A 58,707-nucleotide genomic window follows, 5' to 3' on the forward strand; every position below is an offset into this window, starting at 1 on the left:
AAAAAATTTGGCTGGGCCCTTATCAAAACGACGCGTTTTGATGGAGTGGTCTGAAGGGCCGCTTCCAAAACGCGTCGTTTTGACGCTTAGAAAATAAAAAAAAAAAATTCGCTGGCAGAGGCGCGTCAGAATTGCTGGCGAATCAGAGCGCGCCACGTGTCTTGCGCAGGGGATTGACCAATGAGAAAATACTAGCCGTTTACAACGGTAATATTATTTGTAACTGATTTTCCGAAAAATATATTTGTTAAAAAAAAAAAAAAAAATTACCAACGGTCATAAAATTAAATTCTCTATAAATAGACATGCATAGTTTGATAATATCATGCAAAATTTTCAACAATCAACATAAAATTAAATTCTCTATAAATAGACATGCATAGTGTTATACTTATACTACTGTATGCTTCTCTTTAGACCACATCACCTAGTTTGATAATATCATGCAAAATTTTCAACAATCATATAATTTTTTATATGTTGTAATTTGGGCTGTGCCGGTTAATAAATTAAGTTAATCTTTTTACTTGTGATTCAGCAGTTTTATAAATGAACACTTTTTTTTTTTTGTCAATATAAATCTCTTATCTTCAACGTTTTTGATCTTGTAGTAGACTGATCATGAGCCCACTTTTTATTTTAATTTTTAGTCTTTTTGACCCAACAACTCATTTCACGTTTTCTTTTTTGTGTTTCTTTTTATGTTGAATATAAATTTGGTTAAATTAGAAGAATGGGTTAGTCCAGAGTTAAAAGTAATAAGTACGGCAAAAAATTATTTAAATATTATTAAGGAAAATGCTATACATAGCCCTTAGGGCTACATATAAGCATTAAAAATACTCTTGAAAACTATTATTAATTGTACGTGTCAACATTTAATTAATCAGTGTCATTGTACACAAAACATGATAATTTAACATCCTATTATTACTTAACGAACACTTTGGATAACATAGTCTTAGACCTCATTCTCTTTATCATATTTTTGTTGAACTAAAATAATTTTAATTGAAATTTTTAATTATTTAAATAAAATTTAAATTAATTTTACTAGTTAATAAAATTAATTTTTATTGATTTCTATTATATTATTCTTTGAATTTACTAAATTTTTACTAATTAAAATTAATTGTTTGAAGCAATAAAATTATCACTACAATGAAATTATTTTATATATAGAATATTATTTGAATAAAGTAAATTTTTGTTGAGGTATTTTATATTTTAGGACCTTTGAAAGTTTGAATGGTTTAACTACTTGATTCCTCAAGGTATCATAATCTTGACATAACTCAATGTATAATTAAAAATACATAAAATAAAAATTCAACGATCTTTTTCTATATATTAATTTTTTAAACTGTTTATTTACTTTTAAATGTGTGATGTGGCCTTATTCCGAACTATAGTTTCCTTTGTCTTTTTTCATGATATACACAAAAGTGGGTTGTTAAACCCAATTTTGAATTTTCCTCCTAATCTATTCCTATATAAAACCAACGTACAATATTTATCTTTATATTCAACCCCACTATTCTATAAACTAAATTCTCTCCCTCATATTATTCTCTTCTAAGTACTATAGCAGCCATGTCTTTCTCAAATAATTACTCCGTTGATTTACAATTTGACCTTGATGAGGCACTTGCATGCTCTTCCACTACTATGACCACCAAACCACCACCTTCGTCGTCGTTGTCGTCGCCGTCGAGTAGTAGTAATAGTAATGATGTCTACAAGGCTGTGTATATGGAGTTACCAATGGTTAGTGTGGATGTTGATTCGGTGTGTTGCGTTTGTATGGAAGGTTTCCAATCCCCTCGTAATAATAATCAAGGTGTTGCTAAACAACTCCCGTGTCGACACGTGTATCATCCTGATTGTATTCTCTCTTGGTTATCTTCTTGTCATCACTCTTGCCCTCTTTGCCGCCATGTCATTCAACTCCATGATCATGATAAACCTACACAAGTTGATGATAATTAATTAATGGTTTTATTTCCTATTAAGATCGAGTTATATAGTTGATATCTCTTTATTTCCCGTTTCACTTTTTATTCTCCCCTCTTTTTTTTTTTCTTGTGTGCAGAGAGACATTAAAAAAAAGCACAAATTATATAGATGAGATTCAATCTCGACAAAGTTAGTTGTCATTTACGTTATGCTACAGCTTTGGTAAACTTGTTTATGAGTTATCTATTATGATGACTTTGTTCTTTTTTATAATTAGATCAAGACATGGTCAATCATATTATTTTTATTCTATTTAATGCATTTTTTAATTATATGACGAGAATTTTTTTTAAAATTTTTTTTTAACAAATTCTAAATAGTCTTTGAAAAGCGAATCAAAATCTTAAATGTAAAGTCGGCTACATAAACCTCTAAGATGTATTCGCCAAGTATGATCCTCTCTTGTGTGCCAATGCATGCTACATGCAATGAGTCTAGTACATGCATGAATTCATAAAGACATTGGTTCAAATAAAGATATATGGTATATGTAGTTTCTTGGAGAGTTCGTTGGAGGAGACCAATTAGGAATTGGGGCCACCAACACCAACTAGTTTAGCTAGGATAGGCCACTATTAGTCTTTGGTAACCTTTTAAGTGCGTGAGTTGTTAGTGAAAATTCAGGGTGATGGCCTACTCTTGATTATTTCAGTACGATCACAAGCCCAATATTATAATAATAGTAGTCCATTCCACCAAATAATAAAACAAATTATAATGATGTAGATTAGTAGTCCACTAGTCCATCACGTATTTAGGAGCCAATTAAGATTACGGCAACATTGTTTATAATATGGAGAAGTCCTTGCAAATAGGATGACAATGTTGTAAGTTGTTTTTTTTTTTTTTTTTTTTTTTTTTTTGACACAATATTGTAAATATTGATATAATAGCACCATTGAGACAACAAATAATCTATTGTAGAGGTGATTATTGGGCGGGGCGAGCCGGGTTTGGGCCGGGCCAAAGCTAAAAAATTATGTCCACTTCTCGGGCCGGAAAAATCTGTCCAAAACCTGCCCAAAATCGGGCAGGGTCAGGTCGGGCCAACGGAGCGGGCTAACCTTGATCACCTCTAATCTATTATAATGGTGATTGACTTTATTATTTTCTAGCTCTCTCCTTGGCTTCCCCTTGGGGTGATTTTAATCTTTGACACAACAATAAGTATCGGTGAAATGGTAGGATTTTATATACATCGTTGAAAATGTTCATTCTTTCCAAGATACCTGTCTAACACTTCGTAGTCACTAGAAGAGTGTATGAGAGCAAGTACGCTAGAGTACAAGACCACATATATAGGCTATATATACAAAGTATGTGTTTACCACATCATACTACTATACTAGCTAGCTTGAAAGATGTTGTAACAATCAATCGATAAAGATCTCTTCTATTCGTCCAATTTTAACTTATCTAAATATATATTACGGAGTGCATTTTTTTGACACAAATTATTATCTTATATGAACTTATTTTAGTTGTATTTTTTGAAATTGGTTAACCATTAATAATTCCTAACAAAAAAAATTCTTTTGAACTAAATTAAACTTATTTGTCTTGTATTAGTGAAAATAAGATGCATACCCTAATTGATCATATAAGTTGTTAATGTATTTTATACAAAAAGAACTAAGAACTCTGTTCCTTTTAAGCAGGTGTCATCCAAGCAGAACATGACCGAGCAGATAAAAAGAACAGAGCCTAAATAAATTTATCTCTAAATATTGTAGTTATAGTCCTTATAGATCAATGTAGATAAGGGTATGGCTTTTTCCCCACCCTTTTTTATTCTTAAAAAAATTGAGGGAAGTTGAGGGGGTCATATTCGGTGATTCCTTGATGGCTTGATTTCGTTCCATGAAAGCAACTTGATGGAGCTAGAAATGCAAGTTGGAGCGGCGGCTTAATTAGGAAAAGCAAAAAATGTTCACAAACAATATATTATTAATATTATGCAAAACCGTACCAAAACTACACTATATGTGGATCAAAAGTTTTATTTAAGGAAAGGTTGTTTATAAAATGGACCTTGTCATTATAATTTATTTATTTTTAAAACAGTAAGGAGATTTACTCGGCTGGAACCTCTCACAGGTCTAACCTTGATCCGATTAACGGACTAGACAATTTGAGAGTTGGGGGAAGGGTAGGGGAGGGAATCTCTGTTAAGAAAATAATGCAAATTTTCTATTTAATCAAATTTGAGGGAGAAATAAATTACATAAACAAAATGTCTATTTATACCAAAGTGCAAAAACACAACCCCTCTTTTCTCTGAGTTATTTTTCTTCTCTCAGATTTTCTCTTGAAATTATTACATACAAATGAAGGAAATGCTCAATTTATAGTTTTCCTAAAACAACCTAAGCCATTTAAAATTTAGCCTGCAATATTTATTACCATTAGTTATTTTTCCCTATATTTGGAAACACCTTTAATTTTCAATGATAATGCATGTTATTTAATAACCATTTACTTTTTTTCTTTATGTTTCTTAATTATCTGCCAACAATCTCCCACTTGAAGACTGAGTTCAATCTGTCTTCACACCAAGGAGTAGAACCTCAACTAGTCTTCTGTCATTTTAAGACCAATTGATGTTGAGCACAATTTCAACTTGTCAATCGTCACTGTTTTCGTTAACATGTCTGCTGGATTCTTACTGCCAAGAATCTTTTTAAGAGTTAACACTTCATCTTCTAGAAGAGACCTGATAAAGTGATAACGAATACCGATGTGTTTTGTTCTTGAGTGAAACGCCGAATTCTTTGCTAAATGTATAGCACTCTGACTATCGCTATACAAAATATTATTCACTTGTTTGAACCCCATCTCATCTAACAAACCTTGAAGCCATATCATCTCTTTACTAGCTTCGGTCACTGCCACATACTCAGCTTCTGTAGTGGATAAAGCAACAATCTTTTGTAGTTGGGACATCCAACTTACGGCTGTATTTCCAACTGTAAATACATAACCCGTTGTGCTCTTTCTATTATCGACTTCACCGCCAAAGTCTGCATCAACGTAACCTTGTATTTTCAATTCACCTTTACCAAAGTACAAACACTTATTAATTGTACCTCGTAAATACCTCAAAATCCATTTAACAGCTTCCCAATGGACTTTTCCTGGATTGGACATAAACCTGCTTACAACTCCCACTGCATGTCCAATATCTGGTCTTGTACAAACCATTGCATACATCAAACTTCCAATAGCCGAGGCATAAGGAACCTTGGCCATATATTCTTTATCTTCATCTGTCTGAGGGGACTGATCCTTTGATAGACGAAAATGACTCGCCAACGGTGTACTAACAGGCTTAGCATCACCCATATTAAATCTCTGAAGAACACGTTTGATGTACTCTGATTGTGATAACTGCAAAGTGCCTCTCTGCTTATCTCTTGTGATTTGCATTCCTAAAATCTTCTTTGCTGGACCCAAGTCCTTCATGTCAAATTCCTTTGACAATTGATGCTTCAACTTTATAATATCATTCATATCAGAACCTGCTATTAACATATCATCAACATAAAGTAATAGGATGATATAACTGGATTGATATCTCTTGAAGTAGCAACAGTGGTCAGCGTTGCACTTCTGGAAATCTTCCTTGTGCATGAAGTTATCAAACTTTTTGTACCATTGTCTTGGGGCTTGTTTTAGCCCGTATAAACTTTTCTTATGTTTTCATACCATCTGCTCTTTCCCACTTTTTATAAAACCTTCTGGCTGGTGCATGTATATTTCTTCATCAAGATCTCCATGAAGAAATACAGTCTTCACATCTAACTGCTCGAGATAAAGATCTTCAATTGCAACAATACTCAACACTGTTCTAATGGTATTGAGTTTCACAACAGGAGCGAATATCTCATTATAATCAACTCCTTCTTTCTGTTGAAAACCTTTGACAACTAGTCGAGCCTTATACCTCTTGGAATCATCGTGCTCCTTTTTTGCTCGATATATCCATTTGTTATGAAGGGCCTTCTTACCTATGGGTAACTCAGATAGTTCCCATGTCTGGTTTGAAATCAGGGATTGCATTTCATCTTTCATTGCAAGCCCCCACTTGCTAGCATCTCTGGTCTGGATGCTTCATAATAATCTTCTGGTTCCCCATCATCAGTTAATAACAAATAATTCATATATTTTCTATTAGGCACATGTGGTCGAGTACTCCTTTTTAGTGTAGGAGTTGGACAAGAAGGTTGTTGTATGTCATTTGATTGCGATGTACTGCTCTGTACAGTCTGTTCTTCTTGTTGCGGAGTACTTATGATAGTGTACTCTTGCATCGTACTGTCTGGGACATAATCTTCATCAATGAATGTAGATTCTTTTTGATTTGTTTCATAACTCTCAATTTTATGCCTATCTTTGTACATGACTCTCTCATTGAAAATTACATCTCTTGAACGAATAATCTTTTTGCTTTCATCATCCCAAATGCGGTATCCGAACTCATCTTTGCCATAACCGATAAAATTGCAAACTTTTGATTTAGGATCAAGCTTATTTCTGCCTTGATCACTAATGTGCACATAAGCTACACAACCAAATACCTTTAAGTGCGAAAATTTGATCTCTTTGCCGCTCCATACCTCCTCTGGTAATTTGTACTCCAATGGGGTTGATGGTCCTCGATTGATCAAGTAAGCTGCTGTATTGACTGCTTCTGCCCAGAATTGTTTTGGTAGACCTGACTGTATACGAATGCTTCTGGCTCTTTCTGTCAATGTTCGGTTCATCCGCTCAGCTATGCCATTATGCTGAGGCGTACCTGGCACAGTTCTTTCCATCTTAATACCATGCTCGTAGCAAAACTTCTTGAATTTGGTGTCCTCATATTCTCCGCCATTGTCGGACCTGAATCTTTTGATCTTCAGACCTGTTTCATTTTCAACCCTAGCTTTCCATATCCTGAAAACTTCAAACACTTCGGACTTGTATTTTAGAAAGTAAACCCATACTTTCCTAGAGTGATCATCAATAAAAGTCACAAAGTACTGTTTTCCACCTATAGACTGGGTGGTTGTTGGTCCCCACACATCAGAATGAACAAGCTCCAATTTTTCTTTCATTGGAGTTCTTCCATATGTCTGAAAGCTTACCCTCTTCTGCTTTCCAAGTATGCATTCTTCACACATGTCTAAATTCACAGATTTTAGACTAGGGAGTTTTCCAATTGAATGCATGATCTTCATTCCTTTCTCACTCATGTGACCAAGTCTTTGGTGCCATAACTTGGAATTTTCATTCTCTGTTGCAACTGCAATCGAATAACACGCTCCAGCTGTCAAATAGAGAGTACCATTCTTTTTACCATGAGCAACTATCATTGATCCCTTTGACATCTTCCAATTATCACCTTGAAAGATTATAGTGTAACCTTCACGAGCCAACTGCCCAACTGAGATCAAGTTCTTTCTTAGGTCGGGAACATGTTTGACATCCTTCAGCTCCCAAGCTGACCCATTTAACTTAATTTTGACATTACCTTGACCAACAATATCACAAGGTTGGTCATCACCAAGGTATACCTGCCCAAGGTTTCTATGGACATACTTCTCAAAAAAGTTTTTATTAGAAGTAGCATGGAACGATGCTCCAGAGTCTAATACCCAAGACTCTTCTTTGCTCTCCAATGAGCATATCAACGCATCATCACCTTCTCCGGTAGAAGTGACATTTGCCTCTGCCTTCACTTCTTTGCCTTTTGGTGTTCCCTTGCACTGATTTTTATAGTGCCCAATCTTTCCACAATTCCAACACTCCACAGTCTTTGAGTTTTGGAAATTATTTGGATTCCTGGATTTTGACCTCCTATCTCTGGATTGTCCTCGATAGTTTGATCTTCCGCGTTCATTCCTTCTGATTAAATTTCTCCTCTTGACTCTGTATGCAATACTGAAGAGGATGAAGATTCACCTGATTCTCTTCGTCGAATCTCCTCACTAAGAACCAGATCACGAACGTCATCAAACTTCAACTTGTTATTTCCCGATGAGCTACTCGCAGCTGTGACTGTAGCATTCCAACTATCTGGCAGGGAAGATAAAAGTATTAACGCTAATACTTCATCATCAAATTTGTTTTCAACAGAACTCAATTGGGTTGTGACAGAATTGAGTTCATTAAGGTGTTGAGCTACCGATCCACCTTCCGACATCCTCAAACTAAACAACCGCCTCATCAAATGAACTTTATTGGAGGCTGATGGCTTCTCATACATATTAGAGAGAGCTTTCATGAGACCTGCCGTTGTGGTTTCCTTTGCAATGTTAAACGCCACATTGCGTGATAACGTCAATCGAATAACTCCGAGTGCTTGTCTATCTAAAAGCTTCCATTCTGCTTCTTGCATGTCATCTGGCTTTTTCTCTTCCAGAGGTTGATAGAGTTTTTTCTGGTATAAATAATTTTCAATCTGCATTTTCCAAAATCCGAAATCTTTACCATCGAATTTTTCAAGTTTAACTTCTCCTTTGTCTGCAGCCATTTCTCCCACTCAAATTTGACTTTTTCTTTTAGGATCGTTTTTATTTTTATCGTAATGTGGACTAATTGTCAACCAAGCTCTGATACCAATTGTTAAGAAAATAATGCAAATTTTCTATTTAATCAAATTTGAGGGAGAAATAAATTATATAAACAAAATGTCTATTTATACCAAAGTGCAAAAACACAACCCCTCTTTTCTCTGAGTTATTTTTCTTCTCTCAGATTTTCTCTTGAAATTATTACATACAAATGAAGGAAATGCTCAATTTATAGTTTTCCTAAAACAACCTAAGCCATTTAAAATTTAGCCTGCAATATTTATGACCATTAGTTATTTTTCCCTATATTTGCAAACACCTTTAATTTTCAATGATAATGCATGGTTATTTAATAACCATTTATTTTTTTTCTTTATGTTTCTTAATTATCTGCCAACAATTTCCACCCCAAACTATCTCTATCAGATTTTAATCCCGCAATCTTTTAATTGTAAGATGACAAACATTACCACTAGATCAAACTTTACTTCATCCGTCATCATAAATATTGTTTGAGAACTATGGTACATCTTGTGTTTGTAGTGTTGAGTAGTGCGCATATTGTTTGAAAGAATTGAATAAATAATGGTACGGTTAAGTGCATGCAATGGTCAATATTTGCGGCGTTTGCGAATCTATTATGCTTGTGGTTTGGTTTGGTTATCTACCAACTTTGCAATGTCTGGTCATCATTATTAAAATATAATACGACCAACTTGGTTTGTAATGTTTTGAAGGTTAGAGTCAAGCCGAGTGTCGGGTGAAATATGTACTTATTTTTACTAATTGTCTATTTCTTAAAAAGAGTACTAATGATGTTAGTGATGACCCATCTTCAAGTTTGAGTCAACTTCTTTTTCTTATTTTGTTGACAAGTTTGGATTTTGCGAGATTTAACGATGGCGATCAGAGGAGAATCTTCCACTTGGGCCATTTGGGGCCCAAATCCTGATAAATTATTGTAATTAATTAGTTAATGAATTTAAATAACCTTATTTTACTTACTTTCTCCATTACGTATTATGTGCAACAATTGCCATTTTGGGATGTTACAAGTTATGTGCAACAAAAAAAAACTTTCTTTATATAGTAAATTTTTTTGAGTAAATTTACTAAAAGACCCTTACTTCAATCCAATTAACACACTAACTACATGTTATTAAGTTATTAACCCAACTTAATTAACCCTCAATAATAACACTAACACACATTCTCTCTCTTCCCTCACAACCAGATCCACCACCCACACCACCATATTTTTTCTCTTCTCTCTCTTAAGCCACCCTCACCTCCACTCTCTTTTCTCTAACAACCACCACTCAACCACCACCCTATTTTCTCTCTCCTCTCTAACAAGCCACCCACACCACCATATCTTCTCTCTCAACAACCACACCACCACCACCATAAGATCAGGTCGCCACCATTTCCTCCTCCATTAAAGTCGTCGCCGCCACTTCCTCTTCCATTAAAGCTTAAAGTTGAGGTTTTTATGGTCAAATTTAACCATGAAAACTCTAAATCTAGAGTTTTCATGGTCAAATTTGACCAAATAAACCCCAAATTAACGATGATGAGGTAATACTTTTCAAATTAAAGTTTTTTTTTCATTTTTTAGGGTGGTTAGTGGTGATTTCGGGGAGAGGGGAGAGAGGTCGGTGGTTGTGGGTTTCCAAGGTTGCGGGTTTTGGGTTTGGTGGTTGTGGGTCTGGTCGGTTGTGGGTGGTTGTACGTGAATCTGGTCGGTTTTGGGTGATTGTGGGTCCGGTCAGTTTGGGTGGTTGTGTGGTCAATTTTGGGCGATTGTAGGTCTGATCGATTTGGGTTCCTTTCACATGGTGACTTTCAATTTGCTGCTAAGAGGGTGAATACAAGGTGGGGTTTCGAGATTCCGCTGGTGGTGGAGGTTCGGGATTTCGCTGGTGGTGGGGTTTCAGGTGGTGGTCGTTGGGGTTTCAGTGTTATTGTTGCGGTGGGGTTCTGGGATATCGCAAATAGGTGGCGGGTTTCCGCGATTTGGCTGGTGGGGATGTGGGGTTTCGGATCATGGTGGTGGTGGTGGTGGTTACGAGATAGGGTGGTGGTGGTTACGGGTAGCGGCGAGTGGTTGAATGTGGGTGGTGGTGGATGTTGTTGCTGGTAGGTGACTAGGTGGTGTCAGGGAGGCCATGGCAATTGGTAGTGGTGGCCATTAATTAATTATCCTCCCTTAATCACACACCCTTTACTTTGTTAATCAACCCAAATTTTGTCTCGGGAAACGTGTAGCAAGGTTTGTTGCACATAATGTGTAACGGAGGAAGTATAAAATATTATAACATAGTGAATAGTTTTGAGCAAGAGGTAAAAGATTTAAATCCCAGCGCCTCTAATATTTTTTGCCAAGATCCGTCACTGATGGCGATGGCGATTAATGCAATTTAGCATGCTCATATAGATGTTTTATTTTACAAATTATTTGAAATAGTTATAATATATTGTATGGTGAAATGAAGCTAGATTGATCATACGTAAAGCAATAAGATAATTCAGAATTTTAGGGTTTAGAGTGTAGAGTATAGAGGCTCTGATACCATGTCAAGAATACAGAGAATAGTGTTGTATATTTTATATTAGGGTATGCACAAGTATATATACAACCTAAAGATATACAGGCTCATAACTATGACCCATGAGCTATACACAAAATATACCTAACAATTCGCACATAGACTTAATTTGGTATCCTCATTTGATAGAACTTTGACCTAATTTACTTTATAATTTGTAACTATCAAAAAATGAGATGTCATTATATACATATTAATATGTACTTTTTAAGATTTTAAAAACTTTTTAAATTATGAAAATAAAGATATTCCATTTTATGATAAATAAACATAAATAAAAAGATAAGATTTGATCGGATTAATTTTCAAAATTCAAATAAGTTAATACTATATCAAGTTTAACAACATCAACTAAACATATTTTTGAGAACACAACTTCTAAAACATTAATAACACCAATTTACGCGTAACTCGAGAACATAAAAAAATTCGAAGCGTACTACGCCACCTTTGGGAACACAACTCGTAGTATCGCGACATTTGGCGCTTAACAAATTCCCCATTCTGGGCATTGCTCTATCTCCCCGCCCACTCCTTTCACTCTCAATCTAATCTTCTTCTTCGTCACTTGGACAATTTCCTACATTTTTTTTTTTATTATTTTTTTTTACCATATTAAATTTCATAAATTTATTATTGAATCCAAAATTATTATTATTACTCGTTATGGAAATTCCTAATTGTAGTAATAATAATACTAATAATTTTTCTGCTGAAAAACCTGCTTCTGTCACAACAAAGGTCAATAATCTCAATTGCATCGATCTTTCAGACCCTGATATCAATCGTTGTGTATCTAACCTCAAACAGGTTTTTTTCTTGATCATCATTCTGAATTAATTTAATTATTTCCCTGTTTTTTTTAATGTGTTATTATGCTGATTTTGTTATATTGATCACAAATTATACCTTTAAGTCTTTTAGATTAAATCACTTTGAATATATTTAATACCCTTTACTTTTATTTGTTAATATGTTCTTTTTTATTCATTGGTTTTCTATAACAGAGGTTTTTGTTGTTTGATTTAGGAAATTGATGGGAATTTATTTATTTTTAATTTAATTTAATTTAATCTGGGTGTTTTTACTAAGAGTTTTTTGTTATTGGGTTTTATTGATTAATTTGATTTAATTTGTTGGTAGGCATGTTTGGATTGTGGATTTTTCTATGTAATAAATCATGGGATAAGCCAGGAATTTATGGATGAAGTTTTTGCACAAAGCAAGAAGTTTTTTGAATTGCCAATGAATGAGAAAATGAAGCTTTTAAGAAATGAAAAACATAGAGGATATACACCAATTCTTGATGAGCTTTTAGATCCTGAACACCAAGTTCAAGGTGAGAATTCGATCACCCTTTGTTGTATATAGTATGTCATTCTATAATTGTTATGTTATATTGATTAATTGTTTAAAACTGTACTTTGTTATGCATTTGTAGCTAAATGTAAAGTTCAATAGTAAGGGGTATGTGCTAGAAATATATTTGTGGGTTATGATGACCGGACTCATCATTTCAGCTTAAGTATCCGTGTTTGATTCTCGACACTTATGAATGGTTATGCTTGGATCCTTCAATTTTGGGCATGAGTGGGGAAATCTATACTTTCGTACTTATATGCTTGTTAGATGAAAGGAAAGTATCCTTGTCTATGTGTCTGGATCATAACATTGGGTATTCACACTCTTGGGGCCATATCCTAACCTCATACTCATATCAAAGTCCGAGCATCACGGTGATTGAGGTACCAGAAAATGATTGCTTGATTTTTAGTGGAGTGCCTTTATATAGCTTATGTAACGTTTCTAGTATTTAGTCATTGGAGATTTCAAATAGGTATGTTATATGGGGTCATAGCCTCATAGGGTGTTGAATTTTGAAAGCTGATGAACTTTCTATGTGGTGTCTGATTATGTGTTATACTAGTGCTTATTAAAGGCTGAAGACTAGATTATGTTAGCTAAATGTCACGGATTCTTGAATAGGCAAGTAATTGCCTAATGTGTTAACTAGGAATCAATTGCTCAATTAATATCGCAGTCACTTTTGTACTTATTTCGATTTGTACTTATTTTTAATGGTCTAGCTGACTAGCTGTAGGAGATTACAAGGAGGGGTATTATATTGGTGTTGAAGTGCCTGAGGATGATCCTGAAGCAGAGAAGCCGTTTTATGGGCCAAATGTTTGGCCAGCTTCAGGTAATCTATTTGAGTTTATTAGTATCTATGTTAACCAATATGTTGCTCTGATTAATTTTATGCCTCTATTAAACTTGTGTAGAGCTTATTTCTTTGAAATGAAAAATGTTAAATTTGGCAGCGTAGAGAGTTGAATTATGCGTTTTAATATCGTGACTTCTCTCTGTATACCAGATCTCTTGCCGGGTTGGAGGCAAACGATGGAGAAATACCATAGCCAAGCATTGTAAGTATAACTGTATAAGATAATATATCGCTATTCTTTTGCTGTGAGTCATCCTTTCTTTTCTCTTCTGTGGAATATATTGGCCTTATTTACAAGCAAGTTGCAATGTGTGCCGAATCTGTCACAACCTTAGCCAAGCAATCAATGGCTGGACCTATATAAATTACGTGTCATTAGTTTTATTAAGCGTTATGTATCCTTAATGCCAAGATTGCCAACTTTTAACACTGAATGACTAGAAGACACATCGTTATCTTCTAATACTCAATTAAGTTTATCTGTGATATCCGTTTTATACAGGGAGGTAGCTAGGAGTGTTGCAAGGATTATAGCTCTAGCACTTGGTCTGGACGCGGATTTCTTTGATAAGCCAGAGATGCTAGGGAAACCTATCGCAATCTTACGCCTGTTGCACTATGAAGGTGGAAATTAAATTGTTTATTTAATTTCAGTAACTGATAACTTATTTATCATAATTAATCTTGCCAATAATCATGTTAAATTTTTGTTAGATAAAGTTACTGATACGTCAAAAGGAATTTATGGAGCTGGTGCACATTCTGATTATGGTCTGATTACACTCTTGGCCACAGATGATGTAAATGGCCTGCAAGTATGAATGGTGCTGAAATCCTGTTAGATATCACCATCATGTCTTGCTTATTATGATTTTTGTGTTGACTTCTACCCTTTTTTCTTGTTGCAGATATGCAAGGATAAGGATGCCAAACCACAGATATGGGAAGATGTACCGCCTGTAAAAGGGTAAGCTATGTCCAACACTGTAACTTGCAGAAATGAAATGGATGAGTGACTAAAAGGCAGGGGTGTCACGAGCTCGCTTTTCACATGTCCTACTTTCACATGTTTTTATTCCAAATTCTGAACCTTTGTCTAGCAGCACATTATTATATATCTAGTGTTTGGTGCTATGAATATGATATCAACCAAAAAAATATGATATCAACCATTTTGCTTCTTATCTCTCAGAGCATTTATCGTGAATCTTGGTGACATGCTGGAGCGCTGGAGCAACTGTGTTTTCAAGTAAAGTGCAATCTTTCTTTCCTTTTACACGAATTTTCTGCAATATGCTTGATGTGTATCATGTGGTTCAATTAATTTCAGAAAATGTTGCAAAGTACTTAACGCATTTTAAGGATGAAAATGATGCCTCTCAAGTCTCAAGATTAAATTAAGTCTTAAATATGGAGATAATAGAAGTTTGTAGTATCTATAAGTAAATTAATCAAACTGAGTGACGTAGGATTCTTTATTTATTTGAAGAGTAAGAACCATGTATCCTTAAACTTCAGGAGTTCATGTTCACATTTCCGTGCTGGAAAAGGGAACTTGTAGTATGAATTATATCCAGAAACTCCAAAGAATATGTGGGAAATCTCTTGTCAGCCTTCAGTCCTTCACTCTTTTGACTTGTCTTAGGTTGTAATGATTTTTTATCATTAGAATTATCAGGGAACATTTTAACCATTGCTGTGCTGGCTTCAGAAGTATGATATTCACCCCTCCCATCTTCATTTGCTATATTTCTATCTTGAGAGCGAGCACCCTGGGCTCTTCTTGCTGCTTGTTACTCCATATAAGGTGCCTCCCAAACTGTTCAGTGTCTGAAATACCACAATATACCATACACTCCTTGAAGAATAATACCTCAATGTGCATACTCATTTTACTTGCAATTTTCCTTATCCTATACTTAGGGTCTAGCATCATACTAAATTTACTGTGGACTAATCATGCGATAGATTATATCTTCAATTCGTTGCAAGTCTTCCCATAATGCATCTTTATGACTTGTTTCATTAACTGCATAAACTCAGGTGCACCTAAGTTCCTTACCCTTCACTATAGGCGTAACCTTTCATTGTATAAGCTGGCGTGTGGCATGTGCACAATTTAAAGAAAAAAACATTTGGATCCCAAATCAAAACTATCCCTCCACCACCTTGAAAACATAGGTTAGATGTTATACACCAACCTGGACAAAGATTTAGGTACAAAGCCCCAAGAGAATGATCCTTGACCTTTGCTTCGAAGAGACCTAACAACCTAATGTTTTGAGCATGAATCTAATACTTTCTCATCAAATACCAACTAAGGCTGTCCATGATGGCTAGTGGGGAACCGGCCCCTCACCATTTTCAAGTTTACCGCCCATTCAATTCATTCCCATATTATTATTATCTTCTATATCATTACCTTGCCCATCAAGGTCTATCTATCATCTACTTTCAGAGCATCAAAAGTGTTCCTAATCACTACAGGAGTAATCAGTTATTCTTGGCTACTTGACTTATCCATGACAGTAATCAGTTATGGAGTATTTGATTTTTTACACCTGTCATGAATGTTTTTGCTGTGTCTGATTTGGACGTTTTTAGCATTTTGTTCTCTTGAATATATTTTTCCACATGCTATAAAACTTTCCTTTTACCCGAGCAGGATGCTCTTCTACTTGTCATCGCTCCCTTAAAATTTTCCATCTAATTAACTTCAGTATGTTTGTAACCTGCAGATCCACCGTGCACAGGGTTATTGGATATGGGCAACATAGATACTCTGTAAGGCCCTTCACAGCCCTGCTTTCCCAATCTCCCATTCCCTTTTCTTGGACTTATTTCTTTTGTTAAATATATCTATCACTAGTTCACTACATCCTTATATGTTATATCATAACCCATTACTTGTGAACCTTATTTCGTCTTACAGTTCTATGCTACTTTTCTTGCTTGCAGATAGCCTACTTTGTGGAGCCTAGTCATCAATGTCTTGTTGAATGTTTGCCAACCTGCAAATCAGAAACTAACCCTCCCAAGTAATTTTTTTATGGCCTGGTGTTTGCACTTCAGTCTTTTCACTAATTCACAGAAAATATACCAAAATTTGAAGATGTGTTGTTAAATACTTGCTCTCACTCTGTCCATTACTCGCTATTTCCCACCCAACAGGTTTCCTCCAGTTCGATGTAGTACATACCTGAGCCAGCGCTACATGGATACTCATACTGATGTGAGCACTTACAAGAAATCGTAATATCTTGGCCAATTGAGCTGATATGAGAAGAACCTGATTTGGGGCATTTGGTCTATACTATGAAAGTCCTGCACAATCTGGCAAGAATAGAAGATGCTTGGCTCATCCTTAGAGTAATACAATTATGTTATTGTTACTAAACTGTTGATAACTACATAAGCTTACATAGAAGTTATTCTAACTAGTTTATTTACTAAATTATCATTTATTGTACCGCGTCTTATCATTTCTTTGGTCCATTTACGTGTATTGCGTCCAAACATCTCAGTTTATACTTGATAATAGCTTAAGCTAACTACTTTACCAGCTGAGGATGTAGTGTTGGCTGAAAATTACCTCATCTCCCTTTGGCTGAACTTGACACATCTTAATAAAATTTCTCATAGGTGTTTAAAGAACAATATTAATGTGACTGTACTTATTGCTCATCAGAAAATAATATATTATTTGCGGTATTATTTGTAAGATATAAATTTTTTAAAAGTTGTACATAATAATTAACGGAAATAGTAGAATAAATTTTCTATGGGAGTTTAAGTGTGTAACTAATCTAACTAATAATAATAAAAATTTAATTGAAAGTGAGAAAATTTGATTCCAAATATGAAGAGTTTTATGTGCACAACAGCACAAGCCACAACATCAAGTTATAGACTTTCTATTTCAAATTTATTGTCACATTTGATTATTTATAGCATAAAAAGATCAATAAGCATTGAAAAAAAAAACTCGTGACTAATTTTTTTTTCTTTTCTTATAGTTAACGACAATTTACATTCAAAATGTGTAAAGTCTAGCCTTGGGTTTTGTGCATACTAAAATGGAAAGAACTTCTTATCACATAGTAGAATCGCTACATACAGTACTCAAAAAGTTAAAGTTTTGAGCAATATTATAACAAAGACATTACACTAATCCCATCTATATAACCTAGCGAAAGGAGCACTTTATCTAGTCTTTTAAGATGACACATTTCTTTTTCTAAATCATTACTTCGAAAATAATCATCTACATACCCAAATCTGACAATACCACATTATCATGTTTGTAAATCATAAAAACAGTCAAAGAAAACAAACTTTAAAAGTCCAAACATGTCCACTAAAAAGAAATTAAAAAAATAATTAGTGCTCGTATTATATAACAAAATCCAAAGTAGGTACAATTATATCAAAAACCGACCTTAGCTCAGTTGGCAGAGCGGAAGACTGTAGTTGTACGCAGATAATCTTTAGGTCGCTGGTTCGATTCCGGCAGGTCGGATTTTTTTTCTTTTTTAACCCACTTTTATAATTTTAACATAATAAATAAATTTTTACAATCAAATGATTAAACATCCGACCTTAGCTCAGTTGGCAGAGCGGAAGACTGTAGTTGTATGCAGATAATCTTGAGGTCGCTGGTTTGATTCCGGCAGGTCGGATTTTTTTTTTTAATTTTTTTTAAAAATCAAATCAGATTTCTCTCTCTTTCTTAGGCGGTTTGGGGGATTCGGTTTCTTGCAATTAGGGTTTTCTGATTCCAAATCTGCTTATAATCTTCCCCAATTATCCGAGCTTTACGGTAATATTTATTATTTAATTGCTTTAATATTTTAATTTCTGCTTAATTATTTGCAGCATGATTATCGTAATTATTTTCCTGATTAATCGCCGATAATTTTGGTGGAATTTTTTAATGTTATTTTATGAACATATGTAGCTTTGATTGTTAATTGTACCTATAGTTTTGCTGACACAGTGTAATTTGTAAATTATAGTAGGTTGCAGATTTATTGTTTTATTTTTTGGGATTTTTTGGACAAGAACCCTAATTTGACCTTATTTTTGTGAAAATATGAATCAAAAAGGGTAGCAAGGAATCAATCGTAGTTCTGTTGGTAGAGTTAAGGACTGTAGTTGATCAGAATATTATTAATTGTTAGGTTGTTGGTTTGTATTCGATTGGTCGGGTTTTTATGATGATTATCACTTATTAGATTGGTTTTCTACTTGTTTGAACTGATGCTTGTTTATTGTCTTGTAAACTATAGTACTCCGTATTAGTCATTCAATCATTCGTTTTGTGGTGGACACGCAGTGATCTCTTGCTTAAGTCGATAGTGAATATGTAGGTTGACACTAATTATGTTCCATTAAAATTGTTATTGGTTTTTGTAGATGTTGTGAGTGATTGTTAGAACTTAGAAGGTTGCATTTACATCTTAGCATTTTAAAAGGATAAGAGGTTTTTTTTCCTCGTTGGCTCAGTTTCGAGGTTTATGAATGTAGCTTAAAAGATAATTTGAATGTCCTGGCCTCAAATAACCTTGACCATTTGATTATCTTTGAATCTTACCAATATATTGCTAGATCTTCGTATCTCTTGTTTTGATGATGATTTGAGTTTTCGACTCATTGTTACTATAAATTAGATGAACTGAAATAAAAGTGAAATTAAGACAATGTCAGTTTTATGTTGGTTGATTCTTACATCTGATAGGATATAAATCTTTTAGCCTAGAATTATCCATAAATTCTCCTGTATTGGTTTCGTTCTTGATATATGGGAGTAGGATCATATTGTGCTGATTCTGCTTCCAATTAATGTCAAAACTTATCTGACAATCGTTGAATCATGGATCATTCGTAGGATCATATTGTGCTGATTCTGCTTCCTATTTTTATACTGTAATTGGTTTAAAGATTACCCTCAGGTTCCTAGCTCTAATACAGTAGGTTGGATGTCTTTGCTTCTTAGGTTTGTATTTTCACCTCTTCATTGCTCTTCTAAAATTGTAATGATGTATAGAAAAAAGATTTAGACATTAGAATAGATTTCCCCTCTTAATGGAAGATGTGATGTCTATGGATTTATGGAATTGCAACCTTCATTTTAAATGAACTGGCCTTAGCTCAGTTGGTAGACCAGAGGACTGTAGTTGGTCATTAACCCATTGATAAACCTTAGGTAGCAATTTCAAATCTGATTAGTCGGGTTCCAGTCGTTTATGTTATTTGTCTAGCTTTTAGGGAATGGTTGCTAACTTGCTTTCTATTTTGCTTTCACTGGTATGTCTTAACCAATTTTGTTGAATGTTATTTCTGAGTCAGATGAACAAAGATCAGTATATAATGGAAACCACTATTAGAGGATACCTGAGCCCATTTGGTGCAGTGGAAGATTGGACCTTTGGCCTCTTGCAATTTATATAATTTTTTTTTCTTCCTATGGGTGAGACTTCTTTTTGGGACAAAAGGACTTCGGCATGTCACATTGCTTCCATGCCTGAAACAGCGGTAAATAACTATGTTCCAGCCATTAGGAAGAGTATTTCAAACTGTGAATTTGAAGCAAGAGTTACAAGACCGGCCTTAGCTGTTAAAGCAGAGTACTATAGTTGTTCATCTATCCTCAAATCAAGACTTATGGCTATTTAACCAATTGATTTGTGTTTTGTTGTCAATATTTTTTCATGCTTTAATGGTGATATTGATTCCGTGATTATGCTGTCAAACTTGGTTTTCTTTTACCTGGTTTAGAAACTTTCTGCAGTATCTTATTTTCTTATTATTCAGAAGCGGCTTGAAGATGCAATATGGTGTTTCATTAATGAAATTTTTTACATCCCCCTCTTTAACAAAAGGGGTCTGAGTATAGTTGAATTTCAACATTCACAGTTCATTAGTGTAATAGCCGACCTTAGCTCAGTTGGTAGAGCGGAGGACTGTAGTTTGTCAACCAGATAATCCTTAGGTCGCTGGTTCGAATCCGGCAGGTCGGATATTTTTGCTTCCTATGCTGTTTTGCTTTCTGGTCATGCTTGAAGCTTGATTGTAAAAATCGAATGCTCTCGTTGAGAGTCGAACTCAAGACCTCCCGCTTACTAAACGGGTGCTCTAACCAACTGAGCTACGAGAGCAGTTGTATTACTTTTTTCTTTTGAATGTCGTTGACCTTGCAATGTTGTCTTGTTGTGATTGCCTGTCTAAGCATGTGCTTCTGTAATCTGCTAGAGTAGTCCATTAAAGGTGAGACTTCTTTGTGTGATATCTGAAAGGTGTCATTTACGTGGAGCTCTACAGGAAAGCAGAGTCCAGTTTTAAAAAGTTTAGTATATTGGAGCTAGAGGATAGCAAAGAGGCAAGCCTTGCTTGGTTTTCCGTAGAGTGCAAGACTGTACTAGGCCAGCATAGATCATTACTTTTATCTCAATTCTAGGCATGATTGACTTGATTGTTTTTATGTCTGACAACTTGGATGTCTGAACCAAGTCAACCAACGTTAATATAGAATATTAGAATGTGACTTTCTTTTGCAGCCTTGACCTTAGTTCAGTTGTTAGAACGAAAGACTGCAATTGCTTATGCCCACAATGATGGTGGGTCGTTCAATCTGATCTTGCAGACCAAAGAATTTTTTTTTGTCTTCTATGTAGGGGTGTCATTTCGGTTAAACAGTTCGGGTTTGGGTTGGGTTTATCAGTTTCGGGTTATAACGGGTCGGTTTATAACGGACTGAAATAATAAGCGGGTCGGTTTGGGTCGGTTTTGAAAATTATCGGGTCAGTTCGGTTTGGTTTTTTTAATTGCAGTTTCTATTCGGATTGGGTCCTTATCGGGTCGGGTTCTAGTCGGTTCGGGTCATAATCAATTTGGGTTGAACTGGGTCGGTTTGAAAACGGGTTTAGCCCATTTAATGTGGGTTTCGGTTAAAAACAGTTCGGGTCTTAATCAGGACGGGTCGTAATTGGTTCGGGTTATAATCAGTTTGGGTTTAACTGGGTCGGTTCGAAAATGGGTTTCGGTTCAAAATAGATCGGGTGAAATCGGGTCCAACCATTATTGTTTCGGTTATAATCGGTTTAGATTGAACTTGGTTGGTTTGAAAACGAGTTTACCCAATTTGAAACGGGTTTCTAATCAAAATCATATCGGGTTAAAATTGAGTCGGATGATTATCGAGTCGAATTAGTCAGATAATGGGTAGGAACGAGTCATGTTATAATCAAGTCAAGTCATAAATAAGTTGGGTTTATCGAGTAGTGGGTTGAAACAGATTAGATCATAAACATATTGGGTAACAGGTTGTAAATGACTCAGTCATAACGGGTTACGGGTTTTAAACGGTTTGGTCATAACGGGCTACGGGTTGTAAACGGTTCGGTCACAACGGGTTACGGATTATAACCGGTTCGGTCACAACGGGTTACGGGTTGGAACGATTTAGGTTTATCGGATTTTTATCGGGTTTTAACGGTTTTCGGTTTAAAACGGGTCGGGTTACTATCGGGTTTAAACGTAATCGGTTTGGGTTGCTTTCAGTTTCGGGTTGTAACGGTTTGGCTTGATAACGGGTCGGGTTAGTAACGGTTTGCACAAATTCGGTTTAGTTCAGTTTCGGTTTGGAAAAAATTGGGTCGGGTCAGTTTTCGGTTTCCAAAAAACGGGTTTTAAACAGTTCAGTTCCTTTTCGGATCGGTTCGAAACAGTCGGGTTTAACGGTTCGGGTTAGAAACTGACAGCTCTACTTCTATGAGATCTCCTTCTTTTCGTTATAATGTTTTGAGTTCTGAATACACTTTGACCTTGAGAAATCTGGTGACAGAGATTACATAGGCTGATGGTGTTTCTTTCTTTTATCTTTTATCTGTTTTTCTTTTTCCTTCTCAGAACTCTCTGCAATTTCTGCATTATAGGCATTGCTTCTTTTTCATGTTTTCTAATCTTTATATACAGTCTGCAGTAGGTATAGAAAACAAGTTTGATTAGGAGTTAATTATTTACAGGATGTTGAATTACTGCAATTGAACTACAACTTATGCCAAAAAATCTGCCATGAATGAGCTGTTGACAGTCTTGACACCATTTTGCTGTGGATTAATGTCAGTTGGCCTGGTCGAGCTAAGGACAATATTTGTACAATCATCGTCATATGCGCTCAATTTAGGCAGCTGGTTTGAATCCAGCAGATCATAACGCTGGTAAAAATGAATTTTCTTTCTTCCTTTTTTCAACTGTTTTTTTTCCTGATAAATTTGCACAATTCAGCAATTTGTTTTTTTTTTTTTTTCAACAATGATAATATCAGTTTGCGGCCTTATGCCTTTTATACCTTCATTTTACTTTCATTCTCTGCCTTAAACTCTTTGCTGGACTGCTGGTAGTTCAATTCTAGAAATGGTGTTTGTATACCTCTTGGCTGATGGCTTGGTACACATTTCATGATTGGGAAATAGGTTTATAAAAAATGATTAATTCTGAGATGAAATTTGCAACGAAATAGCAGTTTTAACACTCTGGCTATCTAACTCAGGCGGTGACAAACTGACAATATAACATATTATTCTATTCTTGCAATGGTGTCGTGGTGTAGTTGGTTATCACGTCAGTCTAACACACTGAAGGTCTCCGGTTCGAGTCCGGGCGACGCCAATTTTTGTTACTTGTTCTTTCTGAATAAATAGTATTTGACTGAAAGTATGTGATGCATGCTTGGCTGAGTTTGTTGAGCTTCTTTCTGTAACCTGTACAAGTCAATGAATTTACTCATTTAGAGATTGCTGCTTGTGAAGTATTAAATTTATATGATCTGTTTAGGTGGATATGCAATTCTGCATCTAATTATTATTGTTGTTTAATAAAATTCTATGGTGATGTCACATAATTTTTGTGTGTTTCTCATCAAATGGTGTCGTGGTGTAGTTGGTTATCACACACTGAAGGTCTCCGGTTCGAGTCCGGGCGACGCCATTCTCCTTTTTGCTTCCGCATGTATGTTTATTAACATTTTTTTTTATCTGCAAGTTCTGTGTACAGTTGGTTGTCAGTCTTGTCACATTAGACTGTGTGATTACTTATTGACTTATGCTTGGCCTTGTTGGCAACTTTAATTTAGGTTTTGAATGTCCAAATTCCTGTTCTTACACTGTCTTTTAAATCCCTTGTGAATTCCTTTGGGATTATTCCATGTTTCATTTTTTTAACCCACATTTTTGCACAAGCTAGCACTGTTAAATGTTCCGCGTCCTGCATGCATCAGTTTCAGTGACAATGTGTTGTGTGTCCAACCAGCTGGTCACAGACTCACAGTAAGTGAATCGTGGACTTTCAAGTAAACTAGACATGTTTTCTACTTATCAACTAGTGTCGACTGAGCATTTGAGAATCGGCTCTCTGCTTGTGCAGTGTCAACATAGTGGTGAAGTGTGTCTAATGCTGATTGATACTGAGGACTTGAATGAGAAGTATATGCCTGTTTAGTGTTTATGGTTGACGAAATCACAAAACTGATTAGTTATGTTAGCAGGAACTTGAATATACAGACACAGGTTACCGATTGATTAAGATTCTCTTTATTTGTCAAAATTTTGAAAAATAGATAAACCTAACATATTTAGAGGCAGCAAACGAGTCATTTAGAGGCAGCAAACTGAGTCATTTAGAGGCATTTCGGCAGCAAACGAGTCATCAAATGATATTGTGGTGGGTAACATTTCGGCTGGGTTCATAAAGTTCATATTCTGGTTTGGAGACATTCGATTCGAGCATGTGTCAAACGATTAAAGGATAGGTTAATGGCTTGAGGCCATGACTATCTAAGTTTTCTCAAATACAATGTTTAGCCAAACATTTTCTTTCCCCTCCAACTCTAGTTATAATTTATACTAAGGACTTATAAATCTAGTAAAATAATATTACTAGAATACCCATATTGCTCCTCCTTAGGACTTAGGTTAGTCGATTACAATAGTTAATAATCGGAAAACAATTTAATTCAACTCTATTTGATTTCAGTTGTGCCCTGCCGAGTCTAGGTTCATTTTTGTTTACAATTATGGATATATGGTTTAGATCAGTTTCAATCATTTAAATTCTAAATATAATTCAAGTTCAAATATCAAGGCAATTCGAACTTGAATTATATTTAGAATGAATAATTCGAAATACTCTCTTCGTCTCTAAAAGTTTATCCTTAGATAATTTTTTTTTAAAAAAAAAACCACTAAAATACTGTCCCATTACTCATGATCCAACCGCTTTTAATTCTTTATTTATCAACTCCGCTTAATCCAAAGTTTACAAATTTTTCATTTAAAAAAAAATATACTATAACAAAATCAATGGTTAGCTAAGCTCTTATAATAAACCGTTAAACACAAGTACACAACCCTACACGGCTCCCTAAAACCAACCTCAAATCACAGTTCCGGTTAAAATTAACGCAACAGAAAAGAAGAAATCGAAAACCTGCCCAAAAGATTAGAATAAACCCTAATTATCCAGATTCGATTCCATTCTAAATTCAATGGTAAGCTTTTCTTTTTGTTATTGGATTTTTTTCTCAATTATATATAGCAATTCGTTGATTTTCCATTCCAAAACTCTTGAATTATCTCTCCTTACGGCTTCTGATTTTTCTTATTTTTATTTATGTTAGATTAATATCGTATTGATGTTTAATTTGTTACTATACTGATGAAGATTCTTGTATAATTGTGGAGAAAACATGCGAATTATTCAAAGGAATTTGAGGAATTCAATTGTATATCACTCGAATTTAGCTTGCAATTGTAGGTTAAATATATCTTGGATAAAATAATTCATTAATTTGGGATATACTTTTGAATTGATTATGTTCAAATTCACTTCAAACATAAGAATTTGTGCAGTTTATATAGAATTAATTATGAATAAGGGTAGCAAGAACCGACCTTAGCTCAGTTGGTAGAGCGGAGGACTGTAGTTGATCAGCAGATTAATCCTTAGGTCGCTGGTTCGAATCCGGCAGGTCGGATTTTTTTGTTGATGGATCATCTACATGACATAACAATTTGTTTTGTTTCTAATTTTTGATCCTGGGTCAATTAATTTGCTTGATTCCACATAATTATTTGTGCTACTCTGAATTGTATACTGCTGATATTCATTAGTTGTTTGTGGCTGTTTTCTTCTTTTTTGGAGGTCATGTCCCTATTTAGGTTAATGAAAGATCACATCTTTTTAGAGAAGGGCATGTAAGTAATAAATATATTTGAATAAAGTAGATCTCTCATTAAACATTACTGTCTTAATTAGAGAAGAGGTAAATAACATACCTAAGCTTTTGGAGATTAATTATGTAATGTTGGATTATATGCTGCAATCGATAATTAATCTAAGGTAATCAATTTAAAATACAGTATGTGTTACAGTTTCTATCCTGGTTGACACAACAATGGGGATTTTAGACTTGTAATTAATTATGTTTAGCTATAGTGACAAGATCCGAGTCATCCGACCTTAGATATGATGGAGAGTAGAGGACTGTAGTTGATCGAACAGACTATCTATATGCACTTCTTCATTTTGCTTGGTTGATTGGCGTGACTAAATTAGTAAATCATAATTCATCATATTTTCTGATTATCCATTTTTGTGAAGTATATGTGATAAAATTTCTCCACTCTCCATCCATGAAAATTTTCTTAAATCGAGTCTTTGGCTGTAAGCTGTGCAGCCAGAGAAGAAACCATGATAGTAGGGTGGCATTGCTGAGGTACTTTAGACTTAGAAGAGAATTCAAGGTTTTTTAGATAAAGAAAATATTTATAAGGTTGACAGAAAAAAAGAAATTGTTATATATATTATTCCATGCTGATTATCATGGATATGTTAATTTTCTGTATTTAAAAAGTAAGCCTGAGCAAGGAGAAAATGCATTAAATTAGCATCCTTTAACTCAACCTATTATGACAAAGTTTAAAGATTTAGACCATGTGTGGTCCTGTTATGATTCTTTTGCAATTAATTCTACCGCTTTAGCTGTTTTATAACGCTAAATTGACTTTCAAGATTGAAGGGAATTACTTACAGTGATTCTTTTTGTATACTATAGGAAATTAGCTAATATCCCGTCAAACCTCTTTCATTTTGGTGGCTTTGAGTCTTTGGTTTCATACTGAAAGGTTACTTAGAGTAAGATGCCTAAGCTCCTGAAGGATTTGGAATTGGAATGGAATTTATAATTTTGGTTATGATCAAATTATTTATTGATAGCCTATCAGAGTTTTTTTAGCCGTGTGAGCTTCTTTTCTTACATTTAAGAAATCCTGGCCTTGACAGTTGACACTGAAAATTCCTAAAATTATATGGTCAAGAGAAGAAATTATGGCTATCATGACTCTTGGTCTTTTCATTTTATTTGAATATGAACCAATCTCTGACACAAAATATGTTGGATCCAGCTGCTTGAATAATTCTTTGTTATTGCGTTATTTAATCTGCTTTCTTCCACATACCTCCAAAACTTTCCTTTGCTCCAAGTCTTAGATATTGCTTATTATGATAACATGCTATTGTGATGCGTGGGATCTTGAAAACATTTGTTCAAGATTTGAAGCACTACTTTCTATGCTAGTGCAGCTGTTTAGCTGTCTTATTTTTTTAGTTATGGTCTCTATGTTCATAGTGAGAATTAGGATCTTGTATACAGATTATTAATGTCTTGGTGTGGTATTCAATTTAAGAGAAGTATCCAGGAATATATTCTAATAGTGAAATGACTAATCTAAAATTCTAATTGCAAAGGTCTACATAATAGTAGAAAAAAAAATGTTTATACTGGCTATTACGTTGTCGTGGTTTTATGATGCTTCTCATGGTCTTGTTCTCCACTGCACCATGGAACTTAAATTCGTTTCATGATTGGGTAAAAGACTAAACGATTACATGGTATAATGTTGGTCACATGGTGAACTTTAGTTATAGAACTTGTGCAATTGTATCAATAACCGACTTAGTCAGTTAGTAGAGCAGAGAACTATAGTTGTTAAAGCAAGCAGGTAAACCTGCTACTTGTGGCGCATATCCATACCCTTCTTTGGTGTGAAGCCCTATTCCGTATTTTTGGGTAATTGAGTTAGGATATGGTGGATTTTCTATTCCGTAGGTGTGTTGTTCTTGGGTCAATATATTAGGAACTAGTGAATTTCCTATTCTGTATGACTTTTGTTCTTGGGATAATTGAGTTAGGAACCGGTGGATTTCCTATTCCGTAAGAGTGTTGTTCTTGGGTAATTGAATCAGGAACTGAATAATTGAGTCAGGAACTGGTGGCCTGTTGGATTTCCTGTTCCATAGGTCTCTTGTTCGGGATTAACATCCATTGCATGAATGTAATTCTTGGTAAAGCTATAATATCAAATCGCTTTATTTGATACGTAAAAATTGATGATGTCCTTTCCTTGACTAAATTTACTGATAAGGCACAACATGGTTACATCATTTCAAAAGTGTAAAAGATTGACTCTTTTTGGCGTTGATTGATTAAAACTTAGTTGTGTACTTGTGTTGGTAGAGTGAAGGTTTGTAGTTCGTTATACAATGAATCCTTATGTTGCTGGTTCAAATCCAGCTGTTCGGAGTTTTGTTTGCTTTCAGTGTTTATCTGGTTCTTAGCATGCCCTTTTCTTATTATAGGTCTGATAACATAGAAGCCTCACTGTGGGATCCAACTCATCCGAGATAAGATATCTGTTGGGGAAAATCTGTCTTCCACTTATACTGTAAAATTACAAGCCAGTGAATACGCCGAGATTTTGAAGCCCCAGAATGGAGAGAGAGGTGGTGGAGGCAGAGTTAGTGCTGCCAACCCACTTGAAGTTCAAGAAGATTCAGATGTATGAGAAGTACCCTAAGGGTCAATCTAGGGGCAGGCATTGGAAGCATCTCAAACAGATTCTCCAAGCTGAAAATTACAGCAATTACCCTCCTGATGAACCCAATTGTGAGTTTCTCATTATTAATGCATTATTTCCCCACATTTTATTTGCTTCTAAACAGATGATGTATTAAGTGTTTTTTGAATGATGTATAACTTCTGAATTGGGTTTTGCACTTTTGCTTCAATGCTTTGTCTTATGTGTTTATTTGAGGATTCGATGTGTGACTATTTTTAAGATCATTTTTTTGGAGGGGTATTGAATTATGTCTTTCAAAATTTATGTGTGAATTATCACGGTTAGGATATGGATTTATGTAAAGGATTTGTAGGTATTTTTCGTTTATATCTCAAAGCCATTCAATTGCTCTTTGATGTATCATTGATGAATTTTATCTTGCGTTTTCCCCATTGTAAACGTTTTTTCACAGATGTTAATATCGAGTCACCACCTTCAATGCATCCACCAAAGAGAATTTGTGATTTTACAGGATATGAGGTAAGTCCCTTTTTAAATAATGCAACATTTATTACTGTGAATGATTCATACTTACCAAAACATTAATTAATGGTGACCATCATCCTTTATCTGTGCTACCATGGTTGAATTTTTAGATGTTAGTTATTGAGATCAACTCAGTGCAGTGTATTTCAAGGTAAGGAATAGGGTGCAAATTTTGATGCCAATATTTGAGAAACTTTCATATTTTAATGGTGTTACTGTGTTAATGTGTTTGGCTGAAGGTCAATTCTTTTCCATCTCTTAAACTCAAATGCTGTGGTTCCTTTTGTTTTGGTCTTACGAGTTACGACGAATTAAGGAAATTCTATGCTAACTGAATGCTAAGGTTGTAGTAGGTTCAAAATTATTGAATTTCAAGACCACTCTTCCGAATGCATCCTTTTTTGTTGATTGTTACTCAGAATTTTGAATAGTGTAACTCCATATGCAGACACACCCACTATGCCTTGAGTTTGATATAATGTGGAACTCAGTTGGAGACTAGAATAGGTAGTAAAAATTCTTTAGTCCAAATGGAGGTGGTGGGAAACTATTCATTGAAGATTTTAGACTGATGCATATAGTACTCCTCTGATGTTTCATTGATGGTCTTTCAGTGCTAGGTGCTACTTACTACTAAGCAATTTTTTAGCTAATCCTTGTGATATACTTTGTATTACTCCGTAGATTAATAGATGAGTATCCTTCACCTGCTTGCATGAAGATGAGCATCCTTTTTATATGAGTAGATAATTTATCTTAAGTCTTCCACCTGATAAGTAAATAACAAAAAAGGTGGTTGCTCATATATAGTTAGATTTTTTTTTTCCCCTAGTGTGTGAAATTTGTTAATTTCATGCAGGCACCTTATTCTGATCCAAGGACCAATATGCGTTATGCCAATGCTGAAGTTTTTAAGCAAATCAGGTCACTTCCCAATGATTACGTGCAGCGATATCTGGCTCTTAGAAATGCTGCTGTTGTCCTCAAGTAGTTTATTGCTTCCCTTCAACGACCTTCTGTTTAGATACTTGCCATGTCCTTAGTCCCATCGTTCAAATATGATGAAGCCACTTTTGTCAGCAAAACTCTGCATTACTTGAAGATTATCCACTATTCCCTGCAGAACTATGCGTCACAAAGTAATACAACTGTAATCTGTAATCTGATTCAAATCAGGCAGCTGAGGTTGTGCATCTAACTCTCAAATACATGTGACTGCATTACTAATTTACTAGTAGTCAGTTGGATAATTGGTCTAGACATGTACATTTTTGCTGAATTGCTATAATATTGTAGTTTCAAAGGTTGGTATTATAACAGGCTGCGTCCCCAGATATTCCAGAAATCATTCAGCAGATGTGAATATATTAGCTTTTTATGCATTTGGTTCATTATTCGTGGTTAAGAGATTATGAGTATCAGCTAGATCAATTGTGTAGGATTGATTAACAACCTATTTCACAAGTCAAACAACTTTTACTGAATTATCTTTTACCAGCTACCCAAAAAATACAAAAGTAATAAAAATGGAATGCTCTCGTTGAGAGTCGAACTCAAGACCTCCCGCTTACTAAACGGGTGCTCTAACCAACTGAGCTACGAGAGCACTTTGAATTACTTTTAATTTTCATTATTGTTCTAAGATTAATTGGGCACTTTGCCACACATGATTATTGTGCTCTCATTGCATTTGGCATTTTGCTAATTTGCTTAACATTATCACTGGAGACAATTATCCTCCTAAGTTTTTGTTTTAGTTGTCACTTTTTAGCTTGAGCAGGTCCGTGCGCTATTACGCTCTATTGCCTGTGATTTCATTGTTACCAAGAACATTAGTGATGAAAATGAAGATGTTTTTGTGTAATCCAAGATGTAATAGCAGAAGATTTATACTTTGCTTTATATTACAAGTTTGAATCATTCAACTCGCAGGGCTTGTTCTAATTTACTAAACCTAAATGAACCGAACTGATTGAAGCTGAACTGAAATTAAGTTGAAGAAAACAGACTCTCAATATGTCTATCATCTGATTTTAGATTATTGGATGATCTTAAAACTCTTAACTCTATAAGCTGCAAATGTCTTTGATACATTTAATAAAATATTCCGGTATTCCCTCCCCCCCTTTTTTTTTACACCATGAGTTCACTTTCTATAAAAGTTTTATGAGTCATATGGTGTAAAAATTAAGGGACAAAGGGAGTAGTAGATTGCCAATGATTGGCACTGTTCATTCATTTCTTAAAGTAATGCGAGCAGGCTTATTGTTGCATTGGCTTGTTAAGTAATAGAAGTACATGTTTTATCGGACTATCTTTGATTGCAATATGAATGATTTTATGTTAATCTCTCAAGTTGAAAGCATACCCCGCTGGTGGCTGACGTTGTTGAGGTGTCGTGCCGGTGGCTCAAAGCACACTCCTCTTCTCTAAGTAAGCCAACTGCCATGCTGGTGGCTCCGGGCGACGCCAATTTGTCTGATTTTTGTATAAAAATAAAAGCTGAAGAGTTTTTTTGAAAAAAACCCACAAATATAATAAACGGTGATCTAACCCACAAATATAATAATATGCTCTTGTTGAGAGTCGAACTCAAGACCTCCCGCTTACTAAACGGGTGATCTAACCAACTGAGCTACGAGAGCGCTTTTGATGATAAAGGTGTGACTTTTGGTTTGGAATTAGTTGTTCTTGAAGAATAAAAGTTTTAAACTATCACTTTATCAAAAAAAAAAAGATGGAGAATTGGAGCTCTCAGAGTAAAATAAGGGACAGACATATGATTATTACTTTATTACAGTAAATTTTTAGTAATAAATTTACTCCCATTGCGATGTACGATTTTAGTAATAAAAAATTTACTTGTAAGTGTGTAACATAAATTTTTTAAGCAAAACATACTAAATTGTTATCCTTCTCGTCAACACGGAGTACTTTTTTTGGTGTTTAGAGAGCCACATGAGCGGGGGTGAGAATCGATCCCATAATCTTCTAGAATCGGGAGGGAATTTTTAACCACTTGAGTTATCCGTCACTCTCTGCCAATACGGAGTATTAAATTTAGTAGTATAAATTAACAACCTACCAAGTCAAAAAAAAAAAAAAAAAGATAGCCTTTATTATTGTTCATTTATTTGTTTTTGTGAATAGCTCTTATTATTATTATTATTATTATTATTATTATTATTATTATTATTAACAAAAACCTACAAAGTCAGTAGATTTACAAGAAATTAGTGGGGAACCGAGATACAATATGGGTCCCACTCCTTTAGCTATAGCGAACCCGATCTTGCTGAAAATGTGAGCAGCTGCATGAGCACCTATATCCTGCGTCCTTGCGAACACCTGAACCCGTTTCAGCAACGAAACATCACTTTCTAATTCCCCAAAGAAGAAAAGGAGAAAGGAAGAAAACCATAACCAATAGCCTTGTAACGCTCCCCATACTTATCCAGTTTCCGCTGTGCAGTAACCGACACAACACGATGAGGAACATAGTCAGAAAACCCTGATTGTGTCAAAGGAGAAGATCCCTTCAAGTCAACACACACATCAAGACCCCTATCCCAAGAATAAAGCAACACATCTGCAGGTCGAAAATCCTCATCGTTCCCTCTAGTCAACCCAACGTTAACCTCATTTCTAGCAGAAATCTCAGACCGAAAACAAATATCAACAAGAGTGTCGCGAACAACATTATGCCGATATTTAATACCCACCATCCCAACACAGGATAATGCATGATCTCTTAATATATCCCCATCGAAAACCCTTAAGCAAGCAGAACACGACGTCGAAACCGAGAACAATGGAATCTATAGCAAAGAATAGAACGATAAGACTTACCATTCATAGTAGGACTCAACCCTGATATTGGGACCGCCCGCAACCAGGCGAAAGAGTGATCCCCCTGCTAGGATTTTCATAAGGCAACCTGACGCGGAGATAAGGAGAAAGTGGATGTTGAAAAAGCAGTAACATTCGTGAAATATATATCTGTCAATTTTTTCACGAGTTTGGGGCAGTGATCTTCATATTAAGGGTAACTTTTGCTCATTTTAAGATAACTTTATAACAAATATTCAATATTTATTGTACATCCGATTTATTTAAAAATTTGTCTACCAGAAATAACTATTATTATCTTCTTCAATAGTACGATTTTTTTTTTTTTGTGTGTCGTTATCAACTAGGATTTATTCAAAGGAGTTGGTTGGACCACATACGAATATACTTCGATTTATCCCTATAAATCAAGTGAATAACATGCATTATATATGTGTACGAATATAAGTAATAGACGCAATTATATTAATATACAAAGTGTCCAAATTTGTACAACATCCGACCTTAGCTCAGTTGGCAGAGCGGAAGACTGTAGTTGTATGCAGATAATCTTTAGGTCGCTGGTTCGATTCCGGCAGGTCGGATATTTTTTCTATTTTTTTACCCAACTTTATATAATTTTAAATTATAATAAATTTTATTTAACATTCAACTAATTCAAAACCCGACCTTAGCTCAGTTGGCAGAGCGGAAGACTGTAGTTGTACGTAGATTATCTTTAGGTCGCTGGTTCGATTCCGGCAGGTCGGATTTTTTTTTTTTTTTTTCTTGGGACAACATATATAGTAAAGTTTGTTTATTCTATCTGATTATTATACGTCTTGTAGATTTTATTCCATGTTATAGTCTTAATGGATAAACAGTTGAACTCGAACCAAATGAAAATTTTGAGTCGAACTCAAGTAGCTCACGAGTTAGCTAGGCTCATTATCATCTATGACGTGTTCCACCTACTGTCCATATTGCATCTGGAAGTTTGAATATTTCTTTGGAATATAAATGACATGCTATTGCATTCAGAAGCATAGCCAGATTAACCACAGTTTTGTAGGACTTGTGCAGGACCGAATTACTGTCTTTTTTCGCGTTCATGTTACTGTAAACGTCAAAGAACGTTAAGTAATGCAGGTACTGATGTATGTTAGCCAGTTTATTCATTGGATTACAAACAAGCATTTTTTTTACTTCAAATTTTAGATACATTCAAAGGATTGAAGAGACGCGCACTTCATGTACTAGCAATTGTTTACGAAGTCTTTTGTTCAAACACAAACTTACATTTCCATCAACATTTTACAAGCTTACATTTCATCAACATTTTACAAGCTTTCATTTCCATAGATTACATTTTCATCGACGTTATTCACAAACTTACACTTGCACAACATATGAACAAACAACAAACAGTCCTATGGATGCTTACAGACTCTTAGCCTCTTAGGCGACTTAGCCAGATAAATATGAAACATACAATACATATGGTTGCTGCCATTACTAAAAGTAATTATTCCCTTAAATACACACCTACTCACAAAATCACACAATGAAAAAAAAAAAAAAAAAAAAAAAAAAAAGCCTTTGACAAGAAACATAGAGGCAACACACTTGCTGTATCTGTCGTCATTTACTCAATTAACGGTAGCTGCGGTAAACTGGGCTATACATACAACTCTCTGCACACTTGACAAGGTTTTCAGGACGAGGGAGGCGACTTGCCAAACCTGCACAAAAATATGTAAATCATTGTAACAATGCAATATGAGAAGAAGAAAAAAATTTACATACAGCATTTTGCCAAAGACGAAGTTTGTGGTAAATATGCCAAAGTATATATATAGTGCACAAGAAGGTAGGGGAGAGTGCTCACCTAGATCATAGGCCTTTGCAGCAACATTAGCAGCAATTTGTGCTGATATCTTCCTAATATTGGAGAACGGTGGATAGATCATCCCATTGTCATAATTCTCTTGAGTCACTTGTCCAGCCAAGGCTTCCGCTACAATAAAAATGAAGTTTAGAATTATGCCTATACTAAAACTTTTGTCCCATCTACAAATCCTACTGGTGTTTTTTATAAGGAAATACTGAAAAAATGAGCTCTCATGGCAGTGAATATTAATGTTTCAACATTTAAGCTTGTTGATGCAGGGTTAGTCTGAACTCATTTCGTAATCAAGGGTAACTTTGAGACATGGTATATATACTGGTATCGTTAAAAAAGGTCAGCATTTTCAGATATTTATAAAGAATACAACAGAGCAAATTATGTAAGGATGTACAGATTAATACTAGTACGTAACACAACATTAAATGATATCCTCTTAAGGACAATCACTTTAGAATTTCCTAAAATAACTTAATTTTAAACTTTTATCCTTTAGTTCTTTGTATACTTAAAACATAATGTTCTAACCCTTAATAAAAATCGGAAATATACTGAAACTAGTACAAGAGAAATAACTCTGAAGATTATAGCAATACTCACAAGCTGCCAGAAGCATGTCATCATGGACTCGGATTGCACCAGACATCACTAAACCCAGCCCGAATCCAGGAAAGATGTAGGCATTGTTGGCCTGTAGATGAAAATGAAACAATCCATCACATTCGTTCTATAATAGTATTAATTGAGATAGTACAAGGATAAAGTTCTTTACCTGGCCAGGAACAAAAGTTTTTCCCTCATACTCAACAGGGTCAAAGGGACTGCCACTAGCGAAAATTGCACGACCCTTTTATTCAGAGATAAGAAAGAAGCTATTCAGAATCAATAAAGCCAACACATTACTGACAGTGTATAGAATTCTAATCAGACCCTCTAGTAATATAGGGTCTCTATACAATTTGTTACCTTAGTCCAAGTATAAGCTTCTTCTGCAGTGCATTCTGATTGCGTTGTAGGGTTAGAAAGAGCCATAATCAGAGGTTTCTGCACCACACGTTGACATATAATTAGTAAAGGTTCTATATTCTATTTCGTATGTCTTCCATACAGAAAAGATTGTATGCAATCTTCTGAATGAGTATATTGCTGAAACTATATTATTGCAGATTTCCAGTGAATGTCTTGGCTCACCTCATTAAAAGAGGCCATGGACTCGATGACTTCTTTTGTAAATGTTTTCCCCACACCAGATGATCCAATCAATACGGTTGGCTTAATTGCCTAAAGACAATTGCACGTGTCAACTGACATCACAACATACAAACATAAACCAATGAAATGACCTTCATCTAGTTAAAAATTTCACCTTGACAGAACTTGTGAGATCAACAAGAGGCTCATGTTCATGAGCCCATGGCTTCTTAAACTCTTGAAGTGAATTATTTCTTGAGCTGACAATCAAGCCCTATAAGAAAACTTCGATATAAGTGAATATAGAGATTTGAAATAGAGGATACAACACAAAGACGATTTTATTTTATTTTTCTTCTTTTCATAGTGTTCAAGTCTCCACTACCTTAGAGTCAACCAGCCAAATCTTCTTGCGAGTTTCTTCCAAAGGTGCTTTTGTCTGCAGTAAAAAAAGGTCACAGTTATGTTAATGTCCTCCTTCCAAATGTCACGAAGAAGGGGAAGCATAGTTCCACATATTTATTTTACATACCTGTTTGGACATCTCAAGAGCAATAAGTTCAGCAATTCCTGTACCAGCCTACAATATCAAACCACAGAATTCAATCAGCTTCACATTTATTGAGAAACTGTATCAATCAGAACCACACTTTTTTGTTATCGTTACACTCAAACTTCAAGGTCAAAGAAAACAGGCATAATTCTTACTTCTCCAGCTCCGAGGAATAAAAATGTTTGTTCTGCCAAGGTGCCACCAACTAATTTTAGTGCCGCAACAACTCCTGCTAGAACAACAGATGCAGTTCCCTACGCAGAGAAGGATAGACAAAGAAGGTTTGAGTTGACAAAGGATTTGACAATTGCATAAACATCTATCTATCTCATTACATACCTGAATATCATCATTGAACACAAGATGACTTGTTGAGTATTTTGAGAGCAGCTTGAAGGCATTGTGGTTGGCAAAGTCTTCAAACTATAGTTAATAATCCAGTAAGTACAGAAGTTTAAAATATGAAAGGATATGGATTACTTTAAACAATGGCGGTTATAATCAAACTATAGACGGTAACAAACCTGTATAAGAACTTTTTCTCCATAGTTCTGCTTCACTGCACTCATGAACTCCTCAAGAAGTTCATCATATTCCTACAAATATTTTCCTGTTGCCTCAGTATACAATGTAACAGTATTTTCATCACATACATTGGAGTATAAAGAAATCTTTATTACCTTCCCAGTTGCTCTTTTTTGTCTTAGACCAATGTAGAACTCATCGTTAAGCATTTTCTCACTGTTAGTCCCGACATCAATGGTTATTGGCAAACACTGAAACAAGAAAGCTAGGATGAAGCTTCTCATATTAGTAATTAAACAAAAAAATAATAATTAGGATCTATAATGCTTACAGCTGATGGACGAACTCCTCCAAGCGCAGTATAAAGAACTAATTTTCCAACAGGTATTCCCATTCCCTGAAACAAGTTCATTACTCACAGCTATGAAATCACACAAGTTTTACAATAACAATGGCTACTGAGAGCTAGGGTAGGGTATGTTTACCCACCTGACAACCAAGGTCACCGAGCCCCAAAATCCGTTCACCATCTGTCACCACTATAACTTGTATGGTTCTCTCAGGCCAATTTCTCAGAACTTCAAGAATTCTTCCCCTGTTAAACTCCAATCACTTCAAGTTCAGTAAAGCACTATAGTCAAGTAGTTATTTACAATGCAAGAAACATTCATACTTCTCTTTTAAACTGATGTATAGACCCTGAGGATGCTTGAAGATGCTTCCATATTTCTGACAGGCCTCACCAACAGTGGGTGTATAGACAATTGGGAGTAATTCTTCAACATTGTCAATGAGAATCTTGTAGAACAGCCTTTCATTTCTTTCCTGCAGGTAATGCAAGGGGGTTAAGAAAAAAAACCGATACAGATTTCATTAGATATTGTAGAGATATACTTAGCTAAATGTATTTTGTTGTGTGAATGTACATATTGCATCATGTCTAGAATAAGAATGCAAACCCATTTGTCCATAACAAAATGTGAGTTCCGCTTACTATTAGTTTGATTGTTTTCAAAATTCACATGCCAAAACTTAAATTATCAACATAGATTACCCAAAGATTGAAGTGAACAAAATGATACCTGCAGGTCCATCATGGCCATGTACTTTTGCAAAGGAACTTGATATTGCCGAATGTTGTGCATTGTTTTCTTCTCCTGCAAATTTACTAGGCATAAGTGCATGCAATATTACATAACAAAGCCAGAAAGTAGGTCATATCTATTATAAAGAATTTAACAGAACACAACCTGAAGCTGCTGAGAGATTTCTGTAGGAGGTAGAAGACCACGCAAGTAGTGGGCATCTCTTTCTCTTTCGGAGAAAGCCAGTCCTTTGTTGAAGTGTGGATCCCTCAACAATGAATATCCACTGCACCATGAGAGAAAGAAAACGCTTCATATCTTGCAAATAAAACCCGTACTAACATCTAGCACATGTTCAAATCTAGTACATGTTTGCATGGCAATACAGGTAGCCTATTACATTGGCAGTAACTTATGTGAAAACTAGAATCGCACATTTGCACCCCATCCCTTTAAAAGATAGTACAAAACTACAAATTATATCATTAAATTGCAACTAAGCTTTTAGCAAATTAACTTATTAAACACATTTGAAAAACTATTACAGACATAAGTCCAGAGATATAAAAGGAAAAAAAGATTACTTTGATTTACAGTATGCTAAAAGCTTATCTGATCTGAACTTTTAAAGAAAGCAGCTTATGATCAGGGTAAAGAATATCAAAATTGTAAGAACAAAAGAAAAAAGTACAAAGTATATTAGCTCAAAAAATTAAGATTCAAACAGCAATGAAAACCTAAAAAGAAAAAATCTCTGACCATTTTAAATGTTCTCTTGTAAACAACAGATAAGATAAAAATCATAGATCTATCACACTTTAGCATCTTTAAGCAAGAAAGGGAGCTGCCAGCTTAACGGCAAGAATATGCTAACACCCACATCAAAGTGTTGCATCTAAAACTAAAATTTCTGAACTAAAAATCACACAATCAGCTCAACCATTTTTAAACCTTTCATTTTACCAACAACAAATTAAATAGAGTCCCTTCTTATGCTCGAAGTGTACACTTAATCGAAAATTGTACAAAAACACCCTTAAGTTGTTTCTCCAACTTAAAACAATAATTCTTGAACACACTGATAAGTGATTGTTAAGCTCTGAGCTTGCAACACCCATTAACACATTCGGTCCAAAAACTTGTCATTAAAAGTAAAGTTATGCTTATTTAGTTAAACATAGTACAAATAATGGAATGATCACAACAAAAAATTCAAGTAATCAAAGATAAATAACATCTAGTACTAGAATCAAGGGTTTATACTAAAAATGCCAAAGGTAGATTCTTGCTTAAAGCAAAACGCCAAGAATCCATCAAATACATGCAACCTCTTAAAAAAAACAAAATTCTAATAACATTATAGCTTTAATTAATAATTCCAAGCCATAAAATCAATATCATATATAGTAGCAATAATTTATTAAAATCAAATTTGAGTTACACTTGAACATGCAAAATTGACAATCAACATGATCATAAAACTACTTAAAAATGAAAGTTTAACTTTAATCAATCATTCAAGAATAACAATTTCATAAACAAGAACACAAATACATAATCATTACACTTGATTACTTGAACATGAAAAATTAATAATCAACAAAAAATTATGAAATTAATCAAAATGAAGAAAATTTAATATACCTAGCAACAGAAACGGTCCAAGGTGTAACGAGCTGATCCTCGGTGGCGAAATCTTCACCGTAAACGTCAAGAACACCACCACCAACGGCGGATTTCTCATCAACAATATCCTTAGCAGAAGTATGCTCCATACTTTTAACTTGTCTTTTGAAAAAAAAAACCACCTTTTCAAGTTCAAAGAACAATTGCTGAATTTCAAGCTATGATTTTTTCTGGGTTTTCTTGTTAAACCACCATTAATAGGTGAAGAAGATGAAGAACTGCTACTAGTATTAACAGTAATGTCAGTAGAGTTATTGATATCTTTGGACCTCTGTTTCACATAATATATATATAGTTAGTATTGGCAATGGCAATAAACAAATGATTAATTAGTAAGAAATTATTAGATATAATAATTATGGATTAAATTTATGATAAGGGTTTTGAAAATTCAACATTAAAATCAGACATCATGCATGACTGATGTGAAATTCATTTGGGTGCGCCTAGCACCAACAAACAATTATGCAATTAAAAAGTGTGACATACTTTATAATACTATTACTAATTACTCTCGAAACAATTGTCACAATCGTATACTTTATACTATCGACCAATGTAACATATAAATCCGAACGTCCTTTGTGGAATAATTCGTTACATGTATAGAGTAGTATATGTTATACAAAAGACGTGACAATTAATTTTGAACCGAGGCTTCTTGTAAGATAATTAGTGTACTAACCAGGAAGGTGTTTCTAGGGAGTGAGGTCATGGTGAAGAGTATAACTGCTGAAATTTGGTAAAAAAAAAAAAAAAAAAAAAAAAAAACAAAAGTGAATGGTGTGATGTATGAAAATCACAGGCTAAATTCGTGGGTTTCCAGAAATTAAGAGGAGGGCTGCTCTTAATATTGATCATAGAATTAAAGTAAGAAAAAAAAAGAAAGAAAGATGACTTTAGAGTTGTCTTTATTCATGCCAATTATCTTTGTTTTCTTTACAAAACTGTACTATGCCTTTTTTATTTTATTTTTATTTTATTTTTGTGTCATTTGTTCTTTTCTGATTATTCCTAATGACGTCTCAATTTTTGTATTAGTATTATTTATTTAAAATGGTATCAATGTTAGTTAAAGGCTTGGGATGGTTCACACACTAGCACTTTCCAACCTATTGCCCTTGTAACTAATGCTAAGGGTTGCTTTGAAATGTTTGGTTCGCGACGTTTAACGGGAAAAATAAATATTAAGTTATTTATACAAGGAAAGAGGTCGAATTGGACAGATTAAAGACATGTCGAACAAAACTAGTTGCCCAATCATAGGTGCTTTAGCTGAAAATTTGCTAAAACCATCCGATATGCCTTTAAACAGTTAATTTACCCGTTTGTAACTTGCACCGATTTCGTGAATTCAAGCCTACCACAGACATTTATGACAAGATATAATGATCATATATGGTTCCAAACGGCATTATATGACCCAGAGATGTATCCCCTAGGGTCTCAAGACTTTTCGCCATCGGGCCCCGTAACCTCAAAAATTTCTCAAAAAGCGTGGATAATAGCCTTCAATTTTGAAATTTTTAGACCTTTTTTCGCCCGAATATAAAAATTGGCGAAATGTTTATCATGGTCCCTAATTACCCTCCAGGAATCCAATGGGATGGGTGAAACCAACTAATTTTCCTTAAAACGATCATGTTACCCATTTATAACTTGCACCGATTTCGTAAAGTCAGGCCCACCACAGACATTTATTACAAGATATAATGGTCATATATGAATCCAAACGGCATTATATGACCTTGAGATGTATCCCCTAGGGTCTCAAGACTTTTCGCCATCGGGCCCCGTAACCTCCAAAATTTCTCAAAAAGCGTGGATAATAGCCTTCAATTTTGGAATTTTTGGACCTTTTAACGCCCGAAAATAAAAATTACCGAGATGTTTACCATGGTCCCTAATAACCTCCGGGAGTCCAATTGGGTGGGTGGAACCATCCAATTTTATTTAAAACGGTCAAGTTAACCATTCGCAACTTTCGCCGATTTCGTGAACTTAAGCCTACCACGGACATTTATGACAACGTATAATGGTCATATATGGTTCCGAACGGTATAATATGACCCTGAGATGTATCTCCTAGGGTCTCAAGACTTTTCGCCACTGGGCCCCGTAACCTCCAAAATCCCTCAAAAAGCGTAGATAATATCCTTCAATTTTGGAATTTTTAGACCTTTTTTCGCCCGAAAATAAAAATTGGCGAGTTTATCATGGTCCCGAATACCCTCCGGGAGTCCAATGGGGCGGGTGAAACCATCCAATTTTCCTTAAAACAGTCAAGTTACCCATTCACAACTTGCATCGATTTCGTGATCTCAATCCTACCACGGACATTTATGACAACATATAATGGTCATATATGGTTCCAAACGGCATTATATGACCCTGAGATCTATCCCGTAGGGTCACGAGACTTTTCGCCACCGGGCCCTGTAACCTCCAAAATTCCTCAAAAACCATGGATAGCCTTCAATTTTGGAATTTTTGAACCTTTTTTCGCCCGAAAAAAAAAAATACCGAGATGTATACCATGGTCCCTATAACCCTCCGAGAGTCCAATTGAGTAGGTGGAAACATCCAATTTTCCTTAAAACATCAAGTTATCCATTCGCATATTCACCAATTTCGTGAACTCAAGCCTATCACGGACATTTATGACAACATATAATGGTCATATATGGTTCCAAACGACATTTTATGACCCTGAGATGTATCCCCTAATGTCTCAAAACTTTTCGCCCCCGGGCTTGGTAACCTCCAAAATTTCCTAAAAAGCGTGGATAATAGCTTTAAATTTTGGATTTTTTTTTACCGTTTTTCACCCGGAAATAAAAAATACCGTGATGATTACCATGGTCCCTAATACCCTTTGGGAGTCCAATTGGGTGGGTGAAAGCATCCAATTTACCTCAAAACAATTAATTTTCCCATTCGCAAATTGCACCGATTTCGTAAACTTTAGCCTACCACGGACATTAATGACAACATATAATGGTCATAAATTGTTCCAAACGGCATTATAAGATCTTGAGATGTACTCTAGGGTATCAAGACTTTTCACCACCGGGCCCCATAACCTCAAAAATTCCTCAAAAAACGTGGATAATAGCCTTCAATTTTGGAATTTTTAGACCTTTTTTCGCCCGGAAATAAAAATTGGCGAGATGTTTAACATGGTCCCGAATACCCTCCAGGAGTACAATGGGATGGGTTAAACCAACTAATTTTCCTTAAAACGATCAAGTTACCCGTTCACTACTTGCACCGATTTCGTGAAGTCAAGCCTACCACAAACATTTATGACAAGATATAATGGTCATATATGGTTCCAAATGGCATTATATGACCCTGAGATGTATCCCCTAGGGTCTCAAGACTTTTCGCCACCGGGCCCAGTAACTTACAAAAGTTTTCAAAAAGCATGGATAATAGCCTTTAATTTTGGAATTTTTAGACATTTTTTCGCCCGAAAATAAAAATTGGCGAGATGTTTATCATGGTCCCGAATACCCTCCGGGAGTCCAATGGGATGGGTGAAACCAACTAATTTTCCTTAAAACGATCAAGTTACCCATTCACAAATTGCACCGATTTCGTGAAGTAAAGCCTACCACAGACATTTATGAAAAGATATATATAATGTTCATATATGGTTTCAAACGACATTATATGACCTTGAGATGTATCCCCAAGGGTCTCAAGACTTTTCGCCACCGGGCCCCGTAACCTCTGAAATTTCTCAAAAAACGTGGATAATATACTTTATCTTTAATTTTGGAATTTTTAGACTTTTTTCGCCCGAAAATAAAAATTATCGAGATGTTTACCGTGGTCCCTAATACCCTCCGGGTGTCCTATTGGGTGGGTGGAACTATCCATTTTTCCATAAAACGGTTAAGTTACCCATTCGCAAATTGCACCGATTTCGTGAACTCAAGCCTACCACGGACATTTATGACAACATATAATGGTTATATATGGTTCCAAATGGCTTTATATGACCATGAGATGTATCCCCTGATATTTCAAAACTTTTCGCCACCGGGACTCGTAACCTCAAAAATTTCTCAAAAAGCGTGGATAATAGCCTTCAATTTTTGAATTTTTGGACCTTTTTTCGCCCGGAAATAAAAGTTGTCGAGATGTATACCATGGTCCCTAATACCCTACGGGAGTCCTATTGGGTGGGTGGAACCATCCAATTTTCCTTAAAACGGTCAAGTTACCCATTCACAACTTGCACCGATTTTGTGAGCTCAAGCCTACCACGTACATTTATGACAACATATAATGGTCATATACGGTTCCAAACGGTTTAATATGACCCTAAGATGTATCTCCTAGGATCTCAAGACTTTTCGCCACCGGGCCTAGTAACCTTCAAAATTCCTCAAAAAACGTGGATAATATCCTTCAATTTTGGAATTTTTAGACCTTTTTCGCCTAGAAAAAAAATTGGCGTGATGTTTACCATGGTCTTGAATACCCTCCAGGAGTCCAATGGGGTGGGTGAAACCATCTAATCTGTCTTAAAACGGTCAAGTTACTAATTCGCAACTTGCATCGATTTCATGAACTTATCCCTACCACGGACATTTATGACAACATATAATGGTCATATATCGTTCCAAACGGCATTATAGGACCCTCTAATCTATCCGATAGGGTCACAAGACTTGTCGCCACCAGGCCTATAACCTCCAAAATTCCTCAAAATCCGTAGATAATAGTCTTCAATTTTGAAAATTTTTGACCTTTTTTCGCTTAAAAATAAAAAAAAAACAAGATGTATACCATGGTCCCTAATACCCTCCGGGAGTCCAATTGGGTGGGTGAAACCATCCAATCTGCCTTAAAACGGTCAAGTTACCAATTCGCAACTTGCATCGATTTCGTGAACTTAACCCTACCATGGACATTTTTTACAACATATAATGGTCATAAATGGTTCCAAATGGCATTATATGACCCTCAAATATATCACCTAGGGTCACAAGACTTTTCGCCACCGGGCCCCGTAACCTCCAAAATTTCTCAATAACCGTGGATAATAGCTTTCAATTTTGATATTTTTGGACCTTTTTTCGCCCGAAAATAAAAAATACAAGATGTATACCATGGTCCCTAATACCCTCCGAGACTCAAATTGGTTGGGTGGAAACCATCCAATTTTCCTTAAAGCGGTCAAGTTACCCATTCGCATTTTGCACCAATTTTGTGAACTTAAGCCTACCACGGACATTTATGACAACATATAATGGTCATATATGGTTCCAATCGGCATTATATGATGCTAAGATGTATCCCTAATGTCAAAAAACTTTTCGCCACCGGGCCCCGTAACCTCCAAAATTTCTTAAAAAGCGTGGATAATAACCTTTAATTTTGGAATTTTTGGACCGCTTTTCACCCGGAAATAAAAATTGTCGAGCTGATTACCATGGTCCCTAATACCCTCCGGCTCCGAGAGTCCAATTAGGTGGGTAAAACCATCCAATTTGCCTCAAAACGATCAAAATACCCATTCGCAAATTGCTCCGATTTCGTAAATTCAAGTCTACCACAACATTTATCACAACATATAATGCTCATATATGGTTCCAAATGGAATTATATGACCTTGATATATATCCCATAGGGTCTCAATACTTTTCGCCACCGAGTTCTGTAACTTTAAAAATTCCTCAAAAAGCATGGATAATAGCCTTTAATTTTAGAATTTTTGGACCTTTTTTTTCCCGGAATTAAAAATTGTCGAGATGTCTACCATGGTCCCTAATACACTCCGAGAGTTTAATTAGGTAGGTGGAACCATCCAATTTTCCTTAAAACGGTCAAGTTACCCATTCACATTTAGCACCAATTTCGTGAACTTAAGCCTACCACGGACATTTATGACAACATATAATGGTCATATATGGTTCCTAAAGTCATTATATGATAATGAGATGTATCCTCTAATGTCTCAAACTTTTCGCCACCGGACCCGTAACCTCCAAAATTTGTTAAATAGTGTGGATAATAGTCTTCAATTTTGGAATTTTTGGACTGTTTTTCACCCAGAAAGAAAAATTGTCGAGATGTTTACCATGATCCCTAATACCTTCCAGGAACCCAATTGGTGGGTGAAACCATCCAATTTGCCTCAAAACGGTCAAGTTGCCCATTCGCAACTTACACCGATTTCGTGAACTCAAGCCTACCACGGACATTAATGACAACATATAATGGTCATATATGGTTCCACATGTCATTATATGACCTTGTGATTTATCCTCTAGGGTGTCAAGACTTTTCGCCACAGGGCCCTATAACCTCGAAAATTACTTAAAAAGCGTGAATAATAACCTTCAATTTTGGAACTTTTAGACCTTTTTTCTCTTGGAAATAAAAAATGGCGAGATGTTTTCTATGGTCCCGAATATCCTCCGGGAGTCCAATGGGGTGGCTGAAACCAACCAATTTGCCTTAAATCGGTCAAGTTACACATTCACAACTTCCATCGATTTCGTGAACTCAAGCCTACCACAGACATTTATGAAAAAATATAAAGGTCATATATGATTCCAAACGGTATTATATGACCCTGAGATGTATCCCCTAGGATCTCGAGACTTTTCGCCACCAGGCCCCGTAACCTCTAAAATATCTCAAAATGCGTGGATAATAGCCTTCAATTTTTGAATTTTTAGACCATTTTTCGCCCAAAAATAAAAATTATCGAGATGTTTACCATGGTCCCTAATACCCTCCGGGTGTCCTATTGGTTGGGTGGAACCATCCAATTTTCCTTAAAACGGTCAAGTTACCCGGCCCATTCGCAACTTGCACCGATTTCGTGAACTCAAGCCTACCACGAACATTCATGAAAACATAGGTCATATATTGTTCCAAACGGTATAATATGACCCTAAGATGTATCTCCTAGGCTCTCAAGACATTTCTCCATCAGGGCCCCGCAACCCCCAAAATTCCTCAAAAAACGTGGATAATAGCCTTCAATTTTGGAATTTTTAGACCTTTTTTCGCCTAGAAAAAAAATTGGCGTGATGTTTACCATGGTCCCGATTACCCCCCGGGAGTCCAATGGGGTGGGTGAAACAATCCAATCTGCCTTAATACGGTCAAGTTACAAATTCGTAACTTGCATCGATTTCGTGAACTTAACCCTACCACAGACATTTATGACAACATATAATGGTCATATATGGTTCCAAATGGCATTATATGACCCTCGAATCTATCCCCTAGGGTCATTAGACTTTTCACCACCGGGTTACGGTAACCTCCAAAATTCCTCAAAAATCGTGGATAATAGCCTTCAATTTTGAAATTTTTGGACCTTTTTCCGCCCGAAAATAAAAAATACCAAGATTTATACCATGGTCGCTAATACCCTGTGAGAGTCCAATTGGGTGGGTGGAAACCATCCAATTTTCCTTAAAGCGGTCAAGTTACCCATTCGCATTTTGCACCGATTTTTTGAACTCAAGCCTACCACGGACATTAATTACAACATATAATGGTCATATATGGTTCTAATCGGCATTATATGACCCTTAGATGTATCCCTTAATGTCTCAAAACTTTTCGCCACCGGGCCCGTAACCTCCAAAATTTCTTTTTTAATTTTGGAATTTTTGGACCATTTTAAATTCGGAAATAAAAATTGCCGAGGTGATTACCATGGTCCCTAATACCCTCAGTGAGTCAAATTAGGTGGGTAAAACCATCCAATTTGCCTCAAAACGATCAAAATACCCATTCGCAACTTGCTCCGATTTCGTGAACTCAAGCCTACCACAACATTTATCACAACATATAATGCTCATACATGGTTCCAAATGGCATTATATGACCTTGATATATATCCCATAGGGTCTCAATACTTTTCGCCACCGACTTGCGTAACCTACAAAATTCCTCAAAAAGCGTGGATAAAATAGCCTTCAATTTTAGAATTTTTGGACCTTTTTTCGCCAGGAATTAAAAATTGTCGAGATGTCTACCATGGTCCCTAATACCTTCCGGGAGTTTAATTAGGTAGGTGGAACCATCCTATTTTCCTTAAAACGGTCAAGTTACCCATTCGCATTTTGCACCGATTTCGTGAACTCAAGCCTACCACAGACATTTATGACATCATATAATGGTCATATATGGTTTCTAAAGGCATTATATGACCATGAGATATATCCTCTAATGTCTCAAAACTTTTCGCCATCGGGCCCGTAACCTCCAAAATTTGTTAAAAAATGTGGATAATAACCTTCAATTTTGGAATTTTTGGACCGTTTTTCACCCGGAAAGAAAAATTGTCGAGATGTTTACCATGATCCCTAATACCTTCCGGGAACCCAATTGGGTGGGTGAAACCATCCAATTTTCCTCAAAACGGTCATGTTGCCCATTCGCAACTTACACCGATTTCGTGAACTCAAGCCTACCACGGACATTAATGACAACATATAATGGTCATATATGGGTTCAATTGACATTTATGATCTTGAGATGTATCCTCTAGGGTCTCAAGACTTTTCGCCACCTGGCCCCATAACCTTCGAAATTGTTCAAAAATCGTGGATAAGCTTTCAATTTTGGAATTTTTAGATCTTTTTTCTCTCGGAATTAAAAATTGGCAAGATGTTTAGCACGATCCCGAATACCCTTCGGGAGTCCAATGGTGTGGGTGAAACCAACCAATTTGCCTTAAAACAATCAAGTTACCCATTCACAACTTTCACCGATTACGTAAACTCAAGCCTACCACATACATTTACGACAATATCATATATTGTACCAAATGGCATTATATGACCCTAAGATGTATCCCCTAGAGTCTCAAAACTTTTTGCCACCGGGCCACGTAACCTCCAAAATTCCTCAAAAAGCGTGGATAATAGCCTCCAATTTGGAATTTTTGGACTTTTTTTCGCCCGAAAAAAGGAATTAACCGAGATGTATACCATGGTCTCTAATACCCTCTGGGTGTCCTATTGGGTGGGTGGAACCATCCAGTTCCTTTAAACGATCAAGTTACCCATTCGCAACTTGCACCGATTTCGTGAACTCAAGCTTACCACGGACATTTATGACTAGGGGTGTCCATTCGGTTTTCGGTTTGGATTTAGGCCAAATCCAATCCGATCCGAATTATAATTCGGTTTTCATTTTTTCAATCCGATCCGATCCGAATTACTCTTCCAATCCAATCTGATCCAATCCGAATTAAAATTCTGTTATTTTGGATCCGATCCGAAATCCGAATTAAATTAAGTTGATTTATAACGTCTAATAAACTAATACGATAACATAAAACGGTAGTCAAGATTAACATAAATTATTTAACATCAAGACTAATTAAATTGTTCAAAATAAATAGTACAACTTAAAAGCAACACTAAGAGTTCACTACAACAAAAATGACTAGCAGGAATGACAAGCGCACTTTAGGGCGCGCTTTAGAGCATATTTTAGGATGATTTTGGATGTATTTGGGGCCGCTTTGGCCGATTATTACCTTGTTATGCTTACGTTCCCCATATTACGTGCTTCACGGGTTTTCGGTTTGTTTTTGATGTGTTTTCAGGTAATATCAACCGAGTTTAATCGGATCCCGAGCCCTTGATGCGTAACCGAGCTAGCCTTGACCGGAGTCCGAGGAGTTAGGGAAGTTCAAGTGCCGTGCATTGATTACATAGCACAGGCAGCACGGCCGTGTCACCATAGGCACACCCGTGCTGGCCTATAAGCAAGCAACCCCAGGCAAGGCAGCACGGCCGTGCAAGCCAATAGCACGGCCGTGTCAGTATCCACGCACCCGCACGGCCGTGCAGGCCATTAGCACGGCCGTGCCAGATGTAGCATATCCAGATGAGCCCCGTGCTAGAGCATATTCAGCACGGCCGTGTCATTTTTAGCACGGCCGTGCCATATATAGCACGGCCGTGCCAATTTTAAGAAGAAACCCGGTTTACTTACTGACAAGCTAGCACGGCCGTGCCAAATACAGCACGGCCGTGCTGATCCAGGGTTAACTGTGCGCTTGACTTCTCCGAATTAGAAGACGTATATAAGGCCCGACTTTAAGAGGATTAAATGACAGTTTTTAGAGATAGTTTTGAGAGCCTTTGTAGAGAGTTATTGGAGAACGTTCTTAGTATTAGAGATTCATTAGTTTTCTTAGAGAATTTCCTAGAGATTTTAGTTTTCTTGGATTGATTTGAAGCAAGATTTGCGAAGGTTCTTTGTATTATTCATTGACGACGGATATCAAAGTTCTGAACTTTTCCATTGATTCGCATCAATACAATTGGTATTATTCATTCTTGTTTATTAATCAAGCTTTATTATTCCTTAATCAGAATTCATGTTTATATCTATTATGCTTTTGGAATTCATTATTGCTTTGATTATGAATATGTGTGAGTAGTCTCCTAGCTAGGGTTTCGGGATGAAACCCGGCCTAGGTAATCTATGTAATTGAGGATTGATTTTGATAAACGGATTGTGATTAAATTGATTATATGCGATTGCATGTTAATTCATTATAATAGGAGTAGCTAACCTAGAATCTTGAATTTGATTGCATGATATTCTTGATTTGAACAAGAGATTGTGAATTGAGTATTTCATTATTGAATGTGGTTTGATTATGTATCGAGTAATGTTAAGTGCATGAGAAATCCAAGCTTAGTATTGCCCGCTGTCTTCCTATCACATGATATTGATCAGACTTATAGTCTTTGCATATCCCGTTTGTCTCTGTGATTCCTTGTTGCTTAGTTACCAATGGTTAGGCGGATTCCCGTTCTCCCTAGTGTCTTAGTTTATTGATTTATTCCATCTTATTAGTAGTATTTTAGAACACCATTTTCCATTGATTTCGAACTAGCTTAGGTTTAAGATTGATTTGCAATTACTCTCGTTCCTCGTGGACCGAACCTTTATTTGCCATTGTACTTGGTTATAAGGTGTTCGTATAAGTATTGTTTGATTGAGAGTTAGATTGTAGCGACCGATTTAACCCTTGTCAAAATGGCGCCGTTGCCGGGGAACGGTGTTTGTTAATTGCTTTTTGATTTCTTGAGTCTAGTTCATCGTAAAAATCACAAAAAGATTTTTCCCTTTTGGCTACACTTGTAGCCCTGCTATTTAATTGGTTTGGTTAGTGTGTATGCGCAGGTCTAAACAGAGAGAATTAATACCCTTCGATCCAGAAATCGAAAGAACTTTGAAGAGCAATCATAAATCTCGATTGACGTCATCAAACTCTCAAGGAAAGGAACACAACACACAACAGGTTCCAATGGCAGACATACCGCGCCAACCCAATCGGCCAGCACCACGACCCCTTAAGGAGTTGGGAACTCCTGGGGCGTATAGAGCTTCAAGTGGGATTGCTCCACCCACTACTGAGGCCAATGATTTCGAGATCCGGCCGGCTATGATCACCCTCATCGAGAGAAGGCAGTTTAGTGGTGCCAAGCATGAGAGCCCTTTGGCTCATTTGAACGAATTTGAGAAGTACTGCAATACCATCAAGGTTAATGGGGTGAATCAAGAGTTCGTCAGATTGAAGCTTTTCCCCTTTTCACTTATTGGGAGAGCTCTCGAATGGTTAGAGAAGGAGGTGAAGCCGAACTCTCTACACACTTGGGATGATGTCACGACAGCATTCTTGGGAAGATTTTATTCCCAAAAGAAGACGGCCGATGCTAGAGCTTTGATCCAGGGATTTCGGCAAAGGAGTGGGGAGTCAATCTACGAAGCCTGGGAAAGGTACAAGGAGTATCAAAGAGAGTGCCCACACCACGGAATCCCAACATATCAAGTTTTACAGATTTTCTATGGAGGATTGAGTCCTCAAGGGAAGACCAGTTTGGATGCGGGAGCAGGTGGCCCCATTATGAACAAAACCGAAGAAGAAGTCATTGATATCATAGAAGATGTGGTACGACACCACATGGATTGGCAAGATGGAGAGCGAGAGGCCATGAGCAAGAGTGGAGGAGCGGTCTATTCGGTAGACCATCTTAATGCAATCGGGAATTTGACATCGCAAATTGTAAATCTAGGTAAGGAAATGTCAATTATCAAAGAGAAGCTCAACGATCCACCGCATCAAAATCTTCCATCCTATTCTAAGGGAGCAGGTATGCACTCTAACTCTAATAATATGCCTGCTGGATGTATATTCTGTGAAAACTGTGGGTCTTATGACCATGATACCTCTGCCTGTAACGTAGATTCCCAATTTCAATCCAACTATAATGATGGTAATGAGTGTGATAATGAACAAGTCAATGCCTTGTCTTATGATAATAGACCTAGGAATGACAATAACAGATATTTACCACCTAATCAAAGAGGGAACAATTATAATCAACAGGGTAATAATTCTGACTACCAACAGCAAAACCAGTGGGGAAACAGGAACCAAAGGGACCAAAATCCCCAAGGGTCTTATAATCAACATGGTAATTTTGGTAATCAGAATAATTACCAACAAAATGCAGGTAATCAAGGGCAATACAATCAGAGCATGAATGCCAATAACAGGGGAAATTGGAATAACAATGGTAACAGGAACAACTTCCAAAATCAAAATCCCCAACAGTCTAATGCGCGTGGCTCCCGAGCCTCTAATGACAACTACAATGCTCAAGGACCATCGCAAAGGACTAGTTTGGAGGAGATGATGGAAGCACAGACCAAAATGTTCAACACTTTCATGGCCACCAGTGACAAAAAGTTTAATGAAGTGATGACACATAATAAAATGCTTGAAACCCGGATTTCTCAGTTGGCTAGTGTTATAAAGGATGGGGTTGGAGTGTCAAAATTCCCACCTCAAGGTATTGACCCTAAAAACTCTGTAAATGCTATCACCACTAGGAGTGGAAAGACATTGAGGGGGAGCGATGAAGTAGTACCCCCTAGGAGTCAATCTGTGACTACACCTACCACTGATACTGTTATAGAGAGTGAGGAGGAGAGGACCGGAGAGAATGATAAAATTGTAGAGGTCTTAAATGAAAAGGAAGTAACACAAGTCAAAGAGCCCAATCTATTGCAAAAACTTCCTTACCCCCATAAGTTTGTGAGACATAAGTTGGATGTTCAATTCGGTAAGTTTTTAGATACTTTGAAGCAAATTCACCTTTCCATACCATTCACCGACGCTATAAAACAAATGCCTAACTATGCTAGGTTTTTGAAAGATATTTTGAGTGGCAGGAGGAATTGTGATGGGGTGGAAACTGTTAACCTCACCGCGAATTGTAGTGAAATCATCATGAACAAGATGCCTCCCAAATTGGGAGACCCAGGTAATTTCTCAATCCCTTGTGCTATTAATAAAATGAAAATTGATAATGCATTATGTGATCTTGGGGCTAGTGTTAGTCTTATGCCATATTCTGTATATCAAAGATTAGGGGTAGGAGAACTTCTTCCTACCAACATTACCCTACAGTTAGCTGATCGTTCGATCAAATTTCCTAAGGGTAAGGTAGAAGATGTTCCCCTACGAGTTGGGAAATTTGTGATACCTGTGGATTTTGTAGTTTTGGAAATGGATGAAGATAATCATATACCTATTATTCTTGGGCGACCTTTCCTAGCTACCTCTGGTGCTCTCATTGATGTGAAGAGTGCCAAGATTTCTTTAAAGGTAGGAGAGGAGGTCCTTGAATTTGATCTGAACAAAAGCATGCAATATCCTTTGTCTACTTCCGAAAACTGCATGATGATTGACACTATTGATTCGATTGTCTCTAGTATGCATACACTATTGCTTTCTACTAACCATGATCTTGAGCCAAGTGATACCGATGAGAGCAGGTACATAGAGGAGCAAATGCTAGAGGAAGATGATGGTGATAACGGTTTCAAGGAAATTACACCCATGTATGCACTTGCTGAGGCCACCACAAAAGAGGTAAACGAGGCCCCTAAAATAGAATTGAAACCTCTACCATTACATCTAAGGTACGAATTTCTTGGCCCTGATTCAACTTATCCTGTCATTGTGAATTCTCTTTAGATGCGGATCAAACTCGGAAGTTGTGTGATGTATTGAGAGAGCATCAAAGTGCCATAGGTTATACCATTGATAACCTCAAGGGTATTAGCCCCGCTATATGTATGCATCACATAACTCTCGAGGATGGTGCGAGGCCTTCTATTGAGAGGCAGAGGAAACTCAATCCTCAAATGGGGGAGGTGGTGAAGAAAGAGATCACCAAACTTCTTGATGCAGGTATCATCTTCCCCATTTCAAGCTCTAGATGGGTTTCCCCTGTGCATGTTGTCCCTAAGAAGGGGGGAATGACTGTAGTTGAGAATGAGAATGGTGAGCTCATCTCAACTAGAACGGTGACCGGCTGGCGGATGTGCATAGACTATAGACGTCTAAACGCATCTACCAAAAAGGACCATTTTCCCCTCCCTTTTATTGATCAAATGCTCAAAAGACTAACTAGGCACAAGTATTATTGCTTTCTTGACGGTTATTCGGGGTTTTTCCAAATACCTATAAACCCGGATGACCAAGAGAAGACGACTTTTACTAGTCCATATGGTACTTTTGCCTACAGGAGAATGTCTTTTGGACTTTGCAATGCACCGGGCACCTTTCAACGGTGTATGATGAGAATTTTTGGGGACATGTTGGAGGCCGAGATGGAGGTTTTCATGGACGATTTTTCTGTTGGGGGAGCCTCCTTTGATGATTGCCTAGTGAACTTGGGAAAGTGCCTACAACGGTGTGAGAGAGTGAATTTAGTCCTGAACTGGGAGAAGTGTCACTTCATGGTTGAAGAAGGTATTGTTCTCGGTCACAAGATCTCAAATGCAGGCATAGAGGTGGACAAAGCAAAGGTTGAAGTTATAGCAAAGCTACCACCACCGGTCAATGCAAAAGGGGTAAGACAATTCCTAGGGAATGCGGGGTTCTACCGGCGATTCATAAAAGATTTCTCTCTTATAGCCAAGCCTTTGACTGCCTTATTGCAAAAGGAAGTCGACTTCAAGTTTGACAAAGAGTGCCTACAAGCTTTTAACACACTTAAGAAAGCTTTGATTTCGGCACCGATTGTGCAAGGACCACAGTGGGATCTACCTTTTGAGTTGATGTGCGATGCTAGTGATACGGCTATTGGAGGTGTTCTTGGGCAACGAGTTGAGAAGAGGGTTCACGTGATCTATTACATGTCCAAGACCTTAAATGAAGCACAAAGGAACTACACCACTACAGAGAAAGAGTTCCTAGCCATTGTTCATGCATTTGAGAAATTTTGGGACTACCTCATTGGTTCCAAAACGATTGTTTATACCGACCATGCTGCCATTAAGTACCTAATTTTGAAGAAGGAATCCAAACCACGCCTCCTCCGATGGGTCCTCTCTTTACAACAATTTCATGTGGAGATCCGGGACAAGAAGGGAGCCGAGAATGTGGTTGCGGATCACCTTTCGCGCATGGAGAGGGAGCAACAAGAAGATGATGGGCTGCCCATTTGTGATGAGTTGAAGGATGATGTTTTATACCTCCTCAAGGAGAAGATTCTACCATGGTTTGCGGATTTGGTAAACTATTTAGCTTGTGCGGAGTTTCCCCCCGATTACTCCAAGCACCAACGGAAGAAGATTAGGAGAGATGCAAGGCATTACATATGGGATGATCCAATTTTGTTCAAGAGAGGTGTAGATGGTCTCCTAAGAAGGTGCGTTCCAGAGGAAGAAGTTCATAGTGTGCTGAAAATGTGCCACTCCGACCCTTGCGGAGGTCACATGGGGGCTTATAAGACAGCCCAAAAGGTTTTGCAATGTGGGCTATGGTGGCCCCATATCTTTAGGGACGCGTGGGCATTTGTGAAGACTTGCGATGCTTGCCAATGGAGTGGAAACATTTCCAAGAAGAATGAAATGCCTCAAAAACCCATACTTGAACTTGAGATCTTTGATGTGTGGGGCATTGACTTTATGGGACCCTTCCCTTCCTCCCGTGGGAACCAATACATACTTGTGGCTGTGGATTACGTGTCTAAGTGGGTGGAAGCAATTGCCTCCCCTACAAATGATCACAAGGTGGTGGTGAAACTCTTCAAGAAGATTATATTTCCAAGGTTCGGGGTTCCTAGGGCGGTTATAAGTGACAACGGGTCACACTTTGTGCATGGGGCCTTTCAAAGGATGCTTCGAAAGAATGGAGTACATCAAAGGTTCGGGACAACCTATCACCCTCAATCTAGTGGGCAAGCGGAAGTCTCCAATCGACAGATAAAGTCCATCCTTGAGAAGACAGTGGCGAAGAATAGGAAAGATTGGTCCGATAAGCTTGATGATGCACTTTGGGCATACCGGACTGCTTTCAAGACCCCAATAGGCACCACCCCATACCGCTTGATCTACGGGAAAGCATGTCACCTCCCGGTCGAACTAGAGCACCGCGCTCAATGGGCTATCAAGAAGGTAAATGTTGATCTAGCAAGCGCGGGAGAGCAACGGATGTTGGACCTTCATGAATTGGAGGAGCTTCGGATGGACGCATATGACAGTGCGAACCTATACAAGTCCCGATCTAAGGAGTTCCATGACCGGAAAATAGAGCGGAAGGTGTTCAATGTTGGTGACAAAGTCCTCTTATATAACTCTAGGATGAAGCTCTTCCCCGGTAAGTTGATGTCAAGATGGAGGGGTCCATTCACTGTCAAAGATGTTTTCCCTTCCGGTGCGGTTGAGCTTTATGATTCTAGTGGGTTGCAATCCTTCGTGGTTAATGGGCAAAGGTTGAAGACATACTATGAGGGAGCCCATGTTGGTGTGATAGATGTGTTCGAATGCGGTCACAAGAGTTGAATGTGACCACGTCAAGCTATCGACGTTAAACTTAGCGCTTCCGGGAGGCAACCCGATTTTCTTGCTTTTACTAGAGTAGTTTCTTTTGTTTTGTAGTTGGTTTAGCTCCTAATTTGTGTGAGTTTTGTGTGCTCTTGTGTGTTTTTGTGCAGGTAGAAGATTGGTTAAAATCGGAATGAAGAGAGTGATGAGTGCCTTGAAGGAAAGGAAAACCTGCAGACTGCAGCAGACAGCACGGCCGTGTCATTTTTAGCACGGCCGTGTCAAGTACTAGCACGGCCGTGCTAATTTTAACACGGCCGTGCCATCTGAAATTCAATTTCGCAAAAAGCCTGCCTTGCCTACACGGCCGTGCCAAATTCGGCACGGCCGTGCCAAACCTCAGCACGGCCGTGCCATCTGAAATTCAATTTCGCAAAAAGCCTGCCAAGCCAACACGGCCGTGCCAAATTTGGCACGGCCGTGCCAGTTATAGCACGGCCGTGCCAGTTATAGCACGGCCGTGCAGTGCGGGTTCCGGATAGTTTTTCGTGTTTTTTAAACACGATTTCACTCACACTCTCTCATTATTCTCCAACTCTCCTACCCTTTTTCTCTCTAAACTAACCCAAACCCCCAACCTCCTCCCTCAATTCCTCAAATCAAACCCTAATTCCCCATACTCTTCTTTCAAGATCTCGGCACCCTCCTTGCATTGGAGCATTTTTCAAGTGATTGGACGCAAAATTCGGCCCTCTTTGAGCTCGCCACAACTCCACTTCGTGGAGTCCTCGGTGAATTCGTTCTTAAACTCATTGATTTCCGCAATTTTTGTCCAATTTCATTCGTTTTATTGAATATTTGTTGTTGAATTGTGCTTTATTGTTGCAAGTTTGGGTGAACTAGTAGTGTTATGGTAGTACATTGCATGCTAGGATAGTTTCTTGCTTGTTAATTGGTATATTGTGCTTAATTTCTTGAATCAAACATGCCTAGAACAAAGACATCGACTAGGAGACCGGGTCGGGACGATGCATCCTCATCCATGGTTCCACCCACGGTGGACACCATGGGTATTGTTTTTAATAACCCGTCCTTTTTGGACAAATTTGTAGGATTATCCCACCGACCGATCCGGCCTACCAAGTTCTACGACCCTTTAGCCGCTAGGGCTCTAGGGATCGAAAGCGACATGGTTCAACTATTTTCATTTACCAATTTTGATTCTTTCCTTACCATGCATGCTCTCACTTACAAGAGGCTTACCCTCGAGTTTTTGTCTTCTTTGTACGTGCATCGGGATGAGAATAACTCACCCCGGTACTTGTCCTTTCAACTAATGAACTCGGGCACCATTCAATGTCGGTGGCCCAAGTTAATGCCGCCTTTGGGTGGACATCCGACCTGAAATATGGTCCTAAGGATGGCCACTCAAAACACTACAACTCTGGGTTGTTTTGGCGGCAAATCACGGGGAAAATGGATAGAGATCCCCGTAGGGATAAGGCGACTTCCATCGTCAATCCCGCCTTTCGGTTGTCCCACAGGACCTTCTCCTCTACTATCTTTGCTAGAGGAGATAGTTCGGGTGTAGTCTCCATTAGGGAGTTACAGTTTATTTGGCACCTCACCCGTGGGGATGGGCGTCTAGACATGGGAGCGTGGTTACTAGACCACCTCGACGGTGTAGCCCGGGGTAGGGGTGATATTACTATCGGTGGCATGATCACCATTCTTGCGCAATATAATGGGATTGATTTTTCTGAATTGCAGGCTATCCCAGGCACTACGAGGCTTGATATGCGCACCTTGAGAGCCATGCAGTGGCTTGAAGGGACATCCCAGCCGGATTGCTATTTGTGGCTCGTAGCAGGCAAGCCATACGCCTACTTGCCCGATCCGGAGAGGACGGTGGTTTACAACAAAGACAACTGGATCTTCGACCCCGACTTCGCCTGGAACGAGGACGGAGGCACGGAGTATGTAGACCGCAATCCCCAGCCTCACCAGGGGGATGAGCAGGCCCACGGGGGCCAAGGAGGTGACGATGCTGATGATGATGATGATGACGAGGAGGGTGGCCCGGATGCGGCCCAGCAGATCCCGGCGCAAGACTTCGCCTGGCTCCGCCAAGGAATGGAAGATTTGAAGCTCGAGGTAGCGGATTTGCGCCGGTCGAACGAGGATATGACCTCCGCCTTCAGAGACCTGAAGAGGAGTGTTGATGATATGGCCTCCCGTT

General features: G+C 37.0%; 3 protein-coding genes and 10 non-coding genes across 16 annotated transcripts; 9 read left to right on the forward strand and 4 right to left on the reverse strand.

Moving 5' to 3' along the window:
• Positions 1-11,627: 11,627 nt before the first annotated feature.
• LOC110690949 (2-oxoglutarate-Fe(II) type oxidoreductase-like) lies at positions 11,628-16,994 on the forward strand. Of its 3 annotated transcripts, none has more exons than XM_021867868.1 (11): positions 11,628-11,989; positions 12,323-12,518; positions 13,275-13,379; positions 13,554-13,605; positions 13,906-14,027; positions 14,118-14,218; positions 14,312-14,370; positions 14,596-14,652; positions 16,142-16,187; positions 16,362-16,441; positions 16,575-16,994. In XM_021867868.1, exons 1-11 carry the CDS (start codon positions 11,846-11,848, stop codon positions 16,657-16,659), a joined length of 1,047 nt encoding a protein of 348 aa, XP_021723560.1. In that variant the 5' UTR covers positions 11,628-11,845; the 3' UTR covers positions 16,660-16,994. The 3 variants fall into 3 exon arrangements, with proteins under 3 accessions (XP_021723560.1, XP_021723561.1, XP_021723562.1); XM_021867869.1 differs by having other exon boundaries at positions 11,629-11,989; positions 13,281-13,379; XM_021867870.1 differs by lacking the exon at positions 11,628-11,989 and having other exon boundaries at positions 12,386-12,518; positions 13,267-13,379.
• Positions 16,995-17,836: 842 nt separating this feature from the next.
• Positions 17,837-17,922, forward strand: TRNAY-GUA. The gene is given in 2 exon segments: positions 17,837-17,873; positions 17,887-17,922. It is a non-coding gene; the product is annotated as a tRNA-Tyr (tRNA).
• On the forward strand, positions 17,894-30,225 carry LOC110690950 (INO80 complex subunit C-like). Of its 2 annotated transcripts, XM_021867872.1 has the most exons (5): positions 17,894-18,222; positions 22,427-22,621; positions 28,098-28,404; positions 28,770-28,837; positions 29,703-30,225. In XM_021867872.1, the coding sequence occupies exons 3-5, from the start codon at positions 28,230-28,232 to the stop codon at positions 29,832-29,834; spliced, it is 375 nt and encodes a 124-aa protein (XP_021723564.1). In that variant the 5' UTR covers positions 17,894-18,222; positions 22,427-22,621; positions 28,098-28,229; the 3' UTR covers positions 29,835-30,225. The 2 variants fall into 2 exon arrangements, with proteins under 2 accessions (XP_021723564.1, XP_021723563.1); XM_021867871.1 differs by lacking the exons at positions 17,894-18,222; positions 22,427-22,621 and adding an exon at positions 24,584-24,948.
• TRNAY-GUA lies at positions 17,997-18,082 on the forward strand. Its single transcript is given in 2 exon segments — positions 17,997-18,033; positions 18,047-18,082. It is a non-coding gene; the product is annotated as a tRNA-Tyr (tRNA).
• Positions 20,335-20,422, forward strand: TRNAY-GUA. Its single transcript is given in 2 exon segments — positions 20,335-20,371; positions 20,387-20,422. It is a non-coding gene; the product is annotated as a tRNA-Tyr (tRNA).
• TRNAT-AGU lies at positions 20,487-20,560 on the reverse strand. Its single transcript has one exon. It is a non-coding gene; the product is annotated as a tRNA-Thr (tRNA).
• TRNAV-AAC lies at positions 22,999-23,072 on the forward strand. Its single transcript has one exon. It is a non-coding gene; the product is annotated as a tRNA-Val (tRNA).
• Positions 25,347-25,434, forward strand: TRNAY-GUA. The gene is given in 2 exon segments: positions 25,347-25,383; positions 25,399-25,434. It is a non-coding gene; the product is annotated as a tRNA-Tyr (tRNA).
• Positions 30,226-30,375: 150 nt separating the features above from the next.
• Positions 30,376-30,449, reverse strand: TRNAT-AGU. The gene has a single exon. It is a non-coding gene; the product is annotated as a tRNA-Thr (tRNA).
• A 965-nt stretch (positions 30,450-31,414) lies between these two features.
• TRNAT-AGU lies at positions 31,415-31,488 on the reverse strand. The gene has a single exon. It is a non-coding gene; the product is annotated as a tRNA-Thr (tRNA).
• A 1,702-nt stretch (positions 31,489-33,190) lies between these two features.
• On the forward strand, positions 33,191-33,276 carry TRNAY-GUA. The gene is given in 2 exon segments: positions 33,191-33,227; positions 33,241-33,276. It is a non-coding gene; the product is annotated as a tRNA-Tyr (tRNA).
• Positions 33,277-33,356: 80 nt separating this feature from the next.
• TRNAY-GUA lies at positions 33,357-33,442 on the forward strand. Its single transcript is given in 2 exon segments — positions 33,357-33,393; positions 33,407-33,442. It is a non-coding gene; the product is annotated as a tRNA-Tyr (tRNA).
• Positions 33,443-33,919: 477 nt separating this feature from the next.
• On the reverse strand, positions 33,920-39,927 carry LOC110690951 (NADP-dependent malic enzyme-like). The gene is made up of 19 exons (XM_021867873.1): positions 39,576-39,927; positions 38,097-38,217; positions 37,929-38,003; positions 37,520-37,671; positions 37,336-37,441; positions 37,178-37,243; positions 37,002-37,097; positions 36,846-36,917; positions 36,661-36,744; positions 36,477-36,575; positions 36,301-36,348; positions 36,154-36,207; positions 35,944-36,042; positions 35,769-35,858; positions 35,544-35,621; positions 35,350-35,424; positions 35,178-35,268; positions 34,560-34,688; positions 33,920-34,413 (listed from the first exon to the last, which is right to left on the reverse strand). Exons 1-19 carry the CDS (start codon positions 39,704-39,706, stop codon positions 34,325-34,327), a joined length of 1,755 nt encoding a protein of 584 aa, XP_021723565.1. The 5' UTR covers positions 39,707-39,927; the 3' UTR covers positions 33,920-34,324.
• Positions 39,928-58,707: the final 18,780 nt, after the last annotated feature.

This window comes from Chenopodium quinoa, unplaced genomic scaffold (genome assembly GCF_001683475.1).
Source record: "Chenopodium quinoa cultivar QQ74 unplaced genomic scaffold, ASM168347v1, whole genome shotgun sequence".
Lineage (NCBI taxonomy): Eukaryota > Viridiplantae > Streptophyta > Magnoliopsida > Caryophyllales > Amaranthaceae > Chenopodium > Chenopodium quinoa.

Bases quoted from the DNA above. Each gene is read 5' to 3' on its own strand.
- LOC110690951 (XM_021867873.1), bottom strand. From the start codon at position 39,706: ATGGAGCATACTTCTGCTAAGGATATTGTTGATGAGAAATCCGCCGTT. The intron at 36,043-36,153 runs GTAGTGGAGACT...GTTTTCTTATAG, and splicing joins TTTGGCTGGTTGACTCTAAG to GGCTTGATTGTCAGCTCAAG. The intron at 34,689-35,177 runs GTGAGTATTGCT...TTTTTATTGTAG, and splicing joins TGACATGCTTCTGGCAGCTT to CGGAAGCCTTGGCTGGACAA.
- LOC110690950 (XM_021867872.1), top strand. From the start codon at position 28,230: ATGGAGAGAGAGGTGGTGGAGGCAGAGTTAGTGCTGCCAACCCACTTG. The intron at 28,405-28,769 runs GTGAGTTTCTCA...GTTTTTTCACAG, and splicing joins CCCTCCTGATGAACCCAATT to ATGTTAATATCGAGTCACCA. The intron at 28,838-29,702 runs GTAAGTCCCTTT...AATTTCATGCAG, and splicing joins GTGATTTTACAGGATATGAG to GCACCTTATTCTGATCCAAG.
- LOC110690949 (XM_021867868.1), top strand. From the start codon at position 11,846: ATGGAAATTCCTAATTGTAGTAATAATAATACTAATAATTTTTCTGCT. The intron at 11,990-12,322 runs GTTTTTTTCTTG...ATTTGTTGGTAG, and splicing joins GTGTATCTAACCTCAAACAG to GCATGTTTGGATTGTGGATT. The intron at 14,219-14,311 runs GTATGAATGGTG...TTCTTGTTGCAG, and splicing joins ATGATGTAAATGGCCTGCAA to ATATGCAAGGATAAGGATGC.